General features: G+C 38.9%; 5 protein-coding genes across 5 annotated transcripts; 3 read left to right on the forward strand and 2 right to left on the reverse strand.

Annotated features, from left to right (window-relative positions):
- Positions 1-2,520: 2,520 nt before the first annotated feature.
- ccdc58 (coiled-coil domain containing 58) lies at positions 2,521-7,442 on the reverse strand. The gene is made up of 5 exons (XM_036558862.1): positions 7,367-7,442; positions 6,125-6,250; positions 5,481-5,627; positions 4,008-4,067; positions 2,521-3,891 (listed from the first exon to the last, which is right to left on the reverse strand). The coding sequence occupies exons 1-5, from the start codon at positions 7,415-7,417 to the stop codon at positions 3,841-3,843; spliced, it is 435 nt and encodes a 144-aa protein (XP_036414755.1). The 5' UTR covers positions 7,418-7,442; the 3' UTR covers positions 2,521-3,840.
- A 1,635-nt stretch (positions 7,443-9,077) lies between these two features.
- Positions 9,078-17,180, forward strand: fam162a (family with sequence similarity 162 member A). The gene is made up of 5 exons (XM_036558929.1): positions 9,078-9,292; positions 12,169-12,255; positions 14,808-14,919; positions 15,902-16,010; positions 16,781-17,180. The coding sequence occupies exons 1-5, from the start codon at positions 9,241-9,243 to the stop codon at positions 16,892-16,894; spliced, it is 474 nt and encodes a 157-aa protein (XP_036414822.1). The 5' UTR covers positions 9,078-9,240; the 3' UTR covers positions 16,895-17,180.
- A 2,586-nt stretch (positions 17,181-19,766) lies between these two features.
- kpna1 (karyopherin alpha 1 (importin alpha 5)) lies at positions 19,767-36,399 on the reverse strand. Its single transcript, XM_036558928.1, has 14 exons — positions 36,308-36,399; positions 31,723-31,856; positions 30,068-30,181; positions 29,791-29,890; positions 29,152-29,246; positions 28,763-28,894; positions 27,831-27,919; positions 27,412-27,511; positions 25,291-25,454; positions 24,574-24,652; positions 24,233-24,358; positions 24,010-24,137; positions 22,183-22,358; positions 19,767-21,658 (listed from the first exon to the last, which is right to left on the reverse strand). Exons 2-14 carry the CDS (start codon positions 31,846-31,848, stop codon positions 21,471-21,473), a joined length of 1,617 nt encoding a protein of 538 aa, XP_036414821.1. The 5' UTR covers positions 31,849-31,856; positions 36,308-36,399; the 3' UTR covers positions 19,767-21,470.
- Positions 36,400-40,174: 3,775 nt separating this feature from the next.
- On the forward strand, positions 40,175-43,550 carry si:ch211-161h7.8 (thiosulfate:glutathione sulfurtransferase). The gene is made up of 4 exons (XM_036558380.1): positions 40,175-40,364; positions 40,934-41,056; positions 43,130-43,292; positions 43,399-43,550. The coding sequence occupies exons 1-4, from the start codon at positions 40,226-40,228 to the stop codon at positions 43,451-43,453; spliced, it is 480 nt and encodes a 159-aa protein (XP_036414273.1). The 5' UTR covers positions 40,175-40,225; the 3' UTR covers positions 43,454-43,550.
- Positions 43,551-48,369: 4,819 nt separating this feature from the next.
- Positions 48,370-66,170, forward strand: drd3 (dopamine receptor D3). The gene is made up of 8 exons (XM_036558322.1): positions 48,370-48,592; positions 51,530-51,830; positions 55,840-55,952; positions 58,261-58,397; positions 60,077-60,270; positions 61,905-61,976; positions 63,262-63,619; positions 65,165-66,170. The coding sequence occupies exons 1-8, from the start codon at positions 48,549-48,551 to the stop codon at positions 65,359-65,361; spliced, it is 1,416 nt and encodes a 471-aa protein (XP_036414215.1). The 5' UTR covers positions 48,370-48,548; the 3' UTR covers positions 65,362-66,170.
- Positions 66,171-71,016: the final 4,846 nt, after the last annotated feature.

The raw sequence follows: 71,016 nt of genomic DNA on the forward strand, positions 1-71,016 counted from the left end.
TGTTTTACGATATATATATATATATATATATATATATATATATATATATATACAGTACCCACAAAAATTCTGAAGACACATGTAGGTTCACTGGTGGTTTTGAATAGTAAATAAACTGGTTATATTTGTGTTGTAGACATTATGACGTTCCTTTCACCACCACAGAGACCTAGAGTGAGAACTTGTTATTCTAGTTCACCTGCAGTACAGCTCATTACCATATATAACTGGAGATATGCGCACCACATGTTACCAAACACTAGAGGAAGCACGTGGCTTGTTACATCACTGCATTTATGGAAAATATGGAAACAGATGGCTTATAATCAAGGTAATGATTAAGAATGTAAAGATTCAGATTTAATAATTTGGTTTACTCCTACTAATTAATTAATAATCTGGTTTACTCCTACTAATTAATTCTTAAAACATCTTAAGACTGGGAAGGAAGCAGAGTTCATGTTGAATGGCCTGCAGTGACTTGAGTTCCGCTTCTATTCTTTGCCATTTATGAAAGAAAAGCAGGTACAATGACCAACATTTTAATCTACAAATGACCAGCACTGAAGGGTGGAAAATCTAGATGGTGGAAAGAGATGAAAAGACAATTCAGACTTTCTTTACTCACCTCCTTCCACTGGAGATGAATCCAGGTGTTCACATAACATTCCAATTCACAGCTGCTTATATAACACATAATTACCGCGTTTGACTGAAGATCAGCGCACCCACATTACCAAACCATGAAGAGGGTAATAAGCAGAAGGCCCCACAGGGTTCAAGGGAACAAGAGAGTAACGTGTGCAGGGAATTAGTTAATACTGTGGCGCTCGCAAACGTGAATGAAGTTCATGTAATGAAAGTGACGTAAGCTAAAATACAAGAAAGTGTGTCTGATAAATGGTTTTAAAAAGGCTTCTGTTCAATGTTGTTCTGGTTTTCTGCACAAACGGTCATTTTGTAGTTTGCCGAGACAAATTTTTCAGCCACACAATAAAAATGTCATTAAGCAAATTAACAATAAATATGACAATATTTTTGAAGTGGCAACAGAAAAATAATAAATAAACTTGGCTGAAATGTACAGTCATAAGTCTAAGCTCATGCAGACGGATGAGATGGTAATAAAGATGGTAATGAATTGAAGCAGACATGGCAGACTAGTGAAAATGCAAAAATGGGTAAAGCTGAGCTGCCCAGAATTGGAAGTATTGGAAGTGCTGCAGTACTTTAATCATATTGAAAGTGAAATTTCTTTCTCAATATATTTCCTATTTCGAGTCTAAATAAAGGCTGACTTACTACGTTCAATCCCACTGTAGTTTTCAATAGCGTATAAGCCAATGTTCCTGATTATAAATCTGGAAATGTGTAAATATTACTGCATAATTATAAATTATGTAAATTAAACAAATGTACCCAAACTTAATCAGCTATAACAGAATCTCTAATCTCTGTTCAAACTGTCATCTATTATTAGTGATGCACAATATCTGAATCATATTGGTATCGGCAGATAATGGTTCAAAATAAAATCAGTAGCATCAGGCAGCATGTTTAGATATGAATGATATCTGATTATGTACAGTATTGCGCAAATGTCAGTGACCACCCTTCATTTATGTAATTTTCAGTCAAAACCTTGCATTAGGAGGGGAAAGTCAAAGGAAAGTGAGTGGAAAAAAGTAGTTTCCAAAACTGGCATTGATTAAAATGATTCATAGATCCAAACAAACATGAGACTCCTAACAACTGTGCAAGACCTGGCAGACCACCAAAACTGTCACCATCAGATAAACAGTACTTAAAGCTTTCATCTTTTAGAGAGAGGAGAAATTAGAAAATCAAGCTTAATGCTATGGGTCTGAAAGGATGTGTAGCCGTTCAAAAGCCCATACTGAGAAAAGAAAATAGACGAAAAGCTGCTGGTGTTCTCAGAACAATGGACTGACCGGCCCACAGTCCAAACCTCAACATCACTGAATGCATTTGGGGTTACTTAGATTGTAAGAAGCAGAAACTGAAAATGAAACCAACTTCTAAGACTGAACTTTGGAGGTGTGGATAAATACTCCTGCAGATTTCTTTGAAAAACTGAAAGTGAGTCTCCTGAAGAGCATGGAAGCTGCAATAAAGGCAACATGTGGACACACTAAATACTGAATGATCTGATATTATATTCTGCTTTTTTCCCCTGACGCTAAAAAAAGGAAAAACTTAATGGCTGTTTTAACTGTCTAACTGTTGCACAGTAATGTATTTGTAGAAAATGTATTTTGGAAGAGCAGAATGTTTAGAACCCTACACATATAAGCATTGAATTTCTCTGTAATGCAGGCAGATTAAGTCTTCATTTCTACACATTCTAAATGTGTATGTATCAGCTTTGCCACTGAAAGACATGAATGTGAAAAACAGAATTCCATACTGCTGCATCCCCTGTTTATCATTGATGGCCTGACAGGAAGAGATGTGTACTTTTATTTTTCATCACCTTGCAAAAAACAAACGCACACTGACTTGGATCGTGTCGATATTTATGTGTCCAGTCATACAATTACTGTGGAGGTGCACCATGACAGCTTTATGGAAGTAGCACCCACATCACAGCTTGAACGAAAGCTTGAAGTAACTGGCTAATGTTATCTAAAGTGAGACTGACTCATATATATATCTGTATGTGTGGGAGGGTTTGTGACCGCTAGTGTCATTTGTAGTACCTTTATTTTGCCCAATCCCATTTCACTCTGTGCCCCTACCACTTAGCCCTTAGCATGCCGTTTTGTGCATTCACGTCTAGGAGTAGAGAGTCCCGATTTTTGAGATAGAGGGGTAGGGCGAAGTGTTTGGACTTCATGGCCCTCCAAACAGAGTTTTTTCAGAGGCACAATTCAAACGCAGTGTTATGAGTTTTTTTTTTCCTTTACAAATTACAACAACCATTGTATTATCTTAGTTTAATGTCATTTCTAAGTTTTATGGGCCTTTTCTTCATAACAAGCATTAAGAATTGCTAGTAGTTTGTTGTTGTCTCAGTAGCTAGCTAGCTAAATTTCCTGTTCTACTTTAAATGGCAGTCAGAACTGCTTCACCATTTAAGGTGAAGCAGAAAAATTCAAACAAGAAGATAATGAGTAGCTAACTTCAGCTTCATATTACCAAAGAATTAAACTAAGTTAAGTAATTAAACTAAAGCCCAGCAGCGAGGCTCAACTTTACCCTTCTCTGCTATCACTGCAGACTGGCAGGGTCGTCTACAGAGCACCACTAGTAGCCTGTTAATGAAGTAATGTTCTTCTTTATTTGACAGTTGTCCCAGTTGGTAGGGAAGATTTCAACCACTACTCCTTGTAACTCAGTTCCACTTGAAAACAAGGGGTAAGGGTAAAGACAAGAAATGGGATTGGGTTGAGTTTGAGATGATCTATGACTTTGAAGAACATGTGCATAACCTTTGATAAAGCTAATGTCCTTATCATAGTAGTAGTAATTCTTATTAGGTCCCTAAGCAAGAGCACGCACTCACTCACTCTTCACCTCATCTCACCTGTAATTAGAGAATGTTAAAAAGCAGCCAGCCCACCACAACAATGGACACGTGTTGGCCACTGGAAAAACAATTGTTTATAAAATCCATTTTGTACAACAGCTGTTTGAAGACAAACGAGGAGGACAGCAGTTTTCTTGCGTTACTGTAGAAACACAGTATAATACAGTTAACCAGGGAAGGGGGGCTTCGAGGGGCCACTGAGGGGCAGCAATGTCCCGGCCTGCGTCCAGCTGTGACCCATAGTCATTTGTGTGTGAACGCTACGCATCTTTCATAAGATAAACAGGAATTCATTTGAACTGCCGAGGGTTGTAGTGGATTCGACACCTTTCACTGAAAACCTGAGGAGAAACGAGAGAAAAACAAGGCTGTGAGGACTGAGGCATTCAGAGAAGGTAAGAACAGGACCAAGTTAACAGTTCACAAATCTAAATACACAGCACTTCAGCACTGTTACCTTCAAACTGCGGTCGTTCACGACTTCTTCAACGTTCAGCTCAGACTGCATGAGTTTTAGCTAAAGCAAACACAAAAAAAGGTTACTGAAAATTTCAAGAAATGGTTCAATTTCGATTTAACTCTTAGTACTGGAAACAATGAAACAATTCACACACACACACACACACACACCATCTAAACCGCTTATCCTTCGTCGCGGTGGGGTGCTGGAGCCTATCCCAGCTGTCACTGGGTGGAAGGCAGGATTCAATAACATACATTTAGTTTCTACATGAGACCAACTCTCACCTTAATTACAGTCATTTAGAATTGTCTTATTATTGGTACAACAAAAGTAATAAGAATACATTCAATTAAATCACTGCAAAATATTATTGGTTTTACTGCATTTAAAGGATCAAAATCAAATTCACACTATTTACCATTTACCCATGTACAGTCAATCAGCCGAGACACGTTTAGCGTCAAAACTTTGCCTTATTTTTGTTTAGCACAGCAGCCACATGGTTAACACTGCTAACAAACACAAAGTCAATTGTCACCCAAATTGTTTCAATTAATACAACCCCAAAACCTTTCTCAACCTGCTCAAACCTCTTCCAGGTCTTTGCTAAAGTTGCAAAGACTTGTCTATGTGTTTTACCTTATGACTTACTGTGAACTACAAAATGAACAAAACGTCACCATGTAGCTGGACAGTGCCATCAGCCATTGTAGACAATAGGTGTTGTGCCGAATCTGACTCCCCTTTACTTGCATGTGTCAAGCAAGCATAAGAGTGCTACACTGCATTCATGATGATGTTTTTATTTATAAGCTCAGAAAGTCAAGATTAACAGATATTTATTATTATTGTATTTATACCGCTAACCTAAAGAAAGAAAATTTGGACACGAAACATTTTTGCTGATCAACTACATCTGACATGAGTGGAAAATTGTGTAAATTAGATTTTTAGAACCATTCTTTTAAGGGTATATCACAATAAAAAAAAATACAAAAAGTTTTAATTATTAATTTGGTGTTTTGGGTAGTGTATGACTGAAGCTGAGAGTTTATATGTAGTCAATATTGTATTTTCTGTTTATTCTGTTCTAAGCAGCATTCAGAAATCTGCACTAAAACAGACCAAAAAGTTGAGGCTGCTGACAAGCACAAAGCCAAGAAGATTCACGTGTGTTAGAAAACAGAGTTAAGGGTCATAAGACACTATTATTATTAAATTACACAATGAACTATGATCCTTGCCTGGTCACTCAGATTTTCTCCCATCAAGCAAAACAGTTAGTTCTCGACTCATGAACTCTGGCTATCTTTAAGTGACCCTTAAAGTGAGTAAATACTGTACTTTTAGAATCTTATTTGACGTTCTCTGAGTTAGAAGTCTGCACTGTGACCTTTCCCCAGTTTAATGTGATGAAACATGATAGTTTAAAGTTTACTGCCCCTTAGTGGCATGTAAAGGCATTACCTTGGTTTGCTCTTTCCTGAGTTGCTTGATGATGGACAGGTTGTCAGTGTCCTTCGCCCTCTCTTCACGTAACTGCGCGACGGCAGCTGAGGTTTCTGTAATACATGCCTTTATTGCCTTGTCTCTACTGAGATGGGCCTCCAACAGCTGGCAAAACATGAACAATGCAAAAAATACAAGAATGTCACTCATGTAAGCAAACAGACAGTATCATATAAATCTGTCTAATGGAACGGTGTACGCACTTAAAATGACAGTTCTTAAAGGGTTCTCTAATAATGAAAATTGTTCTATACAGAACCATTAACATTCAAAGAATGTTATGTTGCATGATTAAAGGGTTCTTTGCATCGTGAGAGTGTTCTTCAGATTAATGGAGAATGTGCTGTAGATGGATCTATATAGAACCTTTTTGTAAGGCTTGATACAATAGAAAACCCTTTTCAAAAAGCTTCTATAAAGAACCATCTACAACACATACTCCATCAATCTGAAGATGTTCATGATGCAAAAAACCCTTTAATCATGCAAAGGGTTCTTTGAATGTTCATGGTTCTTTGCTAAAGAACCCTTGAAGAACCATCATTTTTAAGTACGTACAGTAACCATTTTAGCTTAATGAAACAAATTTAGGTAACACTGACAGACTCATAGAGCTCTTTGCAGGTCTGAGAAGCGTCCACTTTGCCTGAGAAGGATGCAGTGGGCACAGTGGTGTTGAGCGCATGGACAATCCGGTCGTCAATGGTGCGCATCGCTTTTAGCACCTCCTGCAAGACAGAAAGAGAAAGACACAAAGGATCATGCTGCTTTTTTATGACCATTATGAATAACAACACACAATACTAAACTTTTTTTTGGTGGCATTCTCACATTTCTATATTTGCCTTTCTGGTTTAATTTTTTCCTGACTCCTAACAGAGATTTCAAAGCCTGTAAAATAAAATTCCATATTTACAAAAGTCCATATTTAGAAAATGAGCTGCAAAAACAGCCCATTTCGAATTCATGCATTTTTTGATGTCACAAAAACCAACACATTTTTCACCTATTCAGCCTAGAGCAGTTTGGCTCCACCCATTCACACTGAAGATATAAGGCTCTTTCAATGAGGCACAATACAGGACAGCCTAAGAACAAAGCTCATTTACATGTAGGCATAACCTTGACTTTTTTTTTACCTTACTTTGTGTGCCTCAGAAATGTCTTCTTATTTTTAATTATGTCACTGTGCATCAGTGGGTGGAAAAAAGCAATATTAACCAATAAATCATCTTCCACCTTCCACTTGCATCAATCAGGGAGTGAAAACTAGCTCCAAGACCCTCTCTGATGGCATGCTTCACTCAGAAATATGTCAATATATTAAAGAAAAATACATTATAATTTCCAATTCACACTGACTTTAATTCTAAGGAATAAGAAGAGGTCAGAAAATTGTCATGTAAAAACAAATTGTGACTATTTTTTGCTACATAAAACCACACAAACGTCAAAAATGGACCACAGGAGGAAAAAATAAATTATGAAAAATGTAAGATATGAGCCCTTTAAAGACAAGTACACAGTGCCTTAGCATGGCTTACAATGGCCATCTATTACTTCAAGTACTTGTTTATTAGTCACGATTTCTATGTAAAAGCACAAAAATGTGCAAGCAAATGTAAATAGATCTAAAAAGTGAGGAGCTAGAAAGACAAGAAATGAGCAGCAGTCTGAATGTCTGAACTTCTCTCATATGCACACTGTAACTCAACCTGAATTTACCAGCTCACTGACTTTACATTCGTTCTGACAGCGCGGTCACGAACTCACACACGCGGCTCTGCGCTTTAGAGAGTGTGTTTGTCGTTTTCGGAGCAGTTTTTACTTTCTTCATTTTTTACCTGAAACATTGAAAAGTCCTCACAGTTCAGAGTCCCGCCGGGCGCAGCCATGCTGGACTGAGAGGTCCTCACAGAAAGCCTGTCCGTAAGTGCCCGAGTTATAATACCTATAAATGTAGACTGTTTCAGAGAAGCGTTGATTTTCTCTATGACTCGTGTGTTGATTAAGAAGACTGGAGTCATTACTGAATTCTGTATTAACAGAAACAGGAAAGTCGGAGTTTATTAAACCCAAAATGACATGTAATTCAGTATAAAAACAATACAAACACGCGCCTGAATATCTACTTAAGTTGTAATTGTACGTAAGTGTTAACAAAAGAATACATGTTATATACATTTGGTGCTTTTATTTTTGTGTTGAATGTTTTTAATGCTCTTATGTACTCGTGTGTTCTAAACGGGCGGTGTTTATGGACTCTTTATAGGGTACATTCAGTGCGAACAGTCGTTGCAAAGTGTTTTTGACTGAAAACCATTAAAGGTTAGTTGGTAAGACGGTTCTTCAAGGGTTCCTGTGTAAAGAGAATTGTTCTATTTTAAAACCATGAGTTCTATATAGATCCATTTCATGCTTAATTGGTTCTTTGCATGGTGAAATGGTTCTTCAGACTGATGGAGAATGTGTTGTAGCTTATAGGGTTCTATACAGAACCTTTTAGAAGACGGTTCTATATAGCACCAAAAAGGGTTCTGCTGTTGTTGCGATGTCAAGCTTATTACAATAGAAGAACCCTTTTTGGTGCTATATAGAACCGTTTTAATAGTGATATTTCTACAGCAGCACTTTATAAAATGCACGTTGTTCCCTTGGATTTGACTTAAGCTGTATCAAACTTAACGCTACTTTTAGGGGGATTTTCTACTGTATATCTACACCATTTAAATGTTTTTTTGGCGTTTTTGGTAGGCTTTTTAAATCTCAGCACACAAACCAGTCCTCTAATTTAGGCTTTCTCCTAACAGAGTTTTAAAAACCTGTTGTCAACAACTTAAACATTTGGCAGAACGCTCTCCTTCATAGCCTCGGGACAGCTGTATACAAATGTCTTGACAATCACAAGTGTCTGCATTTAGTATTGATGTAAATGTCTGAATGTCCAACACTGTTTTTAAATAAAAATGTTTCACAGACAATGTAAATATTGCTCAAATTCAGAAATGCACAATTCACTCCCAAATCCATACAGCCCATTTTTGGAAACTAAGCTGGAAAAACTGCATTTCCAGTTCTTTCATTTTGTGATATCACAAAAAACAACACATTTGCATATCCACCTATTCAGCCTGCAGCAGTTTAGCCCCGCCCACTCACGCTGAAGATATAAGGAGTGTTTCAGTCTGGGCTGCTTTTTAAATGAGGCACAATACAGGACAGCCATTAAGAGCAAAGCTCATTTACACATAGGCATAACCTTGATGTTTTATTCTTACCTTCATAGCGCACAGGAATTTAGTGAAACAAACTTTATTTTGAGAATGTGAAAACTTCACATTGTCGGCCGTGAAACAGCAGCAAAGGCAAAAATACTGAGACCTGACAGCTAGACAGCTATGAAAACATTTTAGTGAGGTTTTATTGACCCAAATGATCCAGTATATCTAGGAATAGCACGTAGGAAACTAGTGGTCGTTTCGAGACACGCTCAGGGTCTTGCACACGGTTACGAAAGGCTGCTTCTCAAAGGGAAAACATTGTATGTAAAGAAGAAACGCGGGAGGTAGTGAACGCTGCACTGGCACCAACACTGCCAGGCTGTGCTGTGGCTGGGTGACTTTCCCAAACCTTACAGCAGCTTTCTCATTTCTGTGCAGGTGTTTATGGATTAACAGTCAGATTGTCTTCTCCTACAGTTGTTATATCTTCACAAGACATGTTCTTTCAGGCAGTCGGCCGAAGTCGTACCGCTTTGGGTACGTTTGTTGGTGAGTACTGAGGTGCTTCGTATTAGTTTTGAGAACAGCTTTGCTTGTTAACTTTGTCAGATTAACGTTGCCTCTGCCAGCTACCGTTAACTTAATTTACAGCTCCAGGATTAAACTGTCTAACCTGAACATTATCATAGTAACAGGGACAGCATGATAGATATGAGAGATATGACAGATGCTTTTAGCTTCGAAAGTCAAGTTTAGGTTTGACAAAGCTGAAGTTGTTTTCATTTGCCAGTTGCTTATTGGAATTTTCCGTTCCACCTTAAATGGTTTAGGTGACATAACATGGCCGCGGTACCATTTTAAGGGACCAGAACGTATCAGCTGCACCTTTTAAGGTGGAACGGAAAATTCTCTTAAAAAAGCTGGCGAATAGGGGAGCCAACCTCAGCCTCGTTTCATTTTATAACATCAATAATACTCCCACTGCTGCGCTTTATACATGTTGCGTATGGTTTTATTGATAGTGATCGAGTGATTACATCCCGATTTCATGTGGTAAACAACCACACCTCCCTAAACGTATTTTCTCCATGCATTTATTTTCTTCATCATTGTATTTGTTGTGTGTTTTATATTGCTTTGCCACTCGCCTATGTTTGTATTGTGATTGTTGTTGTTGTTAAGGTCAAGGCCAAAATGACCATAGCCTCGCTTTTAGAGATAAATAAAGTAGCGTATTGCCATTTATGAGGCTCTTCAGGTCATACATTTGTCTTATATGATGCCTGTACGTGTACCTGTACCCAGCACAGTGTCCCAAATCATATACATCACTGTGACTCATCACAACCAACATAGTTCAACGCAGTTCATTCAACAAGTGTGAACTTGCAGAACATATGATCTTACTGATCTTACTGATTGCCTTGTTGCTAGATGTTAGTACAGCATAGTCATCCTAGACTGGCATTCTTCTGTAGACTTTTAATCGGTTTTATTCTGTATTTTTTGCGATTACAGTGGATGTGATATACACAGATCAACCATAACATTAAGGCCACCTCCTTGTTTTTACACTTGTTTTCCATTTTTCTCAGCTCCACTTACCATTGTAGTTCTACAATTACAGACTGTAGTCCATTGGTTTCTCTGCATACTTTGTTAGCCCACTTTCACCTTGCTCTTTAGTGATCAGGACCCCCACTGGACCACCACAGAGCAGGTATTATTTGGGTGGTGGATCATTCTCAGCGCTGCAGTGACACTGACATGGTGGTGGTGTGTTTGTGTGTTGTGCTGGTACGAGTGGATCAGAGTTTTTAAACACCTCAGTGTCACTGCGGTACTGAGAATAGTCCACCAACCATATCCAGCCGACGCCGTCTTGTGACCACTGATGAAGGACTAGAGATTGACCAACACAAACTGTGCAGAAACAGATGAGCTATCATCTCTGACTTTACATCTACAAGGTGGACCAACAAGTTAGGCGTGTTTATTAATAGAGTGCACAGTGAGTGGACACAGGTTGAGTTCAAAACTCCAGGAGCACCGCTGTGTCTGATCCACTTGTACCAGCACAACACACACTAACACGGCATCACCACGACAGTGTTACTACAGTGTTGAGAATGAGTGCAGTGCTGAAAGGGGGCTAACAAAGTATGCAGACAAACAGATGGACTACAGTCTGTAACTAGAACTACAAAGTGCACCTGTATGGTAAATGGAGCTGAGAAAATGGACAGTGAGTGTAGATAAAAGGTGGTGGCTGTAATGTTATGGCTGGCTTATCAGTGCATGATCTCACTGACTGCTTTGTAGGTAGACGTTAGTCCATCATAGTCATCATAGACTTGTGGACTTTTTCTTGGTTTTATTCTGTATTTATTGTGATTACAGTGGGTGTGATGTGTGTATATACAGTGAACGTATATATATATATATATATATATACATATAAATACATAAACTCTTCAGGCCATCATATATTGTCAGCGTTTTTTCTAATTGGGTTCTGTACTCCAGCGCACTGGATTATGAGGTCAAAGTGTAGAATGTCAGATTTGATTTAAGAGTTTTTATATCCGTACTGGATGATTCATACAGTAGTGACAGCCCTTTTTATACATAGTCCTCCATTTCATCACTGTAATTGGATGACTGGTGCTCATTTGTTTCATGTCTACCCATGCGTAATTGCATCATTAGATAAAGCATGAGAGCCAAAAAATGGTCCAGAGGTCATTTTAGGTGCAGCTTTGGCATTCGGCGCATGTTGCTGTTGTCTTCCAACATGAGGACCAAAGCAGGCCATTATGAGATGAAAAATTTGAATATAATAATGCTAAATACTTTACCTTACAGTCATTTTTTCATTTCATATCCAATAAGTTGGAGTACAGAGTCAAAGTCAAATCAATCACTGTATTGTATGTAAGTATATGATATTTGCATATTTGTAAGTTTACCTTTTAATTACGTTTAATGTTTTCATTAACATAATAACCAAAGTAGCCATCCGAATCTCCCCTTTAATGAATCAGTAGAGCATTACTGTCGCCATATATCATCACTGTTATTACAAAACCTTGTATCTGTGAAATAGTAGCTTTACAGAAAACTTATGAGGAGTTATGAGGTTTTGACATGACAGTGATGACATGAAGACGTGGGTAAGATAAACATGTTCTTCTCAAGATTTTTCCACTTGTACCCAGCACACAGTGTGCCAAAAATCACAGCATCACTGTGACTCATCAAAACTACGTTCAAATGCCATGTTGCGCAACGTTTAACGTCACTGTGTGAACTAGACACTATTGTCCACCATATAGAATGCCTCTTTCTGAGCTACAGGGCCTAATTGCTAGGTCTCGATGTCGGCCTGTACATTTAAGCTGTTTATTCTTTTGTTTCCCCTCTAGGGCAATGGCGGAGATACGCCCTGAACACAGCGAGCAGGAGGCAGCTGTGCAGTAAACCGCACGAGGGGGAATCTGTGCCGGCACATGGTTAGTACACTTAACTTATTAACAACTATACTTATACTTAACACTTATACTTAACAATTTCATTCGATTATATTAGCAATCAGAGTTTTAAGAAAAGGCCAAACACAAAAAACAGACTTAACAAATACTTACAGATACCAGTATGACTTCCCATAATCATCATGCATCCCTAATGCATAAGATTCCAAATCACTTTATTGGACAATGAAATAATATAATTTATTAATTAATATTAATATAACTAATATAAAGCTTTTTAAAGACTTCATTAAAAATATGTAAAAACACTTTGCAAGAAATGTATATAAATAGGTCAATCAGGCTGTTTCTTACTGTAAGATAGATCAATAGGAGAATTTAAAATATGTATAATGTTACAACCTTTTTGGTTTTTGGTAAACCTCATTATCTAGAAACAGCAAAGTCAGATCAAAGCCAAAAAGTTTGTATTCTCTTTTTTTTAGTTCCTTGACTTTTCATAGCCGTTGTCTTTCTAGTTTACATGATAGATGTTAAACAAAGTAACTACCGTAATTGGCTTCAGGGTGGGCTTTAGGGTGGCCCAAGGCCAAAACAACAAACACAAATCAGAACTACCCCCCCCCCATACTTTCTTTCCCAATCCAAAACAAAGACAATACAAACCTCTTCCCTAACTCCCTTAGTGTAAAACAGGGGAAAACAAGAGGTAACCAAGTCTTGCAGTTTAAGTCTTAGTTGAGATTAATTTGAGAATAATTTAAATAGTGAATATGCAGGCCACAAATCTTATGAAGTCAGTATTAAAAGGCAACTAGCTTGAAAACAGATCTACAGAGATTAAGGCAACTTTTTAGTTCAACACAGCAGTGCTGGTCTAAAACACAGTGATTAAAAACACTACTAGATTAATAATGTAACAAAATACAGAGGGAACAAGAAGCATTTCAGAAGCTCAAACTGCCACAGCCACGTGGTTTCTGTCGCAAGATTGGAGCACCCCGAGCAGCGACTGCTCATTGGTCAAGGCCTTGTTAAAGTCATTTAAATAATGTTTTTGACAGTGATCATCTCAAAGCATGATCAAACTGACATCCCACATAGAGTGTGGGCCAACCCAGAACCGGGCAACATCAACAACAGAATAGAAACAAAAACAGAAAAGCAAAAAAGGGAGCAGTACCAGACCACAATCATGTCTTTAAATTCAATTCACATGGGTTATAGAAAAATACATCTTAAGACATAACAATTACCTTTTTTTATTAATAATGTTACTTTGATTTATGCAGTTTAACACAATTTTCCACTTAACCCAGATGTCATTGATTGATTGTCATTGAGTCCCAATATTGCTTCTTTAATTTAGAGCTGTAGCAGCAAGGCTTACATTGCTAACAGACACTGAAACTCAATCATCATCACCCAAATAGCCAGAATCTTTTCTATAAAAATACATCCCCAAAATTCTTTCAGCCCACTCAAACCACATCCAGGTCACTCAGAAATTACTGACATGATTTAAGACACAGTATGACTTATTGTGAACTATAAAAATGAACAGATACTGTGGGCATGCACTTTAGACAACAGGGACTGTATTCACAATCCACACCAACAGTAGGAGTGCTAATCTAGAATCAGTATTTGTGACAATGACTGTCATAAATACAGGGGAATCTGGTCCGAAATCAGTCCTGCTTTGAAAATACCAGACCTGGTGTTGTCTGAAATGTCTGCCTGTAGCGGTTTGTTATTATTTTATAGTTCACACGAAGTCATACTGAGCTTTAAACTAGTCTGGGCCACTTCTATTTTAAGAAACCAGTTTGGTCAGACCCAGATCTAATCAGTTTCATCAAATCCATTCACCTTAACCATCACAGTGGAGGTGTGGTGACCGTGGTGGTCCTGGCATCATAGATGCTGTTCCATCGGCTAAAGTTTAGTAATATAACTCTATGCAATAAGGTCTTAAATTAATAAGCTGGGGTTCATCTAAGGCTATCACAGCTGTAGCTAAACAGTGTCTAATGAAATAACCCAGATCGGATGATGTTGGGGGGGCCCCCTGCTCGGCCGGGTAGACCACCAAAGTCACCACAACAGCAATGTTCTTATTAATGTAAAGTTGTTAATAAATATTTCTTTTTTCAAAGCAACATCTAACTGGTTTACTGAAGTGTGTTTGTTAATTGTAAATACAGTGTATGTATGATAAACATTTTTTATAATACTGACCACGCATGCTCAATTTTGGCCAGTGCACATTTTTATATTTGTCTACCTCTGCATGTATGCATTAGGACTATGCATTGTCATATGTGTGGTTGTACTCCAATGAAGTAAATGAGGCTGCTCCATAAGAATCTGGGTATATAAACACAGCTTGTTTCGTCCCCAAGGATATGGGCTTTGGGAAGTGGGGTTACACCCAAATAATCTCTCATGGCCAGAGCATGTGAAGCAAAATATTATCATTTGAGGGGGGCCTAAGTCTTGAGCTAAAGCTGGAGCATCATTAACGTCATCAGTGACTCTGTCTTCCTCATTTCCCTTGATTTCACTAATAGCACAGCGACCTGGGTTCAAACTGCCAGGCTACCGGCCATCAGAGATGGACAAGAGGATTCTCGTCTGGTCTGGACGCTTCAAAACCAAAGAACAGATCCCAGAGCACGTGTCGTAAGTGGCTTCTTCCTGTTTACAGGCTGGATGATCTCAAAGACCTCACACCGTGCCACTCTCTTATTCTCATTGGTCTATACCGTGAGTTTATGAAGTTATGTTACGTGGCGTCTGCTCACGGGCCAAGCACACGGAGCTTCTGTTCTGAAGTTCAAACAAGGCCTAGTCTCCATGGCTGTACAGTTAATTGGCGTAATTGCTGATATCTGGGGTGACATCAAAGAACGTCAAGTTTCTGATGGTTTAATACAAACCAGATGTGGCACATATACACATCTACATACATTGCTAATGATGGGATGCAGGACCTTGCTTACACATTATCGATATAAGGAGTCCAGATGTTTAGAAACTTGTTTTTTTTTTGTGCTAGTTAACAGAATTATCATTCTTGTTGTATGTAAACTCTGGCTGGAAACAAACAGGTTAAAATCTTGAAATGCCTAACGGAAAATTATTAAATCAGATGTTTTTTCTCTGTAGTATTTAGGGAGATACAGACAAGGGAGCTCTCCCATTGGTTAGGACTTCAGGAGTTGTACAAAAGGACAGTTTGGACCACAACAGTCATGGTTTGCTACTAGCTGTATCATATTGAAACTTTATAAATATTTTTTTATGCCATTCAAGAGAAATCGTCTGTACATTAAAAGTTAAAGGTACTATTTCTGAAATGATGCTTAAAGCTACTTCAGAGATATGAAATTTAACAGCAACAATCAACAAGACTGCATGCACAGATATCAGTCCTAACTAGAAAAACATGCTCTTACTGTATAGTACACTCCTCTTCACCAGTGGTGTCATGCTCTCTAGAGATTTAGCCACTTCAGCCACTTCTTACTGGATTAAAGTGCCCAATTACTCTAGTGATTTCAGTTCATTGGCTACTGATTAATTAACAGTTGTTGAGTCTCCCATCTTGAAAGCAGGTTTGTATATGCTGTTCATTAAGTCCAGTCATTTCTGTGCCCCCCAGATTTGAGATGATCGACGCAGCCAGGAATAAAGTCCGTGTTAAGGCCTGTTACGTCATGATAGCCTTGACCCTCATCGCCTGCCTTTGGATGGTCATCCTCGGAAAAGATGTAACTGATTATTGCTGCTAATTTAAAATCTTGGATAGAGGCATTCAAACTGGAGATGTCCTAGTTTTTTGCACCATAGGAGTTGTTTGAGAATTTAACATGCTTCCAATTCTGGGCTCTGCAGCTGACACACTGGCACTGCAGATATTTCAAGTGGCTTTTGGACTATTTATAATTTACACTTTAAAATAGTTCCACACTGCAGACACTTAAACTGTTTGTTACCTTTGGAAAAACGTTAAAACTGTCTATTTATGCACCTCTATAACAATGGTGTTAAAGGGGTAAAATAACCTTAAGAAAAGAACGCTATTAGGCCTTAAAGGGGAATACCACCTATTTTTCAAAATTTTACATTTTACTGGTTGAGACGTAAACAGCCTTTCAAAGTGGTTTGATGTAAAATGGTTCATTGTAGAAAAACAAAGTCAGATTCTTTTAAAGTGATGGTGATAACAAGACACAGATATAGACATTTTATTTACAGTCCTGAAATGGGGGCCGGTGTGTGGAGGGGGAGGGTTCAAGTTTCTCTAGAACCAAGCTTTTTACATCAAACCACTCTGAATGACTTTGTTTACATCTTAAATATTTAATTTCACAGAAATGTGCACATTTCGGTGGAACTCCCGTTTATTATAGCTGACACAGATGCATTAAAATATGCATGGATTGGTCTCAATATCAATCATAGCTCAAACTGAGACATTCCTAATTAGAATAAGTGTTATTGCTTGTCCTCTTGTTTAAAAATATTTTTGTCCCTGCAGGCTGCGAGCCGCAATGACAACCTGACCACCAGGAACATGGAGAAAAAAGCCCGGTGGAGAGAGGAGGCACAGCGTGCGCGGGACGAGGCTGCTCTCGCCGAGAAACCGCAGTGAGGATGCTTTGTCCCACAGTTAGAGCACCAGCCTCCCCTGGGACCCCTAAAGAATTTTCATTGAAAAAAGTCACTTATAGTGCACACATTATAGTATATACAGTGTGCCATTCAGTATCGCTTGCCTAAAGTGAGTCTCTGCTAGTATAGAAATGTTCCTGTTCTGAGCTGTTCGTTGTGAGTGTCGAGCAGCTGCTAGAGATACAGGCTTTTCCTTTAGCTTGTGTGACTTTGTTTATATACAGAAATGTTTGACTTTTTAAATGTATTAAATGAATCGTCCTGTAGCTGATTGGTCTCCTTTTTGCAGGCTGTAACGTTTAGCTGATGAACAGACATTACTTGCTGTTGCAGCCAATTTTTTTCGCTCTGTTGTTTTTTTGATCATAATAATGAGCATTTGAATGTTTCCCAGTGACTGCAGAAAGGACTATTTTCTTTGAAACAGTGTACCTAATGTACCTAAAATTACACTTTTAAAAAAGATGGTTCTTCGAGAGTTATTTAGTAAAGAAAATGGTTCTATTAAGAACATGGACACTCCCAAAGAACCCTTTGCATTATTAAAGGGTTATTTGAATCGTGGAAGTGTTCTTCAGATCGTTGGAGAATGTGCACCAAAATGGGTTCTTCTACTGTCACAAGCTTGACATCGTAACAATAGCAGAACCCTTTTCAAAAAGGTTCTACATAGGACCATCTACAGCACATTCTCCCTCAATCTAAAGAACTTTTTAATCATGCAAAGGGTTCTTTGAGTGTTCATTGTTCTAAATAGTCATTCTCTTCAGTAAAGAAACCTTAGCCTCCCCTTATTGCTTAGAAATATGACACTAAGCATGAGAATAGAAGAATATGGCACCATACAGAAAAGATGATTTAACAGGACATAACTACAAAAAAGCTTTAAAGGGGAATTTTTCTACATTTCTTTATAATTAAAGGGTTAAGATGTAAACAAAGTAATTCAAAGTGGGTTGCAGTGAAATGCTCTGTTCTATATAAACTTCCTGATTCAGAATTGTTAACAGTGGTGGTGATAGGTAAAAGCTACATCACAGCGTTATCATACAAATGGGTTATGAATGCACTGCCTGATGGCCCAGACATTGTTTAAAGGCGCCCTATACGATTCTGGAAAATGACTTGATACTTGAAATCGATAGTAAAACAAATGCATCCCTCCATTCAGTGCTCTTTCAGAAGCTCTGCCCTCAAAATTGTGTAATCACATTGCCAGGGTGAACGACACTGGGCTAGAAAACTTGTTTTTTAGGTCTTTGTGGCCATAAAACCCTTTCAGGTCTGGATAAGCTGGAGTTCCTGCAGGGCGCAAATGTCTGGACAAATACCATGATATAACGTTAAAGCGGCCAACCACATAGCAAATAATGTAGCTGACGTTAGGTTGTGGGTTAGCAAGTGAAGCTAACAAGTTGTCATCATATTAGCAAACGGAACAAAACAATACTGACCTATTGGTTCTGTGAAACAGCAAAAATAAGTTAATGTTGCCCACCTTTAAATCAGAAACAGGGTAACCTACTTATGCCTTTCCACTCTATGAAGTGACCTTAATTGAATTTTCCCGCTCCACCTTCAATGGTGCAGCCTTTACATTCAGGCACCTCAAGCGTAGAATGAAACTGCTGCACGATTTAAAGTGGAACAGGAAAATGCGAATAGGAAGCCAAATTCGAGGAACATTCGGGAGGAATTTTTTAATATTGTTATATTCAGTGGATGCACTCAATATTACGTATAAAGAAGATAACGAGTAGGTTCACTGGTGGGTTTGGATAGTAAATAAAATGGCTGTATTTGTGTTGTAGATATGGTGTCGTCTGGTTCCTTTTATCACCACTGTAAAGAAGTCTGTCAGGTTTTTCTACAATGAGTCATTTCGCACTAAACCACTGTGAAAGACTTTTTACACCTCAACAATTAAATAATATATAGGTCAGTAAATCCACTTTAAAGCCAATGCAATTGGAAATCATAATGCCTTGGACATGAACTAAGATAAAAAAAAAAAGGTCAATTTTGATTTCAGATACACTGAAAAACGCATGTCACAAACAACTTTGTACAAGGATACAGGATTTCCAATTATGTAAAAGAATATAATCAAACATGAGGTAACATCAGCTCCACTTGATATGAGCAACATTATATCTGACCGTTTCTGTTCTGGACATTGCTTCTGAGTACACCAACTTCCAAAGCTTTTTGGGCACTTTGTATTCCTGAAATTTAGAGTTGTATAAAAATTCTTGAAAGTTCAGATGTGCTAACAAAATACTTTCTCAGGCCACAGAATATCCTTAAAAGGAACTAACTACCAAGTCAAGGAGGCCAAAGCTTGAGTGCTTTACCCAGTGAGTGTTACCTATCCAGATCCAGCTTATCAATATTCATACATTTTTAAAAGGGCTCAGAATATAAAGGGTGAATATTTTGTATTTTGAATATTTCATAATTATGTTGTGGATTATCATCACAGCTCACTTTGAGAGCCAAGACAAATTAATCTGTTGGCACAACTGAAGTGTACCATTGTGCATGCTTCTTTCGAAGGTGCTTTTGACAACATTACCCTGGTACTGTTTTACAGTTTCCCTGTTTGAACACTTGATTCACCTCATTAAATACTTCAATAATTAGCCACTGGAATGAATCTTGAGTGCTAATTGAAAATGTAAAGTAATATGTAAAAATAAACAAGGATCCAAGACTTAACTTGAGAACCCTGTTATATACATTTTTTAAGCTTACATACTGACAGTAAGTGACAAACAAGCGACACTTCCTGGATATTAAACACTAAAATCAGACTATCAAAGATGGGCAAAAATGGAAAAAGAGCATGAGACTTCATGAAACAGCATTTATGCAAATGGCTTAACAGAGAACAGTTACACAATCTCAATACAACAGCAGTATTGAACATGAAGAGCTGGTCATCTCTCTGGGAGAATCTGACTTAAAAAAAAAAAATTAGTAAACAATTGTTTAGCTTTTGAGCTAACAAAATCACCACTATGTTTCAAGTTTAATTTGGATTCATTTAGATTTTTTTTTCTTATTATTGTCTTGTCTTTAATCTTAATTTCACAATGAGGAGTAATTATGGCACCTTCGGTACTGACAGATACTACCCCAAAAAAAATAAAACTTAAGAAATGTGCTAAAAGGAATGCAGCTTTTTACTTTGTATACTTTTTCCTCATATTCCTTCTAGTTAGACCATATAATGTGGGGTCATCTGAACATTGGAATCGTCATGATCAGTCATATTAAAATTCGTGTGTCAAACACATAGGGAAGCCAAGCCTTCAGCTCATTAAATGTCCATAGAGTCTGACTGGTGGAGGAAGCTTCAAAACGGGCAAAGTTTCTTTTTCAGCCAGGGCGAGGCAATGAGATTGCACTCAAAATATATTTAGTGTGTTTAGTTCTGTAAAGAATGTCCTGTGATTTGGGTGCGCGCCATATGCACACCATTCTTCCCTCAATTCCTGAGGAGCCGGAGAGCAAATGTGGGCCAAGTACTGCATGGAAAGGAAGATGGTTACGATTTAAACCAAGGCTTTCTGTCCTGAACATAAAGTGCTGATGATGATGAATATTGATAATCATATGGAATTGTCCTCTTACAAGTCCCAAAAGGTCTGATGCACAGGCTCAAGAAAAAAAATGAAAGGGAGTCTGTCTTTGTCCAACAGTCTCAGTGCGCATGTAGGACTCCAACTCCCAGAATTCTTAAAAGGTGCAAATGCATGCGTCATCATGAACGAAAAGCGAGCTGAAGCCTGAACAGCTGGTTTTCAGTCACTGTAGGAATGCATGAGATTGAATGCAAAAGGGTTTTGCCAAAGTGGCACAGTCAGTCACAAAACAGTCTGGACCCCTCCGTTGTCTCAACAAGAGCTGTCTTTTTATAAGCTGTCCTGGTCTAACAAGTAAGTAAAAGTGCGTCGCCTTCAGTAGAAGTCTTTTTTTCCTCTCAGTCTTCAGGGCACACTGGCCACGTCATGCCTCTTTTTTGGGAGCGCCCGTAGGATGCGCTGTACACAGTCAGACGGTCAGTCCAGTGTTTACAGATGAAAAAGAGGATCATGTACAGGCCACCTGTCTCAAGAGTCAGTATTGCCGTAAGTTTAATCCAAGCTTCCATCAACTCGTGGCTGGATGCAGAGTTTTCCTGGTTTAGTCTTGCAGGGCTTCTTTGACGCTTGCTTGTACTGGACGGGTTTAGGTGCTTATGGGAAATTCCTTTTGTGGTGGATTAATGCAAGACAGTATGGGCAATGGGAGTAATTATCAGGGAGGCGATTGCATTCTGCTAGGTAGGATCTGATGGTCATGTTTTTGTTCAGGCTGTCTAGATCTGGTTCTTCAGAATAGGACCAGTGACAGCAGGCAGAGGGAAGGGGCGGGGGGGTCGACCAGCAACACAGGCTCTTGCGAAGTCACACTCTCAATAATCATGATCTTTATTAATCATTCTCTCAGGTGGGACTGGGGACATCTCTCCCTCTTGCATGGGTTGTGTGGAGCGGGAGGGAGGAAGCAGTTTAGAGCTGGAAGCCCTCCATGGGTGCCTCACACTGCTGGAAGAGGAACTGTTGCTGCTGCAGGTCCACTGCGGGTGCCAAGGCCGGGTCTTCATCCTCAGGGCTGAAGTAGCGCTCGATCAGGTCAAAGGCCTTCTGATAGATCTCCTGGTTCTCATGGCCCTGCAGGAACTCCAGCTTATCCAGACCTGAAGAGGGGCAGCAAAAAAATGACTTGAGTATTGACAACAAAATGCAACAATGAGGTCACAGTTCAACCCAAAATGTATAATTTAGCGACTTGTGTGACTTCTCACTATGGCTTGAATATGTTACTACTTCACTATCTATGCCACAGTTGTGTTTAGTTTATAGATGAAAGTGTGTCATACAATGTCAGAACTCACCTTATTTTAGATTTTTTTTAACAGCTCAGCATAGTTTAAACCAAGTGCAATATAATTTAGGTATCTGCATGATGCTAACTGGTGGCTATAAGCTTTAATTACTTGTTATTAGCCTTGTAGCTCCCATGCAAAACTAAAGATGTAAACTCTGGGCACCAAACATGTCTTGGCTGCTCTACTACATTTGAGGGAAATTTAACTTCTGGCCAAAACTTCTAAGCTTAGACGTTAGCATGGACAGTAGCAAGCAAGTTTTTTGCAATGAACAAGCAATCCAGTGCAAGTGCTGAGCAGACATACACAGACAGCTGGTAGGACTTTCTTACCGTATGCCTCTTCGATGAGTGCACAGTAGGGGTTTATTCCTCCTCCTCTCTTAGCTTCCAGCTCTCCCAGTCTGAGAATATTCTCCAAGCCATTCAGAGCCACCTGCACGATCTTGGAGTCCATCAGAGTCAGAAGGTCACAGAGAGGCTTGATGCAACCCAGCTCCACTAGGTGTCTATTTGTAAGAGACAGAAGTGAGTAACTATGTCACTATAATTACTAAATCACAAACTTTGTCATTTTTGCTTAATGCACGTGCTAAAACTATGGTTTTTAACTGGCACGTCCGTAATTTGGCCAAAATGTCCAGGATGGCACACTCCTGCATTTCAGTAACTACTTACTTCTGACATCTGTATGGCACACAGCCTACTGTAAAAATGTCAGAGACCACCATTCACTTATTTTACATGCAGTAAAAACACACATTAAGTACAAGTTTTCAGGAGTGCACAGAGTATAGACCTCAATATCACTGAATGTGTCTGGGATTACTTGGACTGTGAGAACCAGAAAGTGCAACCAACTTCTAAGACTGAACTTTGGAGGTGTGAAAAAATATCCCCACAGATTTGAAAACACTGTAAAAAGGTCTCCTGAAAAGAATAGAAGCTGTAACAAAGGGTGGACACACTAAACACCAACTAGAAATTAAAGAAATGAACTTTTGCACTGTACTGTACTTTACTGATGAATGAAAAAGACTTGCAAATATTTCTGGCAGAATACATTTATGCAATTTGTAAGTGAAGTTATACTTTACTGATCCACTTACAAGGGAGATTTAGGGTGCCTACACACTAAAGGCTGACGCAGTGTCACAAAAACAGTCCCCCAGTGTATTTCTGTTAGGACGCTGCATCAGCTCTGTTGAAATAAAAGCGTGCCTGTATGCAGAGAAAAGACCATTTCAAACCATTTCAACTTTTGCTGCAACGGATTCTGACGTGGAGGCAAGTCAACCAATAGAAATGTGCAGGCAGAAGATGGATGAAAATCCAAGATGGAGCAGAGTAGCAACACTGTGTACTCTTTTCCTTTTCTATGTGACCTTTGTCTTCGTGGCTGTGCTCTGCTTGGCTCTGTACATGGCCATCACCAAAATTTTCTTTTGATGGTCTCTGGTTCAAATGTTTTGTTTCTGCCTGGATTTCGAACTGTACAAACCAATTGTGCGGACACCATCTAGATGGACAAGATCTGCATATGTATGCGTCTACAAGTCTGTTCTTGCGATGTCTAGTGTGTAGGCAACCTTATGTCTGTGGGGCAGCAGAGTGTTGCCAGCTTAGCAGTGGGGGGTTGTCAGGATTACTCAGCCAGTCCTGAGATTTGAACCCCCCAGCCTTCTGATTGCTGACTCACCTCTCTTACTACCAGGCTATCAACCACCCCAAACGAAAAGAAAGCCTGTAATCCTTTTTGTTTATTTCCACAACAGGCGCTTCAACATTAGTTATGAATGATGAACAGAAACTGAACTGCTAATCACAGATAAAATCTTCTGGTGCCAGCTTTAATGACTACCATCCTAAACCTTTAAAATGTTGCTCATTTGAACTTGTCCTTGCAAACTACAATGCAGCACCCTCCTGAAAGTCTTCAACAGGCCCTCTTAGCTTAATCCAATTTCATCAATTGGCTTCCTTTTTAACAAGCTCTTGGACTGAGGGAAGTAAACATCCCAATCACCTTTCAAACACAACTTCGTTAATCAAGGATGATAAAAACTGCTATTTTTCTCTGGTTGTTGAATATCAAGAAATACTACCTTACAAAAAATAAAATAACAAGCACTGGGGTCCAATATGTTTTCCTTTTCTCACCTGATCTGCTCAGCAGAGCCTCCAGAAGTGGCATTAGTGATGGCCCACGCTGCCTCCTTCCTTGTACGGAACTCGGCCACTTGAAGAATACTGATGAGAGGAGGGAGCAAACCTGCGTCTATCACCATCTAGAGACAGCGAAAGAAAGGAAGTGGGCAAAAACTGTCTTAGACAAAAACACAGTCAACAATTCAAGTGTCCACAGAGGCAGGAACAGATTTACCTGTATCTGTGCCCGATTGCCAGCAGTAATATTAGAGATGGTCCAACAGGCTTCTTTCTTAATGGACTCCTTTGGGCTACTTAGCAGGTGAAGGAGACTCTGCAGGGCGGAGCAGTTCAGGATCACCTGCTCAGACAAAAGGCAACCAGTCATGACTTTGAGACCCACAGATCCAGTTTACAGAAGTGAGATTAGGCCTAGTCTTTTAATAGAGGCGGATTTAAAACGGAGAATCTCATTTTGACAGGGAAAGTTAAACAGCACTGCTGAAATGCTGAATTCATGGCTAAAAGTTAAAAGAAACTGGACAGCACATAAAAGTGTCACTGTACTTTTATTACCTGTGTCTGGAGGTCATCTCCTGTAACAATGTTCCCCACAGCTCGAAGAGCAGGAGATACTACCTTGTAATCTGAGTGCCTGGAAGAAAAAAAGGAAAGTATAATCGAACTTGTTGATCACCAATTACTACAGATTATTGTAGTCTTGTTTCAAAAAACGAATGTGCCTGAATGAAAACTACTCCTGAACACTGCTGTTTTCAAGTACTTCATTATACAGCATTGGGAAAAGACAACTCAACGCTATGGGTCTGAAAGGATGTGCAGCTGTCAAGAAATCGTTAGTGAAAGACTAACCACCCCAGAGTCCAGATCTCAACGTTACTGAATGTTTTTGGGATTACTTGGATCATGAGAAGAAGAAAGTGCAACCAGCTTCTAAGACTAAACTTTGGAGGTATGGAAAAATATCCCTGCAGATTTCTTTGAAGATCTGAAAGCAAGTCTCCTGAAAAGAATGAAAGCTTTAATAAAGGCAAAGGGTGGGCACACTAAATATAAAATATTTGGTATTATACTTATTTGTTGAAGCACAGTACTGTATACCATATCTTGTAGGGCTGCAACTAACAGTAATCATTATAATTGACTGATCAAACAAGTTTGCCTTTTGTGTTTTCCTATCACTTTCTCCTCTCACGCTGCTACCTGTATAAATAAAGTGCTTTATAAATAAAGTTAATTATTATTGTATTTATACAATGTGAAACATCTTACAGGAGCAGCTCCACCAGTCTGCGGCACACTCCTGAGTCAATTACGGCTTGGATCTTGTCATTGGGGCCATCAGACAGGTAGGACAGCGCCCAGCATGCATCAGCCAGAATGTCTGTATCGTTCACAAAGAGTAGCCAGGACAGAACGCTGAGGCACGGTGACACCTACAAGCACAGAGGACAAACACGCAGACTTCACTTAACCTTCAGTCTATCAGAAAGGCCTCGTTAAGCAAACATTTCCAAGATTACATGCTCACACCTACTGTACATACTACTCCAATGAAAAAATGTTCACTAAAGCTAAATCTACAAGGTAAAGGGATGTGTAAAAGCCTCAGAAAGTAACTGACAGTTGAAAACACTGAAGCTGCTCTGAAATTAGAATTAAGATGCTCCACTTCTGTGGTGAAGATTCTGTGCCAGATATTAAAGCTACCACAATATGGCATGTTCATACTGGATAGATTATCAGGGGAATATCTGTAATTAAATTTTTTACACATTTCCTCAGTGACAAAACTCCAGATGGAAATATAATCACCACCAGATGAGTGAGTTTCTAGTGGGTTGTATTTTCAGTGCACGTTTTGTTAACACAAGCACATATGATCATGCTCCGTTCGCAATTTGGTGTTTAAACAGCTGAGGATACTGTGCATACATGAATACAAAGTGATGCACACTGACCGGCCACTTCATTGGATACACCTCCTTGTATCTGCACTTTGGTCCACATGCCATGCTTGTGAGTTTGTAGTCCTACAATTACAGACTGTAGTCCATCTGTTTTTCTGCATACTTTGTTAGCCCCCTTTTACCCTGTTTTTAAACGGTCAGGACCCTCAGAAGACCACCACAGATCAGGTATTACATGGGTGGTGGATCATTCTGAGCACTGCAGTGACACTGAGGTGCTGGTGGCGTGTTAGTGTGTGTTGCGCTGGTACGAATGGATCACACTCAGTGTCACTGCTGGACTGAGAATAGTCCACCAACCAAAAATAACCAGCCAACAGCGTCCGGTGACCACCGTGAAGGACTAGAGGATGACCAACACAAACTATGCAGCAACAGATGAGCTACTGTCTCTGACTTTACATCTACAAGGTGGACCAACAAGGTAGGTGTGTTTAATAACGTGGACATTGGGTGGACAAAAACTCCAGCAGCACTGCTGTGTCTGATCCACTCATACCAGCGCAACACACACTAACACACCACCACCACATCAGCGTTACTGCAGTGCTGAGAATGATCCACCACCCAAATAGTACCTGCTCTGTGGTGGTCCTGTGGGGGTCCTGAACATTGAAGAACAGGGTGAAAATGGCTAACAATGTATGCAGAGAAACTACAGTCTGAAACGGCAGAACTACAAAGTGCTCCTAAATGGTAGGTGGACCTGACAAAATAGGCAAAGAGCATAGATAAAAGAAGGTGTACTTAATGAAGTGGCCAGTCGGTGTAATTGCACTGTATTATAATTGAAAAGATGGAGCTTGATTTTTCCAAAGTATCCACTGTTTTCTGATTCAGGAAGTGTTTGATATGGACATACATGCTAAATATGCTGAGCAGCAGCGTTCAAAAACCTTTGTTTCCATTGTGAGGCAACATGTGCCTGGAAAATTTCAGAGTTATGTATCTGGACGGGACTAAAATGATCAGACTAAAATGAGCTAAAATGAGAAGCTTTCATGGGGTGGTTGCAAAGAATTATTTTCAATATTAGCATGTACAAGGTGGATAGCTAGCAATGCAAGTCACAAATCTGATCTAGGATGTTCATAGGCAACTTTAAGGGCCCATATCAAGAAAAATCCTCACTCTTTTGAAATAACATGAAACTGCAAAAACAGCCTGTTTTAAATTCACTGTTTTGAATTCTGTGATGTCACAAAAACACATTTCCATAGACCCAACTACTTAGCCTACAACAGTTCAGCCCCGCCCACTTGCAATAACATTATAAATATTGTTTCATTACAAACTCCATTTTCAGAAAACTGAGATGTGGCAAGGGAAGATTTATTACATGCAACCACTTAAAAACCATTCCACTCAGTTACAGATGGAAATCTAGATGTGATTTGTTAAAGGTGGTAATGGTGCCTCTCACCTTGGAGAAGTCTGGAGGTGGGTTCTTCCCTCTGCACAGGTTAGACAGAGCCCACACCGCATTCCTCATCATCGTCAAACGGTTCTGTTTGGCCAGTAGCCTGTAAAGCAGAACAACCATATTTGATATACACCACCTATCAGTAGGGCAGAAGGCCATACATGTCAGATGAACTACCAACATAATCAGAATATGACAGTTGTACAAGCCGATCATGTTTTGGTTTATAAAGGGTGGGACCAATTGTGCAAGAAAAACATGACTCTAGTCCTTCTAGAAGTTCTAGATACGCAAGTGTAAATGCGAGTCGTAGCTTAACCAATGGGTTTACATTAATTCTTAGAAATGAAAAACAGTGGCAGCAGCTATATATGTATATAAAAACAGAATTATAATAATAACATACTATAACAACTTACTGTATAAGGGAGGGTAGGATATTGCAATCCAGCACATAGTCTCTGCACTCTGTGCTGTCACCTGCAATGTTGCCTAATGCCCATACAGCCTGCAGCAAAACAAAGGAGAAAATGGCACAGTTTATGTGGAGTGTCTCTGAGCGCACTACATTACTCAGCAGCAGCAACTCTTCACTGCAACTGATTCACTGTAAAACTGCTAAAAACAAGGTCACATATGTTAATGTTGGTTAAGTGTCTCAACAAATTACTTCTAATGTACTTGTTTAATCTAGAACGGACAGAAATGTTAATAACTTTAATTTTAACTTTTATTTTCCTTGCTTTTTTGACCGAGTCTTGACATTTAGGGCCTGAACTGAAGTCTGAACAAAGTCCAACAGTTATGGAGCGCCACTGCCCATACCTAACAATAAGTGATGAAGCCTGCAAATAAGATGACAAAGTGAACTACAGTGACTTCTGTATAAACTAAAACTCGTTTTTAATGAAGTAATCAACGATAATTGAGCAGGGGTTCTTTATCTTTTTCAGAGTGGGCCCCTTTTTTAGGGCAAAAAATAATTTTGCATGGTATAACCGACATAAAGCTGTGGTCACAGACTGCTGCCTCGCTATTTTTTCATGGGGGTGGAGCAAAAGTCAGGCGAGTATAAGTACTCCTAATTTGAGGTGGTTTTGGAGGGAATGTATAGTCCTCAACGTGAAGTGTAACGTGATGCAACCGGAAACAAATACATTTTTCGTTGTTGCGTTCTTTCCCATTCAAGTGGCATGGCTTTTTAGCCAGACAATCGTCAAAATTATTTTCCCTGTGTTTTTGACAACTTTACTGTTACTGTGTCAAACATCACCAGGTATGTGCATGTACAATTTAACAACCTTCACTGTGAACTATGTGATTGTGTCTGTGTTTTGTAGGTTAAAAATACCTGTTCCTGGACATCCTCAAAGTCTGAGCTGAGCATCTCTATGAATATGGGCACAGCGCCAGCTTGAATGACCACACGCGTCTGGTGGGACGTGCCGGAGGCGATGTTTGTCAAGACCCACGCTGCTTCAAACTGTGGAGACAGAGCACTCATCACTATACGGCGCTCGGCCTCTCAGTGATGCACTTAAGAGCCGGACAGATGAAGACACTGGAAAGACTTGCAACACAGATACATTCCTAAAGCATGAGCTTTTTCTTGAGAGCGTTCTGTCCTGGATGAGTAACTGACTCATGGCTTCTGTAAGTCTAAGCGTTCACAGGAGGATCCAGGCCATTTAGCACATGGTGAGATTAATATCAATGTGCCTTTCCTGTATGTGTACTCACCTGTAGGGTACAATTCTCCCTCCTCTTCAGGAACTCCACGAAGCGCTCCACCACACCAGATGTGGCAATGACTTCATCAATAGGTGGGTTAGGCTCTAATAAAAAGTCAGACATCAATGATGTTAGCAGCTATACATAACACATCCCACAATATATTATCAGCTAATCAACATTGTGACACTGGCATTAGCAATACTGAAACTGTAATTGCAATATCTAAACGAGCCCTTTAACCAATTACAGTGTTTCTACTGGTTCCTGTGAGCATCCTGACCAGTTACTCTTTCAGATGAATGTTTCTGTTAGTGCTTGGAAAAATCAAGGTATTCATGTAGTAAAACAAAAGATTTACTCAAAATAATAAATACTACTGCAAAAAGATATGTGAGGGTTCACTGGTGGTTTTGGATAGTAAATAAAATGACTATATTTGTGTTGTAGATATTGCAACCCCTGGTTCCCATCATTACCACTGGAAAGATATAAGTAAATTTCTCTTCAATAAACAATTTCACAGATAACAATTCGTAATGTCTTTGTTTACATCTCAACCACTAAATTGTGCAGAAATTTAGAACAACTGGGGGAATTCCATTTTTAAGACAGACACTGTGCAGGCACATGTGTGTGTGTTCTAACCTTTCGACAAAAGCTTTCTGAAGCGTTGTGTCCCCATAAGCTGCTGTTCTGGAGAACTAGAGAAGATCATCTGGGTCATGTCCTCAGAGATAACACCTCCCTAATAACAAAAAATAATAATTTAATTAATTAATAAACTTTGATAGATCAATAGACTCCCAAACAGATTAACTAATGAACAGTCAGAGAGATGTACACAGAGAGAAGGACAGTGAGGTAACCTTAGGAGAGTCAGTGGTGCCATTTAGGCAATTTCACTGCAGAGTTAAACTCTTACCGTGATTTGGTCCATGTTATTGGCCTGGGATTCCAGGTAGCCACTGTCCGACATGCCGTCATCCTCCAGTGTGGAGTCTTCCTCCACTGTAGCCACATTCCTCCGTTTAAACAGCTGCGAGACCACAAAAACAAAGCTTCAGCTGACTGTGACCTAATCCTTAATCTAGAGAAGTCAAGCAATACACGACTCTGAACAGGAACTGGTTATAAATGAGTTAAAACCAGAGTACTGTCCAACAGAAATGGACTATCTATTATCGGCCCTGGAGAAATGGAGACACAGGGTGGGCGATATGGCAAAAATTGCAATAGCATGATACTTGAAAACATTTTCATGATACATGATAAACCTCAGAAACACTAAACATTGTGATGCATATCATGTATCATATGTGATATTTCCATTTACATCAACACCATCATCATATTTCCCACCCTTAGACACACTCACACTCACAGAACAAACGGATGTCAAGTATAGTTAAATTTAAGTGGAGCTGATGCAGCTATAAATGCAAGATTCTGTTAGTTGACCAAGCTTATACCTAGTCCCACTCCAAACTGGCTTATAAATGAAAGCTTGCTGGCCAGCCCAGTCATTCCCAAACTGGTTCACAGGGCCTCTCAGATGGTCAACACTCAATCCCAACTCCTAACACATAAAGACAGAGCAAAAATGTGGACACTCTTGGGGGGGTTGTGCTGGGCTAGGCAGCTAGCTTTCATTTATTAGCCAGTGTGCAGTAACTAAATAGCCTACCAATCAACAGAATAAAAAATTAAACTGTTATTGGCAGAAAACCAATAAGAGTAAATAATAATAATAATTATTTGTAGAGCATTTTCAATTAAAGAGATACAAATGTTGTTTTAAAAAAAGAGTGCACTGAGCTTGACTGTCTAATAGAAGGTGGAATTAAGTTCCAAAGTTTAGAAGCAGAATAACAGAAAGAGAAAGTAAAGAACAGAATCAATAGGTAGTGTTTTTAACTTTAATTCTTTTGCTTTTTGTACTTCCACAGAGCTTATACACTCTTTAGTGTAGCTCAAATCAGTACAAGCTGAGGTTGTAACGTGTTGTCATGTTTAGTTTGGCCATTAACATATTTTTTAAGCTTGTAAGAAAGAACGGGAATGTGAAAATCACACAAACTTGTCCGTCTGAGGTCATTTTTTTGTCTGTGGCTTATTCTGGGGGTATTTTGCCTGATGTTCAATTGTACATAAGCTGAGATAACACAGTGTTTTCCTGAGACCTGAAGCTGTTTTTGTCTGTTTTCTGATGTTATGGTCTTACAATTTCCTGAAACATACACAGTATCATAGACGGATATCAATGGCACGCAGTTAAGACTTGAATTTGATTAAATCCTAAAAATATATCCATCTCTACCTAGATGACATTAGTACTAATTTCTTTTCTCATTATCACAGAACCATGTTGTGGCCTACAAATTAAATACAATCAAATTGTCCAGATGGTTTAGAAAATCCCCCAGCACAGACATGGGCAATTTTGGCAACTCCCACCACCAAAATAAACTGATTCTGAGCTTTACCAGAGCCGAGTGAATGCCACAACCCGGAGTAGCTGAAATTACAGAGTGGGTAAAAAACTGAAGGGCTGGCCAAACTGCCCTCTAATCATCTTACCTGTTCATCTTTCTTCTGTTTGCGTAGCTGCAGACCTTCCTCCTCCCTCCTTCTCCTCATCTCATCTGTGTTGAGGGATTTATTTTTATAGCTTCTGAGTCGCGCATTGTCCTTTCCCTGACTCATGGTGTAGCCTATAGGGAAGAAAGAACATCATGTACTACTACTGTAATCAAAACTATAGTTAAAACAAAACAAGATGATATGTAGAAGAGAGTGCACACACGAAATAAATGTTTAAACAATAAAAAAAAAAATCAACTGCAAAAAAGTGAACACCTACTTTCATGACCAATGTCAATAATATAGTGAATTTGCCGTTGTGGTACCACTTTAGAATAAGACTACCCTTATAAAGTGTTCATGAATGGTTTAAAATGAGTTTATTAATGGTTAATACTTAGTTAACACTTTATAAATCACTGATAAACAGTTATAACACATTTATGAAAAGGTGAGCTCGTATCTGATAAATATGTATATGTAATGAACAGTTTAATGTTGACTGATGGAGTAAGATCAGTAAGCGTCAAAATCTGAACTTTAACAGTATAAATTAATGTGGGCTCACTATTAGGCAAACAACAGCCCTGTTTATGTATGTGTTATAATTGCTTACTAATGATTATAATGTGTTTATGCCCTAATTGATGACCAGTAACAAACTTATTTTAAACCATTCACAAGAACAGTACAAAGGGCAACAGTGACCTGCTGTTTGCCTAATAGTGAACTCACATTCATTTATACTGTTAAACCTCAGATTTTGATCTTTACTGATTTCCTTTGTGTTTTCCATCAGTCAGCATTAAACTATCCTCTTCCTCACACTGGATATTCATTGGATATAACAGCTCAACTTTTTACTAATGTGTTATTACTGTTTATGACCTAAGTATTAACCGTTAATAAACTAATTTTAAACCATTTATAAACCCTTCATAAGGGTAGTCTTATTCTAAATTGGTACCGATTTTGTTCATCTATGCTGGAGATGCATTAGTATTTATCAACTCCGTTACCAAGCCACTTTCAAAATCTTATTTCAGCCTGATTTGAAAGTAAACTGGAATATGTCCTTAGCTAATAGCTTGTTCTGCCTCAGGTCAAAAAGATGACAGCAATCTTGGGGTGTTTACACACGTGAAATTCAATTCCGCAGAGTGTTTGAAGAATTAAACATAGTTTTCACCAAGAAAGCAACGATGTCAAGCACAAGTTTGCTACTTAGGCAAGGATCTAACACCAGTATCTTAGGAAGAACAATATTTATTTGCATTTTATACACACTTTTCAGTGCAGTCAGGCTTCTAACAGCTCCAAGAAATGAACCAAACAGGTAGGCTGTATGTGAAAACAACCTTACATAGTCCTGTCCCAAACAGAATACTGGCAAAAATATACATAAATAAATAAATAGTGGTGTGCTGTGCTCCATCCATCCACCCCACCCATCATTTTTGCCATCTCTTGCGGGTATGTACACCTAATCCACAAATCAAGAATAAAATCCTATAGAGCGTTCCACTTTTTTGTGAAAACCAAATAAACAAAACAATTTAGTAGGGGAGACTGCCAAACACACCGCCAGCAAAGTAATGCGGGTTTTTGTTTTCTGCTTCTCATGCTCCAGAAGCTTCTTAACTTGTGATTGGCACAGGATGGTGGAAAAAAAGTATCCGGACAGATTTGTGAGCATAAACAGTGGAGCAAACAACCATCTTTCACTGTGATCAAGCTTTCAGCCACTTTCTAAACTTGTCTTATTGCCCGAGTTGTGAGTTTCTTAAGAACACTGCAGCATACAAGATCCCGCCAGTGTGCAAACAATCAAATCAACTGCAGCTGGATTCCCAGACTGACAGTAATCCTAAACCTACACTAAAAAGGATTTCCAATACTGAATCACTTGTAACTTAAAAATTTAGTCCAAAACAAGCCTTAATCCACGTTCAGGAAACTAATAGTACATCATGGCAATGGTACTGGAAAAGGAAAGGGGCCAAAACAGTTTTATTCTTCCAACCAAAAAGTTACAATATCATTGACTTACTGACATAAGTTAACAGTGGTTTAATGTAAAATGGTGCTTTATAGCTCTCATCTCTTCACAGTGATGGTGATAGAGACTAGGGGTCACAATGTCTACAACACAAATATAGCCATTTTATTTACCATTCAAAATTGCTATTGAACCTAAATCTGTCTTCTGAGATTTTGTATGTAATGTTTATGAGGGTACAATAGGGGCAAATCTGAAAATAAAAGTTTTTTAGTACTGTTTCATCTTACAACACCCTGCATTGACCACTCCACTACGAATGTACTTTAAAATATGTTCTGGGCCAAAATTTTGTCAGAAAGCTATCAGGCATCAGGCAAAGTATTCATAACCATTTCCATTTCATGTAATAACTTTGTGAGGAATCTTTTAAAGACCTTAAACCCTTCACACGTCTGGTTCTTATCACCACCACTGTGAACAATTCAGACTCGATACGTTTCTTTAGAATGATGCATTTCATGTCAAACCACTCTGAATGACACTGTTAACATCTTAACAATCAAACAGTGCAATAAATTATGAAAAAAAACTGGAATTCCCCCTTAAAGTCTTGAGTTTCAAAAGTCTTCATAGCGTTCTAGATTTCCTTTTTTTCTCCAAAATGAATCCCTACCATGCGTCATAAGCCATGGTACCATTAGAGTGCCATAATAAATACAAAGTATTAAAACAGTAATAAATAAGTAATAAGTAATAAAAACAGACCAAAATTCGTCAATGCAAAGATTCTCCTCTGCACTTTTCCAGATTCAAAGAAATGCCTTACGCAGCAGCAAACTAGATTTGCGGCAATGGGAATCGGCCAAGATGGGAATCAACAGATCAATCAGCCAGTGTATTATTTTTATTCTGGCTGATCTGTGTTGCAGTTTTAAAGAGAATAACATAAGTTAAGTGCATTCATGCTGGACCAAAATGTAATAGCATAATTGTGCTAGATAGCCAGACTCTTGTTACTTTTAATTTAGGAATTTATTTGATTCATGTTATCTAAACAGACAACTGATTTATTTTGGTGTTTTTAAAAAATGCCATTTTAGCCTGTTAAAGAGAAAATGCTGTTACTAAGCTATGTTGTAACGTTGGCTAATAGAAATAGCTGGAAATGTGCTAGGGTTACATATATTCATGTAACACCATAGAAATTGATAATCGGCGCATCCCTATTTGTGCCGTATAGTGGAAAAACATCCTTCTGACTAAGTTCAAGTTACAGCTACTGTTAGTAACATGAGCCATTACTCCAGCTACAACATCTAGCTATATTTCTCAAATCAAAAAGTTCTAGATCGAACGAAGAAATAAATAAGGACTCAAGCAAGGGCTGACAGATACCTCGATACTAACTTACATGTGAACCCAGTAATGACACTGGCAGCAAGTATTTCCACTAAACCCACTGGCTAAGTTCAGCACCAAGGTTAACAGTCACCACCAGCCCAACTAGGTTAAATAAACAACCATCGCTAAAAGCTAGCTTAGCTTAGCCTAGCCTAGCTAATCTGCACCACACACACAAGTGGGTGACATCTACGGGCCAGATATGATCATCTCAGAGGGGTATTACGGATATGTGTAGTACTTCGGGTTACATTTTGTGTGGCACTAAGCCAGCTCGCTAACCGGGTAAAAAGAGGCTGGCGAGCTATATTAGCTTAGCCTAGCTTTCCAGGCTAACACAGCGCCCTGACAGACTCCTTTTAAGGTGTGAGTAATTATTTAACAATACAAACAACTACGACAACATAACGAAAAACAGGTAAATAAGGTGAGAAACAAAATAACCAGAAGTTACCAAAAGAAGGAAAGATACAACGGAAACAACATAACATTATGACAATTTGTCCAAAAAGGTAACCTAAACCTAAACGACGTTCAAGTTGGCTTCCTATTCGAAGTTTTCCGTTCCACCTTAAATGGTGCAGCAGTGACATTCTGGCGCCCGTAACTGCTGCACCATTTAACTTAAGGTGGAACGAGAAAATTCGAATAAGAGGCTTCAGCTTCGTGTAACTTAATGATGTAGGATGTCTGGAAATGCTTAACGTTAAACTGGAGGAGTGTTGCACAACGACTGAATAAAGCAGTTGTGATGTTAAATCTATAAGAAATGTTTATCTGGGGTCTTAAAAAATCTTAACAATCTCGTGAATGTGGAATTTGCCCGGCACACAAATCAGATGTGCGTTAATCTAAAGCACGATCTAAAACCTCACTGCCAGTATCACTTCAACGAAGAACAACCACACAGTAGGATATTTTAATTAGACTGTAGAAATTACGAAATAAGGCTAAAGAAACGTTTCCAGCTGTCTCGGACTCGTCTTTGCTTTTTCGAGAATAAAGCCCCGCGGCCCCGGTGTGCGCATGCGCCACAGCCCGCTGAACGGAGCCGCCTCGCCGGTGTCTTTCTCCGCTCCTCTACGGTGCGATTTTCAGAGATGTCTGATCAGTATCGGGAGCTATCGTGGTATAAATAAAGGATTGTTACTAAAAGTGTCCAATTCTTGTGAGACTAACCTGTTTAACAGCTGACTCCGTTTACTCCGTCGTCGTTTTGGGCCGCTGATCCGGAGCGTCTGACCGGTATTGCGCTACTGCGCATGTGTGACTGCGGAGGACTGAATTCGATCTGCGCATGCGCGTTTAATGACGCCATATATAAATATAGTTATTATAATTATAAAAAAAAACAATAATTTAGAATAATAAAGATACATTATTTTTAAATAAATCACTGTTTTATCACTCTTGGGGTTTTCGGGCTCTTCTGGTGGGAGAACTGTTTAATGCAAATGGACAGTTGTTATCATATGGTAAATTCCTTGAATATTTTCAGGCACTAGTAAAGCCACAATAATAAGCAGTTGTATTTGATGAAATCCCCAAATGTATATCATTATTATTTTGTCATTTTATTTTAGTTTAACAGACTTCAATATGTTTAACAGTTTTGGTAAAAAAAAATGCCAATATTGATATTGTTAAAATGAATGTAGTAATAAGGTAATTAGAAATGTTATTTGTAATGTGACATTCCCTGCTGCAAGACTTTTGTGGTCATCTTTTCACAGAAGTGTCATTTAAGGTGTTATGCTTAATTTAGCCAGTGAAACATGTTTTGGAAGGATTTAGTTTAGATATAGATTATACCTGTAGTCTTTGTGGATTATAGAAAGAAATGATTGTTTATTTCTTTTATCATGTATTTACAAGATAATGTTTTGGATAGATATGCAAAACTTTACTGAGAAAATGGTTGGGAGTATCATATGGATTGATGTGTTTAATGTTGAGTTTGAAGTAAGAAAATTGTATATCATATAATTGTTTCTTTTATTAGGAAAGTTTCTTTTATTAGGAAAGTAAAATTGTCCCCAAACCTAATCTTATGCACTTTTTGGAAGATTTCAAACAATATGTCATCCTTATACAATATATGGAAAATAAGAAAGCACAAAAGACAATCAATATGATAAAAGAATATAATATAATGTGATGGAATTTTTTTCTTTTCTTTTTTCTCTATGTACCCCTGGCAGTGAACATCATATGTATATTTTTGGTTATTGAATGTTATTTGTACCTCTTGTTACTTTTTCATGGTTAAAAATGAAAAACACGAACAATAAATAAATTAAAGATGACTTTTTGATAATTAAAGGACTGGAGCAGTGGAAATGTATTCTCTGGAGTAACAAATCACACTTCACTATCTGGCAGTCTGATTGACGAATTTGGGTTTGGCAGCTGCCAGGAGAACGCTACCTACCGGAATGCATAGTACCAAAAGTAAATTTTGGTGGAGGGGGTATAACAGTCTGGGGCTGTTTTTCAGAGTTTAGGCCCCTTAGTTCTAGTGAAGGGTAATGCTACAGCATAACAAGACATTTTAGACAGTAATATACTTCTAGCTTAATGGCAACAGTTTGGGGAAGGCCCTTTCATGTTCCAGCATGACTGTGCCCCAGTGCACAAAGCAAGCTCCATAAAGACATGATTTGACAAGTTTGGTGTGGAGTAACTTCAGCAGCCTGTACAGAGCCCTGACCTCAGCCCTACTGAACACCTTTGGGATGAATTGGAACATTGCTTGTGAGCCAGGCCCTCTCGCCCAACATCAGTGCCTGATCTCACAAATGCTCTTTTGATTGAATGGGCACAAATTCCCACAGACACACTCCAAAATCATGTGGAAAGCCATCTCAGAAGAGTGGAGGCTGTTATAGCCACAAAGGGGGGCAACACTGTATCAATGCCTATGGTTTGGAATGGAATGTCCAACAAACTCATATAGGTGGGATGGTCAGGTGTCCATATACTTTTGGCTATATAGTGTATGAGGTCCTCAGTTCTGCTGCTTAAGGCCTGCTGTGTTTAAAGTAAACACACCTGAAACAGCAAACCAAGGGAGAAATAAACTACAATGCAAGAGAGTCTGGGTTTAATAGTCCTGACGTAGCTTTTCAGTGCAATAATATTGCACATTTTGTGTAGAAAAAATAGTCATTTACTTTTTTTTTTTAATAGAAAATCACATGTATACAGTGATGTAATTAAGATGTAATCAAAGTCATTCAGAGTGGTTTGATGTGAAATATTCCTAGAGAAACGCACAGAGTCAGAACTGTTCACAGTGGTGGTGAAAGGAACCAGACGTCTGAAGATTTTTTTGCCTCTAAAAGCTACATCACAGAAAGTACACTGCTGGATGTCTGAGACACTGTTTTGAAAGAAGGCTTTGTCCTGATACATATTTTTAAAATCTATTCTTGGTACATGCAGGGTATAACTAGGCAAAGCAGTCCCCAAAGAAAACTTATTTTTTCAGATTTACCACTTTGTTTTACAATTATCAACTTTACACAGAAATTTCTGTGGTCCGTTAAACCTTTGCACAGTACTGTATTTGTAAGGAAAACAATCTACTTTTTTCACTTTCTCCTAATTTTCATTGTAGTTACTGATTCTTTTTCATTTTATTCAGTTCTGTTGCTTCAGCACATGGGCTGCTTTATGAAGAATTTTATGAGAAAAATAGAGGCTAACAAGTTTCAGCCTGTTATTTGTACCTCTAGCATCAATGCTTATAGATGCTGGATGTACAAAGAAGCTTTGCTGCAGTTCTGTAAGGAACTCAGTACTTATGTTTTTACCTGATACTTCTGTACTACTTCCCAAGCTGTTTTATCTACCCACCTCTGTTTTTAATCATATACTCCCTAATCATTTCCATAAGGTTGTATTTTGGTTAGCTTTGTGGGTATTCACTGAGTAAGCTAGTTTTTTAATACAGTCACTTACTGTAATTAATGTTCAGCTTCCCAAAGTCCTAAAATCAGTGCATCACAAAGTCCAAATGAAAAGTCTTAGGGTCAGTATCATAGACCCAGATTAAACCTAAGCTAAGACTAAAAGTTGGGTCATCATTGGCACTACCTTAGGCAGCATATTCATAACCATTTAATGTAATAACTCTCTGTAAGGGACCTTTCAGAGCCATTAAACACTCCAGATGCCTGGTTCCTATCACCACCACAATTCTGATTTCACATCAAACTGCTCTGAGTTACTTTGTTGGTATCTTAGGTCTTGTCTTAATTTAACCATGCAGAAATGTAGAACAATTCTTCGAATTTCTCTTTAAACTCTCCAGACGTCCGGTTCCTATCACCACCATTGTGAACAGTTCAGACTTGGTAAGTTTCTCTAGAATGGAGCATTTCACATCAAACCACTCTCGATATCTTATTGATTGAATGATACATACGTTTTAAAAACTCTGTGGAATCTTCCTTTGAATTAAAATAACTTTTTTTAACAGAACTCAGCGCTGTGAAAAGGGATAAAGCACACTTGTAAAAGTACAGAACATTAATCTGACTTTGTGAATTTGTGTCACAGCATCTCATCACTCAAAATTGTCAAAAGATAAGCAACTTGTCAAAAGTGAGACTGTGTGCTCATCTGCTGTGTGCTCGACTTGGTTGTGTCTTCAGTTTGCGTTCACTTAAATATGCAACTTTATAGTTACTATGATGTTAATTCAAGTAGAATGAATTAGGTTATGAAACTATTAACCTTATTGGGCAAATTTCATATTCATAAATCCAGAGTTATGGCATCCTAATTGTAGACTATTATTATTATTATTATTATTAATTTACTTATTTAGCTTTTTATTTTACTTCATTTATTCAATTTGTGACTTTATTTTTACTTTGTTATTTATGTTTGAATTCATTTGAATAGGTTCAATATAAATACTTCTACGTTTAATTCTTCCAAGATACTGTTTAAACAAAATGAAAAAAAAAAAAACGTTATAGTTGAAGCTGGTTTTAAGCCGCACGGTCACCAGGGGGCAGCCACGACACCGCACTATAAAACAGCTAGGTCTCAGGTCTCTCTGTGGCTTTTCTGAGGGACCCCACAGAAATGACTGTCTTTCCAGCTTTGCGGCGCATTAGCTCTGCTATTAAACCCTTTTCCTCCATTTACTACTATGGGGGAGTCACATCTGGCCGTGGACTCAGGACATCAGCTGTCAAGTGCAGTGAGGATCCAGCTAATCGTGGTAAAAAAAAAAGAGGGAAAAATCTCCATAAATATGCTAGACATGATCAATGTAAATTAAAATGTGTTCTGTTCTTCTGATGGGTATTTAAAATTTATTTTCATACGTAGAGACTGTTTAATACACGCTGAAAAACTAATACTAGAAGATCTCATGGCTTTTGAGCATTTGTAAGTTCTTTGGGAAATCTATAGCTCTGACTGTGAGGGTCATAGGGCATCTTTACCAGGGCTTGTCCCTTATCGTAATATGTAACATGTTCATGAAGAGCTCCCTGAACTTCTAAACATATTTACTTCATCCAATTTATGAACGGAAAATCTGCTTTTCTTCTTTGGTGCACGCTTTTTTCCTCATTCTGTTGTGGTTGGCTTAGAGCTCTTACTATGTGCTGATCACAGCATAATGATTGTTGTCCAAATCAGTTGATGTCGTCAGGTCATGTGTGACACTCACCTTTTATCCTTTTATCCTTCTAGTCCTTCTTTGTGGAACAGGTTTAAAAGCCAAGTTTGAGGAAATAGTCTTACGGTATGACTAATTTATAAACCGTGGTTTCATGATTTCAGATTCGGTGGTGACACTAGAACAGCTTAAGGCGATGCTGGCCAGCCGTAATATCCAGTTGTTCGACATCCGAAATCCAGAAGAATTCCAAGCAGGCCGCATTCCTACTGCTGTCAATGTACCATGTGAGGGATCAGTCACTTAGAAAGAGCTGTCACAATTACTTAATTACTAAATTACTAATAATATATTATTAATAATAATAATAATAATAATAATTTATTGATACATATTATTCACACAGTTAAAAAAAAAGTTTTTGATAAGTTCTTTTAAATCCAATTTCATTGCTTTATCTTTCTTAAAAAGGCCCATATTCTATATTTTCATATAGGTCATAACTAATTTTTATGGCTATTGTCATCCTTTCTTTATCCCTTAATGTTAAACAGGCTGTGCTAGTAAGACTGATATATGTAAAGGAGCAATGTTCTTATTGGCCACCCACACTCAAAAAGCCGTTTGGGCTTTAGCGTGAATGGGGCGAGCTAAAGTGCTATACGCCAAATCGGCAGATACCGTGCCCTCCACAAATATTGGTACCCCTGGTAAAACAGGCTGTAAAAAACATTCTTTATTACTGATCTTTTTGATCTGTTGTTCAAAATATTAACAAAAATCTAGCATTTATTTGAAGTACAATGATTAAAAGAAAACTGAAATCTTATTATGAAATGATTTTTTTTCCCTTAACTCTGTGTGCCACAATTGTTGGCACCCCTTCATTTAATACTTTGTTCAGCCTCCCTTTGCAAAGATAACAGCTCTAAGTCTGCTCATGTAATGCTTAACGAGATTAGAGATTACATGGCAAAGGATCTGAGACCATTTTTCCGTACAGAACCTCTCCAGATCCTTCAGATTTCACAGTTCATACTTGTGGATTCTCCTCTTCATTTCATCCCACATGTTTTCTATGGGGTTTAGGTCAGGGGATTGGGATGACCATGGCAAAACCTTGATTGTGTGGTCAGTGAACCATTTTTCTAATGATTCTGAGGCATGCTTTGGATCATTGTCCTGCTGGAAGATCCAAACTGTGGCCCAGTTTAATCTTCCTGGCTGAGGCAGTCAGCTTTTGATTTTATTTCTCCTGGTACTTGATGGAGTCTGTGATACTATGTATCTGAATAAATTGTCCAGGGCCTTTAGAAAAAAAACAGCCCCACAGTATCACAGACCCACCACCATACTTCACAGTGGGGGTGAGGTACTTTTCTACTGTTGCGAAAAAGCTCTGTTTTAACTCATCTGACCATAGAACATGGTCCCACTGAAAGTTCCAGTAACGTCTGGCAAACTGTAGGCCCTTGAGTTTGTTGGTTCATGACAGCAGAGGCTTTCTTCTGGCAAACCTCCCAAAAAAACTGTGGTCATGTGGGTGCTGTTTAATTATAGTTTGGGAGACGTTCTGACCCCAAGACACTAATAATGTCCGCAACACCCCAGCTGTGATCCTTGGAGAGTCTTTTTGACAGCCTTTTGTCGCACGTCATTGTTGTTCTCTAGTGTTTTCCTTAGTGATGGGTGACTGAGGGAATTTGGCTTGTGTTTCACCTCATATATATTCCCCAGTGAATCAGAAAGTCATGGTTGACCTTTTAATTGTTCCTAATCACTCAGGTGAACTTAAAAACATAAAATATGAATGGGAATATGTTTTAGTTAGATTTCACTCTTAAGAATTTCCAGGGATGCCAGCAATTGTGGCACACACAGATTTGAGAAAAATATTTTTTTCATGATATAATTAAGGTTTTTCTTTCAATTATTAGATTTTTGTTATTAATTTGAATGAAAGATCAAAAGGATAAGAAATAAAAAATGTTTTACAGCCCATTTTGTTTTTTTGTTTTTTTACCAGGGGTGACAATATTTGTGGGTACTATATACAAAAACCTGTTGGTTTTCATGACATCACAAAAACAGGGAATTCAAAATAGGGCAGTTTTGCAGCTTAGTTTAATATATGTAGTGTATATTTCAAGTGTTTATTTCAAAAAAAGGGAGCATATGTTGGATTTCCACATTATGGGCCCTTTAAAACCTGAATTACTCAATGACTTCTCAAAAATAATCAGTATATTATATTCAATTACTAACATATTCACTTGTGACAGCCCTTCTCTTAAATATGTGATGTGCAGCATAGATAATTTGATGTTTCTCTCATGCTGGTATTTATCTGCGTTTAACAGTGGATCAGCTTGAGGAGTCTCTGCAACTCCCCCCAAAGGCTTTTGAAAGACGTTTTCAGGTGAAAGCCCCCAAGAAGGAAGACGACAACATCGTTTTCCACTGCCAAAGAGGCCGCAGGAGTTTAACTGCTCTCGAGATTGCCTGGCGATTGGGATTCAGCAGGCAAGCTACAAATCATTTATACACACTGCGAGCTCCACTCTGGTCTTAGCTTACATTTGAAAAGCATGCAGTACTAAACTAAAGCTTTCTAATCTCTTTCTTCCAGGGCTCGTCACTATGCAGGTGGATACAGCGAATGGGCTGAGAAGGAGAAACAATAAAAAACAAACCTGCTTGCAAAACCATGCTGTAAAGAGGACCATTGCACCTTCACCTGAATTTTAAAAAACCAAAATAAAGATCTATGGGCTTTTCAAAGCAGTGGTCAATTATTTAGCAAACCACTCACTGACATGTCAGTAATATTCACTAAAATCAGCAAAACCTTCTTGATGTAATGTATTTTAATCATGTGGAAATGCTGTACACATTTGAATCAAATACATTTAGTGTGTTGCTTATTATCAGTGTGTTCATTAATAATAAATAAGTAGAGGTGAACTTTGCACTTCAACTTTATATCTAAAAGTACTTTCATGCTAATAAATAATTTATTACTTTTTTATGACATACAATTTAGTTGCACAAGCAGGTTTGGCTGCTGCAGTGCATGTTATGGCCAGAAGGGGGCAGCACAATGCCACCATTTCCCTCTGAAGGGCCTCGCAGTGCTGTTACAGATACAGACAGGTAAATAGCTAGAGCTTTTAGAATTGCGTGGCCGGATAAGACCAATAAATGTTTATTGGGGTGGCACACTGCTAAGAATAAAAAATAAAATAGCACAGGTTTTTCTCTGTACGTAACTAAATATAATCCATATTTTCTACACGAATAAAATGTTGCATCAATACAACTATTGCCAGATGTAGACTGAAAGACATAACTGTGTTGATGTAACATATTTTTGTCATTTACGAGGAAATAGCGTCTTTGAATCAAGTCATTTAAACGCATCACCTTTTTCAGGGCACAACGTCATATAAACAGGCCATAGACGGTAGGTTGCATTCACTACAGGTTATACATGAGTCTAATGAGAGCGCTGTATAAGGTAACGAACAACACATGCATTTATTCAGCTGTAAAAAAAGAAATTAGTTAGCATAAATTATTATAGCTGAGTTATTTTTAATGATTAACTTCATACGACTTTATAATACAGCTCACAGAGCAGCACTGCTGAAGGAACCAGTGCACATTGACTCGCCTGTTCGCTGAGTAAATTAGCCTAAAAGGCCAAATCCCATTTCTCATTTTTACCCCTACCCCTTGTCTTCGAGTGTCACCTTGCCCCTTACAACTGAGTCACTAGGAGTAGAGGTTGAAATCTTCCCCTACGAAATGGGACAACCCTAAAATAAAGAACATTGCTTCATTAACAGGCTACTAGCGCTGCTCTGTAGGCGACCCTGCCAGTCTGCAGTGACAGCAGAGGAGGGTAGAGTTCAGCAACTTCACTCCTGGGCTTTAGTTGAATTTAGGGAATCATATACCTTCAAAGAGGGGGGTACGATAATTATTTATTATCGCTCATCCCTAATTCTTCGGTGATATGAAGCTAAAGTCGCTATTCCCAGATTCATGTTCGAATTTTCCCGTTCCACCTTAAACAGTGCCGAAGTTCTGAAGCCTAAGGCGCCACGAATGTAACTGACTGCACCATTTAAGGTGGAATGGGAAAGTTAGCTAACCTAGCTAGCTACCGAGACAACAGCATACTACTAGCGATTTTTATGCTTGTTATGAACGAAAAAAGGACCTTTATACATTGAAACGACATTAAATTAATAAAATGCAATGGTTATCATAATTTTTAATGGAGAAAACACTTACATTTGTGTGTTTCTTTGGTCGCTTGCGCAGCCATCTTGTTTTTCTTTTTTTCTCATAACACCCTGTTTGGAGTGTGCCTCTGAAAATCCTCCGTTTGGAGGGCCATGTAGCCCTAATGCTTCGCCCTACCCCTCTTTCTCAACAAAAATCCAGACACCCTACCTCTAGGTGTATGCGCAAAATGAAGGGGTAAGGGCTAAGTGGTAGGGGCGAGGGGTGAAATGGGATTGGGCCTTATACTGATTGGTAACTACGCTAATGGCTGATTGTCATCATAATGCATAATTGATGCTTCATTAATGATCGCTGACTGTCTTATTTTCCATCCAGAAGGTTGGCCATGCTTCATTCCGGGATGGCATTGGCAACGCTGGCCACCCCTTGGCTACATCTCTGGATCGGGTTCATGGCCACAGGTTTTGAGAAACTAATTAAACTTAAGTGGGGATAGATGTGGTCATCCTTACTTCTGTAAATAGCTGTCAGGCTGATGTGCAGCCCAAGGCCAGCACATTTCTCAGACTGATACTGAGCTCAAGGTGACTCTCGTGCAGCAATCTTCTCAGCAAACTCCTGCTGAAGTGAAAAAGGCAATAACAAACAGCATAACAGTAGTCGAGCTGTGCTTTGGTAATAGACTGGGAGTCCATAATTTTCAAGGTTACAGTATGTTTCCTGGTGTTGAACTGTGGGTGCTTGCTGTCGAGTCTGACTTTTCTTCAGCTGTAAAGTCAAAACTGTTAAACTAAATGTCACATTTACAGTTTTTTCTTTACCCAAAGTGTAGTTGATAAGCCAAGACATGCTTGGGTGTCTCAGGATTGCTTCTTTAGTTTTGCACTGAAGCTAAGAAGCTAATGTCAGAGCAACCTTACAGTAAGTTATTACATGAAACGGGTATGGACACATTGCCTGAAGCCTGAGACACTGTTTTACTCTAACTATTATTATGTTACAATAAATGCAGGGCTGAGAGGTACATGCAGGGTGTTATGAGGAAAAAAATACTTTTTTTTCAGATTTACCACTATTCTACTCTCATCGAAATTCCATAAAACGAGAAGAGGTGTAGATTCACTGGTCATTCTTGATAGCAAATAAAATGGCTATAGTTGAGTTATAGACATTGTGACCCCTGGTTCCTATCACCACCACTGTAAAGAAATCAGTGAGTTTCACTATAATGAACCATGTCACATCAAACCACTCTGAAAGACTGTTTGCATATCAAAGATTTAGTTATGCAGAAATTTTGAAGAATCAGTGGAATTCTTTTTGAAACTCACACACCTTTAAGCTCGGGGCATCTTTCATGTGGATTACATATGTATTGCTCCATCTTTGATTGATCACCATTCTCCTTTACAGAACACTGATCCAAGCTGATGGCGTTCATGTCACCAGTCATGACAAAAACAAGTGTTAAAGGTGCAGTGTGTAATATTTAGTGGCATCTAGTGGTGAGACTGCAGATTGAAACCAACTGAATACCCCCCACACCCCTCCCTTTCCAAGTGTTTAGTAGAAATTTCAGTGGCCATCAGGTGATTGCTACTCTAAATTACCTGTCTAGCAGAAAACAGGCAACTTCAGCATCACCCCTGAAAACATTTGTCCCTCATCAGCAACTTCCATCTGGGAAAGGCCACACCAATTTGTATTCTTTTTTCCTGCCATCGCCTGTCCTAATTTTATTTTGCTTCTTTGATGATGAGCATTCACCTTCCCTTACTTCTTCTACTTCTTGGTTTGTTCCTTCTGGGCTACTGTAGAACCATGGTGGCACAACATAGCGGCCTCTGATGGAAGAGGATCCACTCCTTATGTCAATATGAAGGGCTCGTTCTAAGCTAACGAAAGTACATCAAAGTTACAGGTGTGTAGACACTAACAAAAACATCCATTTTGTATCCATTTCTGCTAATAGATTCCCCTAAGTCATACAGACTCCACCTTTAAGGCTATATATCACGCACACATAAGTGTGTGTTTGTGTCCTTCTGTGTGGCTGCAGATAAATTCCACTGTGCTACTTCTAGCATAATCCTTATTTTAAATATCATGCAGAATTGAATTTTCTTTTTTTAAATAAAAGTTTGATATAAAATGTAAACATTGTCAAAGTTTATACTGTACATATATGAAAAATTAAGCTGCCAAAACAGCCTGTTCTGTGATATCACAAAACCATCTCTTTTGCATATATCTGCCTATTTAGCCCACAACAGCTAGTTATAAGGAGTGTTTCAGGCTGTTTTTTGAATGAGGCAGAACACATGGGAGTCATAATGGAATAGGGATTATTCACATGGCCATACACAATAAACTAAGATAAAATATGTTTTTAGTACATAAAACCATACAAATATTGTAAGTGGCCTTATGGGGGAACTTTTACCCAATAAAAGATGATGAAACATTCTGAATCATGTCAAAATGGACCATGTTTTATTATCCTGGGGGCATTAGCTCCCCAAATTTATGTGGAGTTCTCTTGCAGGTTTAGCTGGATCCTCAGTGAAATGTGTTGCTATTTCTAACGCATTGGAAGTTCGATTCAGTTTACCGAATCGGTTCTTTTGAACGGCCCTTTTCAATTAATCAAATGAATCATCAAATGAATCATTTAATTTTCCACAATCATGTCAGTTCAACTTTATTTTCATTTTGTCCGTTTAAATGTCCTCCATATACAATGATAAGGAAGATTCGCCAAGTAAACTTCATTCACATTTTTCTCTATGTACATTTGAGGCTTTGTCCATCAGGTGTCCACGATCTCCTCCATTTGCAATGACTTTAGATTCATTTAGTTGAGGTACGACAGGTAATTTGTACAGAAAAAAAACCTTTTCTTTATTTGTCCTCTAGCACAGACGCGTTGTGAGGATGCTACAAATATTTTGATTCAGTTGGGAGTTGGTTCGTGAATCGAAAGAACTGGAAAGAACCGGTTCATATGAAAGGATTCGTTCACGAGTCGAACATCGCTACTTTTTTCTAAACTAACGGACGTTAGAACTGACAAGTGCGCGTGGGGAAAAATAATCTCCTTTCTTCGGAAAAAGACTCTTTTATGGATACTGGAAATTTCCTTGACAAAAAAATCATATTTTGTGCTTTGTTTAGGATGTAGAAGTGAGAACAGTGATACAGACCTCAGTGAAAGACAGTAATGTGGCTTTAACAGCAGCGACTGAAAACTGAAGGCTAACGTTTGATTTATTCGGGCGGGAAAAAAGCCTCTCGTAAACCGAACGAAGAAAGATGTGTTTTTCTCGTACATGATCAGCTCGACGCAAGACTCGTAAAACTAGCATGAATGCTGGTTTTAGTGGAGTAATTCGACAGAAACCCGGTGTGAGGATGTACCTGTAGTGCTATGTGGCTTTATTAGTGAGTTTGAGGAAAGCTGTGTTACGTTTCCAGAGGGAAAAATGGGAGAAGCAGATTCACTGTGCAGGTAACTTTCATCTCCAAATGCATGTCGACGCTTTCACTTCGTCGATGGAGAAGCTTAACAGGTAATTAAACATTTCACATAAATTTATCGCACTGAAATCTACAGTTTGGTCCATTTTGAGTTCTGTTTTGTATTTTTAACTTACATACAGAGCAGCCGTCATTAGCACGTTCGCTTTTCGTGATAAATTTGTGAAACTTCATATTAATTTTTGGCTTTATTACTGCTTTCCTCATAACAGGGATTGAGGATAATCTCTGCCCTTCGAGAATGCCATTAATATTCTGTGTTCATGTAATTTCCTGCCTCTGAGAGTTACTAAAGAAAGGAAATTACTTTTTGTGGAATTTCTCCTGAGTATATCTTTGTTGTTGTTGTTTTATTCCAACCCTGTTTCTTGTCTAGTGAATCGGATTTGAAGAAACAAATGAGAAAACAATTGTCTGCTCCTTTCCATGTTGCCTCAGGGTTAATTGAAATGGCAGCTTCCAAATAGAGGTCTAATGAAGACTGACCTAAACCAGTATTGTTCCTCCAGGTGAAATTAAACCCGGTTTACATTAATGCACTGTTGAGGGAGATCGATGTACTGACACAATGCGTATGGATATGAATGTACACAGTCAGGACTTCAAGATTTGTGTGGAAGCCTGGCTGCTCCTCTTTAGGGCTCATAAGCTGGAGCACACATGGACTTCTGGCACATCAAGAGCCTTTAGGGAGCAAACAAAATGGCAAAGCTCACCTGCTGGGCTCTGCGATCAAGAAAAAAATACTTAAGGAGCTTAGGATCTCACTGTCTCTCTCATTCTCTCTCTCTCTCTCTCTCTCTCTCTCTGTCTCTCTCTCTGTCTCTATCTCTCTCAGACACACACAGTCTTGGTCTAAGCTAAAATCAATGAAACCCCTGAATATACTGTTCTGTTCCTCTCTACATGTGGCTCACTAGATCATGTTGCCATTCACATGTATAGTAGTGTATAGTATAAAGGTATATAGCCTATAATCTGTGTATTGTAATGTAGTATACTGTCTGCTAAGGATACAATGAAATACATTCAGGTTTTTCTAATTCTGAGCAAGATTTAATAAGAGTACTGATTGTTATGTGTTAAAGGGCATATCCTTCATTTTTCTTGCCTTTTTATGTACCAAAACCAGTCATAATTAATTTATACATGACCATTTTCCAACTTCTCTTTATCCCTTAGTATTAAACAGGCTGATTTTGCTACTGTGCCTTTAAGACTGATACATGTAAATGAATTCTGTTCTGATTGGCTGCCTTGTAGTGTGTGTCAATCAAAAATCAGTCTGGGCTGAAATACTTAAGTTTAGTGTGAATGAACTGACCCTCGGAGGACAGCGAGGTGTAATATATTTTTGAGACAGTTCTAAATTTCCAATAGGGGTGGGCAGTATGACAGAATTTTATTGTTATTTTGATAAATTATGTTACAGTATGCTGTTCTAGGCATATTGTGGATGTCTGTAGTATTTAAAGAACTCTGACCAACTACCTTTTTATTTCAAAGAGAGCACAATTAGTCTTAGTGCAGCATATGTGAAAAGTTGAATTAAAAATGACTGTGCTCAGTCGTAGCCTTCCATGGCCTTTTTAAATTTAGTTTACTGTTGGATCAATTTGATCTGCTCCAACATATCAAATTTCAGAAAAAAAAAATCTTGTATATCATGTATTGTGAAAGTATTGATGATATACAGGGGTGTACAAAATAATGGAAATCCTACATAAAATACTCAGACTCCAGCCATTTTATCAGAAACACCTACCATATAGATTTACAGTTCCTGAATATAGTCCATCTGCATATTTTATTAGCCCCACAATTTATCAGCCCAAGAGACTGCTGTAGGACCACCACCCCGACAATATCTGGTCAGTGGTGGTCCTACAGCAGTCTCTTGGGCTGATAAATTCTCAGCAAAGCATTGACAGTGACATGGTAGTGGATATTACGCCATTTTGGGTGTAACCATATTGCTGGGGTTTTAAACACTGCACATTTACTAGCTACTCTATTAGATGCACCTACCTTGTTGGTACACTTCATAGGTGTGCAGATAGAGACTATAGTTCTTTTTCCAAACACAATTTGTGTCAGTCATCCTCTAGCCCTTTATCAGTGGTCAATTTCTAACCACAGCACCATTATTCTCTAGATGTTCTTGATTGGTAGACTATTCTTAACCCAGCTGGGACTCTGACATGTGTAAAAACCCAAGCAAAAACACTGTGCCTAATACACTGGTGTCAGCATAACACCCTCTACCATGCCACTACTATCCGTGTCATTGCTGTGGTGTGAATGGTCCACCACCCAAATAATATTTGGTCAATGGTGGTCCCTTTCCACTGATGGATGGGGTAGAGAAGGGCTCAAAAATTGTGCAGCAACAAATGGTCTACAGTCCATAATTGTAATCCTACAAAGTGCACCTGTATGGTAGATGTACCTGTTAAAATCATCGATATGTATGAGTATTTACTGTGGTGTTTCATTGTTTTATATACCACCAAATTTTGAGCTTATCGCCCACCCCTAATGTGTATGGTATTTGATTGCATGCAAAAAACTGTGGATGTCATTAGGAAGGCACCGAAATGGGAATTTTGGGTGGTCAGCATCCCATATTTTTAATGTACATGTCTGCTGATGCTGATGCGTAAACATTTATAAAATGTAGAAATTGCGACTAAATTCATCTCATTTACAAATGAAATAAAATGATTACAGTGCAGACATTTTAGCACAGTAGCCCAGCATCACCTACACATTCTGCTTCTCTGACATACAGTAAAGATGTCATGAAATATCAGTTTAAAATATCGGTCAAATGTAAACATCTGTCTGATGCCAGTTTTGTTAAGCAATTGTCTGTCAATACCGATATGATTTGAATATCGTCCTCCATCCATAGACGTCATCATTGACGTCATGTTTTTTTAGTCCTAATCAGTGTCCCTTTTTCTCAGGTCTCTCCCACCCATGGCAATGTTTCACAGCAGTGAATGGCTGTGGAACGATTCAGAGCTATCTCTCAGTCCAGGGGCAAACTCCAGCCTGGCCCCGGGTGTGGAGGATGGGGCACGGAACTACTATGCTATGCTCTATTCACTGCTTATCCTGGCTATTGTGTTTGGCAATGTGCTGGTGTGTTTGGCAGTGCTTCGAGAGAGGTCTCTCCAAACCACCACTAACTATCTCGTGGTTAGTCTGGCAGTGGCTGACCTGCTGGTGGCTTCATTGGTCATGCCATGGGCTGTCTATTTGGAGGTGAGTGTAAAGAGACCAAATGCGTTGGTAAAAACCAGTGACCTTGTATTACAAAATATCTCATGCTTGACTAAGGCCCAATCCCATTTCACCCCTTGCCCCTACCACTTAGCCCTTAGCCCTCTGTTTTGCGTGTTCACGTCTAGGGTAAGGGTGTCCCAATTTTTGTTGAGAAAGAGGGGTAGGGCGGAGTGTTAGGGCTACATGACCCTCCAAACGGAGATTTTTCAGAGGCACACTCCAAACAGAGTGTTATGAAAAAAAAGAATAACCGGCAAGATGGCTGCGCGAGCGACCAAAGAAACCCACAAATGTGAGAATTTTCTCTGTTAAAAATTACAATAACCACTGTATTATCTTAGTTTAATGTCGTTTCAATGTATTATGGTTGTTTTCTTCATAACAAGCACAAAACAATCGCTAATAGCATGCTAATTTCTCATTAACTAGCTAACTTTCCCGTTCCACCTTAAATAGTCCGACAGTATTGACGCCAGAAGCGCCAGAATGTAACTGCTGCACCATTTAAGGTGGAACGGGAAAATTCGAACAAGAAGCTAGCGAATAGATGACTTCAGCTTCATATCACCAAATAATTGGAGTGGGTGATAATAAGTGATTGTCTTATACCCCTCTTTGAAGGCATATGATGCCCTAAATGTAACTAAAGCCCAGCAGCGAGGTTGCTGAACTTTTCCCTTCTCTGCTACCACTGAAGACATGCTGGGTTGCCTGCAGAGCAGCGTTAGTAGGTTGTTAATGAAGCAATGTTTTTTTTTTTGTTGTTGTTTTTTGTTTTTTGTTTTTTTATTTGAGTGTTGTCCCATTTCGTAGGGCAAGTTTTTAACCACTACCCCTTGTAACTCAGTTCCATAACTAACTCAGGGTGACAATCGAAAACAAGGGGTAGGGGTAAAAAGAAGAAATGGGATTGGGCCTAAATGTCAGCTCTGCCCACAAATGCATTCTTTCGTAGCAGCTGTTGTCGAATAGAAAAAGCTTTGCAACATGCTGGCAAAAATCTTGCTTAATCTAATGAAATATCGTAACACCCTTTGTTTAGAGTTGACTGCAGTGCCATTAAGTTTCAGTTTCAGTAAAGTTGAGTTTCGACTGAGCTGTGCAATGTTGTTGTAGCTAATCAAAACTTGGAAGGTGGGAAACGACAGTGCCAAATTTTCCATCATGCTAAAGTTAGCTTGAATGTTCAACAAAAAATCTATACCCGTTCAATTCCTAATAGTGTGATCACTCTTAAGTTTAGATATTCTTGACAAAAACTGAGTTATGCACTATAATTTCATTAGGTTGAATGGGAGTTTTTGCCAATCTTCTATAAAGCTTGTCCAACCTAGCAGCAGTTGCTATGAAAATATGCATTTGTGAGTACAGCATAGGTAAGTTTACACAGAATCAGATTCACCATGTTATGATCCATTTGTTCCAAATAGCTACTGAATTCCATCTTTAGCTCCTTAAATTGTCATACTGGTTAGGATCAGACTCCTTGGGAGACACAAAAGCAGAGAGTAGTCATGTTTTAAGCATGCATGTTTACTTAGCATTTTAAAAGGATCAGATTCTCTGTTTTCAATATTGCTCTTAGACCCCTGCGGTAAAAAAGTGAGACCGATTCAATAATAGCACTCTTTGTGAATAAGAATAAAATTTCAGTTTATTCCATTAGGGAAGAAGAGAAAGGGATAGGAAATGGGTTGGCTAGGCCAGGGCAGAGGCGGCACACTCAATAACTTCACTGAAGACGAAGAACACACAGCTAATTCATCTCTGCCAGAGCTTTATTAGGTCCCCCTCTACTGCCCCGGGCCAAAGAATGTCCACCTGTCTGCGCAATGCTTCTCTTTCACAAAGGACTGCTGGATATAGGACCTGTCTTAAGACAAATTAGTAATCTCTTCTTATTACTTTTGTTGCCAAAGATTTGGCAAGATTTTTGACTACTGGGGAAAAAGATAGTATTAAACATATACTGGCCCGACCAGTGTATGTAACTGAACAGCCAGACCTAACTTTTAGGAATGTGGAAGAATATGTTTCTATGAAAAGAAAAGATGTAAATAACTATAAGAGCTAATTAATTAAAAAAACCAAACAAAAACTGCTTAGAAGCAGTTTAGAAGCTCCAACCACAAGCCACAATATTTCTGTTATTCAAGACTTGGTGAGTTTCTGCTGTTTGAGTTGAAGAAATGTGATAAATAAGAACTGAATAATATTTGCAAACTCATGAAGGACAACTGACAGTGATATCTGTCAGTAAAACACTAAAACTGTCTTTGCTGGACCACCAGACGCTGTCTCTTACCAAGTCACTGACTGATTTATCTGGCCCTGACAGCCATTATTTAAACACGCAAGTGCAAGCGCCACCTGAGACACACAGTAGGTAGGTAGTAGGTAATTAAATGCGGTCATCCTTCAATGTAGAGCTATAATATAAATAATGAAAGAGCAAGAGGGAAGCGCATTGATTGAAACGTCATGGGTCTTGCAAAAACAACGAAACTCTTTCTAATAATGTTTAATTACAGTAGTGAGTACGATATATTAATTTGAGTTCTCTGTTAGTTGGAAATTCTCACCTTGCAGTAGTCTTTAGCAATTTTTTGCTCTTTTAGGTAAGCATGAAGTCATCAGTCACTAGTATTTGACCACTGGAATAGTATTTTGATGTGTTGATCACTATTTTTAGAATAATCATTTCGTAAAGAGCTCGGCAAGTCAATGTTAGTTAACTTGGAAGCTATAATATTAGCATTTAGGCTAGTATCTAGAGAATGATTGGTTTTGCTCATATATTTACACTGTCAAGACAAAAAAATAAAATTTGCTTGATTTTACACACAATTATGTGTAACTGTAGATATTTGTCTGAGTGTACGTGCATGTAGACATCATCTGAGAGTCTGATTAAGTCTGGTATTATGCTTATAGCAGTCCTAAAATGAATAATTAATAAATTGCTAATTTAGAATAGTTATTCTATAATTATGAAACAAAGCAAATTATGAGAGGAATGAACAAGAAAGCAGATTTATTTGGTCTCCTTTGCCAACATGGGATGGCAATAGCACAGTGGACATCTTCCACTTTCAGGTAGGGAGGCCACTGCTATTGCAGTGAGAGCCCTATCTACTTAAAGTTTTCTACCTATTTAAATTCTTTGCGTTCTTCTCATTCTTCTTCCTATTTATCTCTTATTATTACTTTTAGTAGTACACTCTTAAAAAAGAACCGTGAGTTCTATATAGAATCATTTCATATGTAAATGCTTCTTTGCATCATGAAATTGTTCTTCAGATTGATGGGGAGTGTGTTGTATATGGTTCTATGTAGAAACTTTTTGAAAATAGTTCTATATAGCACCAAAAAGGGTTCTTCTGTTGTTACAAGCTTGACTTCTTAGAACATTTTCACCAAGCAAAGAAACATTTCAGCATGAACTGGTTCTATATAAAATGCATGGTTCTAAATAGAACCACTTTCTTTGCTAAAGAACCCTTGAAGAACTCTTTTTTAAAAGTGTAGTAATGGTAATAATAGTAATGACTAATGCGATGAGAAGAAGGTAGATTATTATTATTGCTATTATTATTATTGTTATATGTAGTAGTATCAGTATTTGTAGTAGTACTGTGATAGAAAATGTCTGTCTGTCTGTCTGTCGTTTGGGCATCCACCAGACACTGAGGGCAGGTGGACCACCCTGCTTGTAATGCAAGGTTTTTAATATTCTTTGCTACAGACATGCCGCCAGTAGCGGTCCAGTAAACTCAGCTTGCCTAGTCTTGTTGACCATATTAATTAATGCCAGCCAATGTTATTGATTTTTTTTTACTCGTCGGTACCTTCAGGTATCAGATTTTTTAGCTCTTTAAAATTGTGTTGGTATTGGTCAAAACACATTCATGGCCCTAGCCACTATATCAGTTATTAGGACAAAAGATTTATGGGTGCATGTGACACTGCCATGTCTTCACCTGTGTAGGTGGTTGGTGGTGCTTGGCTCTTCAGCCGTCTGTACTGCAACATCTTTGTGACCTTGGATGTGATGATGTGTACTGCCAGCATCCTCAACCTGTGTGCCATCAGTATTGACAGGTAAAGCTTATCTGTATTGCAGTATCATTGCATAATGATATTTTTTCCAGCTGCCATAAACATTTGAGAAATTTTACCTATTCGGTTTAGTGAAAGAGTCTAATTTTGAGTGACACTGCCTCAGTGAGTCGGTAACATGCATGCATTGCTATGTGCATCACGGTCTGCTAGAGTGTTAACCACAGAGGATTTCAAGGTACTGCAGTCAAACACATTTATTAATATTTCATCAGAAAGTGTGTCTCCCCAAATGTAAAGGGCTGCTGCTAAAACCATTGCATTGTGGAAATAAAATGCAATGGTTTTAGCAAAATGTTTCTGGAAAATCAACTTTGCATTCATTCCATGTGCATGTGTGTTTACCCTACATTATTTATTTTCTTAGTCACAGAATTCTTGTATCACTTAATATTTCAAAGCTTCAGGGGTTCTGAACTTTCAGCACACTCGCTCACTGCAAAAAGGCATTTATGCACTTCCCAAACTAATTATACGGCCGAGGGATTGTGTGCGTGTCTGCTTATTGGCTCTCGGTGGGTGTTAGGTTTTCTTTATTGCTGGTGCCTTGTTATTAATAAATTACTGGTGAGTCAGGGACAGGTGCATAATTAACACCTTCACATAGGGGGCTGTGTCGAGCCTCTGTTTTAATTTGGCTATATGAGGTGTTTGTGATAGAGAGTAAGTAGAGGATGAGCAGGAAGGGAAGATGTTAGAAAAGATGTTGTATGTGGGGAAATTAGGTACATACTAAAAAGGAACAGAGTGTACTGAAAGAACGTGTTTAAAGGGGAATTCCACTGATTTTTCAAAATGTCTGTATTTTTCGATCTTTAAGTTGTGAACGAAGTCATTCAGAGTGGTTCAGGATGAAACTCTCTATTGTACCGAAACTTGCCAAGTCAGAATTGTTCACAGTGGTAGTGATAGGAACCAGACGTAAGAAGTGTTTAATGCCTCCAAAATCTCCACCACATTTAAGGTTAGGTAAGTTTTTTTGTAAAAACAAATTTTGAGCCCTTTAAATTGGGAGATCCTGTATATCAGACTGAAAAGAAGAAGTATGTAACTTCAAATAGAATTAGCCTATTTACAGCTGTTTTATTGTTTCTTCTTTTTTACTCAATGTGTGCCTGGAGAGGAAGATATTACCTTTTTCCTTCTACAGCAATCATATACTGTGAAGTTTGTAACTGTGTGATTTTGTTTTGAATCAGGTGCAGCATAATTAACATTCCCTCAGAGGATTCCTCATCATTGCAAATACTTATCCCGAGTTAATAACACAAATATATTATTTTATTGAACAGTCTCCGTTTCATCATGGCCTTGTCATTAAAGCAGTGAAAGTTAAATAAAATAAATCTACTCTACCTGTAGCTGTTACTTCAAATTACTGTGTGATCATAAAATAAGAAAATGCAAGGAGAAAAAAAAATCTCAAAATTTTTTACATACACTTTTTAAAGTTTTAGCATCCATCTACAAAATCACTTGTTTCCTGCCCCATTGCTATGCCCTGTAGGCAAAGCACAAAAAGTAAATAAAGCACCTGTGCTTGCCTTGTTAAATCGTCAGTTCTGTCTCAGTTGTCACATAGAAGCGGATGCAGCCTACTTTAAATACTAAAATTCTAATCCTTCGACTGCATAATTTCCACGGTTCACTTCATGTCAGGAACCAATATCATTTAAGTACCAATCTCATGAAAAAGTGAGCTTAGTTTGAGGAGGATTTGTAAATTGTTTACTCATCCAATGTCTGCGATAATTCTCATAGGTCTTGGATGAGCACACAAAGCCTTTGTACTTACTTTTCCTTCCTTTATGCAGTCTAATCATAGCTAATTCCCTTAGCAATAGCTTTAGCACAGTCTTCTATGTGTTTCTGTTGCATCTTTTCTAACTACTGGCTCCAGTCCTAGACAGCATGAACATGTTTGTAGGAGAACGATCGGGACTGAGCTCTTTTTTAAAATCCTTATGATTACACCGTGATTTACTGTTATGTTGCATAGAGAAAGCGGAGAGAGAGACAATCTTGACAATATCTCCCATAGTGAAAGGGGCTGCCTCTTTTGGCTCAACTGCCTCCTCTCAGCTAATGATGCATAGCACAGCTGGGCCCTGAATGCCAGCTTTGCACTTCTTTGCACTTTTGCTCAGTGCCCTTGGGGAAAATCTGCTAATTTTTCATTTTATTAATAAAGAAGCGTGAACTGCAGCAGCCATAGAAACCTCTATTGAAAATTCCATTGAGATGAATGGTCTTGTATGTCTTCTACATTTCGACTGTCTGTTCTGTGCAGGTACACAGCCGTGGTGATGCCTGTACTGTATAACACAACGCACAGCTCTCGTAAAAGAGTGTCAGTCATGATTGCCACAGTGTGGGTACTGGCCTTCGCCGTCTCCTGTCCCTTACTGTTTGGCTTTAACACCACAGGTAAGAATGTTAAAGCTGTGATTCTTCTGATGGTGGAGTGGCTTTTCTTTCATAAGTGTTAAACCTGGGCCTGTCATGGTTATTATATAATTATTGCAATTACTTCAGCTGACTGCAGTTGTTTTTAGCCTTCACAATGATATATTTATATTGTAACAGTATGTGAATTCATCCGTTTGGTTGCACCAAATACCTGTAAATTATAAAACGCTTTTATTGAGACATGTCATTTACTGAGAACAACAAAAGTTCTATCTAAAGACTTTTTGGAAGGCAGCCGTGAGTAATGTTTGTCGAGCTGTGTCTGTTGTCAGTTGGAAGCTACTAAATATAAAAATAACAGCAAGGAATCAAGATAACTGATCATTTAATTTGACCACTTATACTTTAATAGTTGCACACAATGAACATAAAAAGCCGATTAAAGGGCCCATGTTGTGGAAAACCGAATTTTCCCCAATTTTATGCAAGAAGATAGTTTGATGTAACATGAAAATATCGTTAATAAAAATAAGTTTCAAAACATACCACTCACTCCCCAGTCCATACAGTCCAGTTCTGGAAACTATTCTGCAAAAACAACCTGTTTTAAATTCACTGTTTCTTTGATGTCACGAAAACCAGTACATTTACATATATCCACCTTTTCAACCCATAGCGGTTTAGCTCCGGCCACTGACTTTTAAGTTATATGGAGTGCTGCTTTTTGAATGAGGCACAATACAGGGCTGCCAGATAAAACAGAAATCATTTACATATATGTATCTTAAAGGCAAAGCAACAGTGCCTTTAATCTGTTTAATCTCAGGAATAAAAAGAGGTTGGAAAATGTAAGAATGAATTATGATTGTTTTTGGTAAATAAAACCACACAAACGTGATAAGTGGACCTCAAGGGAAAAATAAAATGCATAAACAAGTAGGATATGGGCCAATTAAATTGTTAATTGCAGTCATTTATATGGCAATTAATCATCAGCTAAAAATGGATGAGCGTGACAGGTTTAGTTAAACCTTTACCCTATAGCTGTTACACAGATGATAGTACTTCGCTTTGCTGCTGAGGTTGCTGCTTCATCACACCTAAAATGAGATCAGAGGCCATCAGTAAAGCAGCAAACCGACCTGAGAGTTGTTCTGGATGGCTGATACCACCGAGACCTTTCAATTATATGCTGATAAAGATTTGCAGTTAAAATATGTGGAACAATATTATATGCAGCCAATTAAATTGTGTAATCCGTTAATTAGTGTCATGCAGGTTTGTAACGAGTGGAATCATATTCAAATAAGCTTTTCAAGAATAAAACCAAAGTTTTCTATCTTGGTTCCCAATGGATTTCATCTGGTATATCTACTCTGAAAGGTTGATGGTGACAAGGTAAAGGGAACCTTAATTATGTTACCATAGAAACAAGATAATGTAATTGTGCATTCTATAGATTTGTGCAGATGAGGATATTGATTATATGTTAAGACACAGCTGACTTCATCACCCATTTTCACTTATCACATCATGGCTTTGATGTTTAAAGTGCCCCTAAAGGATCAGCCCCTTATTTTGCAGTTTCTCACCAATCTGGAGTTATGTTTGAACAGCTTTTGAGTCTCTGAATGTGTTTTGTGTCTGTTGTTATACATGATACCTGAAGGTATTTGTGTTGTGTGTATGTATTGCAGATGACCCCTTAGTGTGCTCCATATCAAACCCGGATTTTGTCGTCTACTCATCGGTGGTGTCGTTTTACTTGCCCTTCGTGGTGACGCTGCTTGTGTATGTGCGCATCTACATCTTCCTCAGGAGGAGGAGGAAAAAGATAACCTTCCGCCAGGCCAGCGGTGAAGTTCAACCAGGATCTGCACAGCTGTCTGCTGTAAGAGCACCTCAGCCAACATACAAACATACTAGGGCTGTTACTATTACTGGTGGGCATCGATTTTTAGCAGTAACTTGATAATTTACATCACTGTATGCTTTTCTCAGCTTATCGTAGATCTTGTCCGTACCTAAAGAACACCAACTGTATGTTTAATTAAAAAGAGAACATAATTGTTTCAGATTTATTTACATTAGTGCCACACAGAAGGTGAAACTTTGAATAACACTTATTGTGATCGTATTTTTTATAGTATTTTTTAAAATGTGGCACTGCTGGCCCTTTTTTTCTCTGTTCCAACTTATCAAAGCTCAGAAAAACTAAAGGAAAAAACTAAATGACAAGTAATCAGATTGCTTTGAGTTTTTTACAAATGCAAAACATTAAAAATAGCCACACATATACAGCTTGAAACCATTTAGAGTCATTGCAGTTGTTCACCTGTACCCAGCCAACGTCATCTTTCTATTCCAACACAAGAGAATGAGGTATTAATAGAGGTATCTCTTATTTATGAAGGCAAGTTAGGGTCTCCAATTTTGTGATTTAAACCTATATATCACAAATAAATCTTGGATCACTCCCCATACTGGTGTTATATTCCTCAGCTTCCTCAAGAAAGCACTGGATACATTTCACTTTTGTTGGGAAGCATTAATGGATTGTGTCGCTGGGGGAGATCAGTGGAAGAACATCACTGATCGGTGGACTGGGTTTTTTGTATCATAGGCGACCTTTGAAAGTGAGATGCGGCGTCAAGCCCTTGGAAGTGGTCCAACAAAGCCATTCTGCTGCTGCACACTCCTGGAATTTTATCACACAATTTGGTTCCACTTTACTGGTGCAGAATATGATACGCAGCAGAAAAGCTTTTTAAGACGTCCTGAACATTTTCCTTTTTCACAAAGCTATTTTTTCTCCACATCTAATTTTAATAATGCCAAGGAAAGCTTTGCTGAATGACAGTTCTGTAGCTGCCATGCCATGCGTGCCTTCAGAGAAGTTAAGTGACTGGGGGAAGCACTAGAGAGGGAGATTCATGAGACAGACTGACCTGAATCTCTTTAACGAAGAGCCACTATATGTCCTTCTAGAAATGGACCCTTTTCATGAACGATTTGCCAATGCCCTTACTTTTAACCAGTTGTATATGATAGACATTGGCATATGCAGACCTGTGACATGAAACTATGAACACTTATGAGCATTAATAAATTTGAAAAAGGTTTTTTTTTCCTTTTTCGGGCTGGATGTGTGTGTCATCTTCTGAAAATAATGCTGTAATGCAGTTGTATGGCATTTGAATTTCAATTAAAGTACAGAAGGTGTCCTCTGCACCTGAAAAAGGCCCATTTGAATGTGCAGTTGAAGAAAATCTTTCCTGTGTAGTCATTTTTAATTTGGTGTGGTCATAACAATATCAGCGAAAGGTGAAAGTTTGCTCTTCTTGCCTCTTCTTTCACACCTCTTCCTTCTCTCACTCTGTTCACACTTTTTTGTACCGCACTTCCATACATTCTTCTTACTTCCCAGCCCACCCCAAAACTTTTGCTCCCTCATTCTTTCTCCATGTTTCACACCTGTTTTCCTCCTTTTCCCTCTGACTGTCTGCCTCTGGCTCTTCTCTGCAGGAGACTTGTTTGCAGGAGGAGGCTCGTAAAGAAAGGCGTGACCTGTCTCCCATCAGGATCAATGTGGTAAATGTGAGTATAACTGTGTGAGTTCATGTGTTAAATGTGTGAGACTTTCTCCAAATATATACCGAATCGAAATGAAGTGCTTGGAGAGTAACTGACTTCACTAATGAATGCAGGGGGTTTATGCTTATATTTGTGGCATCTAAAATTGCTCTTTTTTTAGCAAGACAAGTCTGTTTTTCTTTTGCTGTGGTGCTGCATTCTTAGCCCTGGGGCTGCAAGCTGTGAGCTGGAAATGTAGAATCCAGAGAGCACGGCCTCTGACAACGCGTCTCACTGGGTGCTCCGCTCCCCTCCCCGGCTCAGTCTGCCACACTCTGTTCGTCACACCAATTTTCACATTACCACAGATGACTTCAAAGATGAAAAGAGGAGCTGGCTTTATTTTGGCATTGTGCAATGCAAATTCAGCACACAGTTGCTATTCAAGTACTAGTGATCAGGGATGCGCAATAAACAGGGAGACACAGAGCATGGAATGCTATCCTGTGTCCAGATAATTAAGAGACGAGTCAGGTTTGGGCTCATGTTTGCGTGCAGCAAATGACCAAGCCTTGATCATTCAATGGAAAACAACAACACCAGCACTGAAGCAGCAGCTAATTGGGGAAAAAAGCAATGTGGCACTCTGTGTCTTAGCCATCTTAGTCCACTACAATAGCATAGGAAGATAGACTGAAGATGACTATGAGAGTAAGAATTATCATCAAAGTTCTGGTATTGCAGAGCTATGGAGCAATATTGAGCCCCCAGTGTCAAGATCATTTAAATGCATCATGTAAATATGTGTTGAGAATAATTAGCTGATGATTCTGTTAATATGGTGCTACTTTGAGAATAATTAGCTAATGATTTTTGTTAATCTAGATCCAGGGTTCGCAGCACCAGTCCTAGGGCACCTTATTTATACGGTGGCTACTTTGCTTATCACATTCACATATAGTGTGGAAATTAGTCAGTCAGCAGCAAAATTTTGACGTGCTCCCTCTAAGTTCAGAACCATCAACTGTAGGCAAGTGTGTCTTTAAAGACCAATAGCTGTTGGTTGACTGACTAATTACCCCAGTCCTACCCCATTTGTGACATAAAAAGATAAGGTAAAGTATTCCCTGCCCCTTGGCACCTGATTGAGTATGCTAAGTATAAAGCCCTTGATGAGGTGAATCATGTATTTAAACTATGCAGGACAGTGGGTCCCTAGGACTAGAGTTGAGGACTCTAATTTAGATGAACAAAGAGCTTCAGTATGAGTGTAGAAATAATCCTCCCTTGTTTTTCCATGTCTCCTTAGGAAAGCACAGAGAAGGTGGTTCGTCCAAGGCTTCTCCCTGGCTGCCTGCGACGTAAACGGCCTAGGACTGTCCCCGCCGAAAACTCTCTGCTGCCCCCAGTGGACATGCAGAACTATTGCAGTATTAGCCAGGCCTCCTTCGCACGCACCGAACAGGAGCCCAACCGAGAAGAACAAGAGGGTCGAGAGGAAGACCAGGTAACTATGAAGAGCTGTGAGGTGAAGGAAGTGTCTAACGGATGCACTCACACAACTCTTCGGCCAGCCCCTCGAGTCACAATGCGCACCAATCAAGCCCGCTATAGGAGCATGCACTCCAGAGAGAAGAAAGCCACACAGATGCTGGCTATTGTACTGGGTGAGTATTGCCATTGTCAAGAAACATTCTTCCTTGGATTCATTTATTAAGGGCAAAGTCACTAGTTACAGAACCAAAAGGGAATTCAAATTTAATTTTGACGGATCATTTGTACCGTCTCTGACAATACCTATTGAAGAGAAGCAATCATTGACAGTCAGTTTAGCACCTAACAGTAACAGATTTGATATTGGGATGTCCGAACAAGATGAAGTGGCATTAACATACATATTTAATCTGGTGCCCAACTCGCACAGTCTTCCAACATGCATCAGGCGCGTTGGTCAAATCCAACACATACTGTAAAGGCAGCGTGAGTGTACAATGCTAAGTAACAAACTACCAGGCTAAAGGTGTTCTAGTACCTCACAAATTTCACAGAAGATTGTTGTGTTGTTTATTATTATCAATTGTACCCCCAACCCCCCTGCCCCGGATTGTACTGTTTATCATGGTAACATTATGCATGGTTAACCGAATATACTAATTATGTTACCTGTACAGTCTCAGACTGACAGTAAACTGGATTGGATTTAGAACTTTCATGGGGTTTATTTGCATGGTTCAATGGCAAGTTGGAATCAGAAAGTCAACTGGTGGAAATTAGTTCTGCTGCCACAGAGTTATTTAGCCACCTGGTGTATGTTGGGCATGACAGAGTTATTTAACAGTTACCTGCTGCATGTTTGGCATGAGCTTAAACTCTTTTCATCTGGTGTACCAAGATAATGTACACGCCTGCTGAGGAGTCTGGCTACAAGCCCACAGTATTGAATGAGCACAAATTATCGCACACCAAAGCTGGACCTATCTCAGCAATAACCTTTTTCTCTGCAATCACAGAAGTTCAGAGCCATAGATACACAAACCACCTGTTGGTTAGCCATCTTCTGAAAGTAAAAGCTGCAGGATCACAGCTTGTACCTCTTCCTCTGCCAGGGATGCAGTAGTTGTCAGCCTAGAGAGAGGCCACCTGGGGAACATTGTGAACAGTGAGTGCCAAGGAGTGTCATTCAAAAGTACAAACTAGAGTCAAGCTCTGGAATCTGAGCTGTGCAGCCCCCAAAGTTGCTGGCAACCAATTTCACACAATTAGCATCACGTCACTGTGGTGCCTCATGGAGGCCGATGCTCTCTGAAGTTCATAAATGACATTGATGGTAATCTGTGATGTCTGCTTAATTGAGGAGGAAATGAAATCACACTCATGGCAGATGTCTAGCCTATGGCCCAGCTGCCCCAGCTCAAAGTCAATTGGTCAGGGTCTTTTTGTGACCAAACTCGCTTTGCCTGTGGTAAGGATTTCCGTTTTGGAGAATTTAAGACAGCAAGGCATTTCTAGGAAAAGAGTAGCTGTGGGACATCTAACCTTTAACATAAATTAAGTATTCCGTAAACCCACCTATTCAACTATATTGCTGAAAGGTCCAGGTTAATGAGGACTACACGTTTGTTTGATGTTTTAATTACGAGCTCATGCCCAGTCTCTCTACCTGTGTGTGTGTGTGTGTGTGTGTATATGTTGTGTACATGTATATCCTCCAGGGGTCTTTCTCATCTGCTGGCTACCCTTCTTTGTGACTCACATCTTGAACACTCACTGCAGGAAGTGTCACGTGCCGCCCGAGCTTTATAGCGCCTTCACCTGGCTGGGCTATGTCAACAGTGCCCTCAACCCAGTCATTTACACCACTTTCAACATCGAGTTTCGCCGAGCCTTCATTAAGATTCTCACTTGTTGATTTCAGACATCATGAGTCCAGTGACCTCTGCAACTTGGGATACAGACTGAACCATGAAGTGAAAGACAGCTTGATGGACAGTTACTTCATGCATCCAGCAAGGTGCATTACTTTTTCTGCAAGTGAACTTTGAACTGGGAAGTCAGGAGGCTACTGACTCAGTGATGATAAAATGGAATACAAAGCAAGTCTCGACCCTTGAATGCCAGAACAGGGTCTGGAAGTGGTTTGAATCACATATCAACAGAATTTGAAGGCCTGATCATTATTAGTCAGCCTAAAAGAATCGTGGATGTATCTGGACTTTGTTCTGTTGCCGCTTTCCGAGCATCTCCTCTCATTTCAGTTGTCTGTTTGGAGTGCCTCGTATGTGTTTGCATGCATCTGTGAGTTTGGAGTTTGGCCTCTTTGAACAGAGATGTCTGTGAAGCCTTTGGGTCATTGAACGTCAAAGGACAAGCGGCTGAGAATTCTTGTGATAAGGAAACCAGGTGGGGTGGGGGACCATAACATTTGGAATGTGTTTGTATTGTGAATTAAAGCAAAATGGAATCTCTCTCATGAGCTCTGTTCTCATTAATCTGAATAAGAAACCTAGAGGGAGAGAAAGCGAGAGCAAATGAGGACAGGATGGCTCAGTGTGAGACAACACCCAGCGAAAGAAGGATGGGTTGAGTGAGTGACTGAGCGAGGGAGAACATTAAATAGAAAGAAACCGGAGTGTGTGGATTTTTTAAAAGGCCTTTAGTGGAGGGCTCAGCTGGAAATCAGCATCGCAGATGGATGTGGATTGATAGAGAAAGAGAGAGAAAGAGGAAATGCATGGCTTGCTCAAGTGTGTTTTCAAAGAAAAAGCCAGCCTAACTTGTCTCACCACACTCGGAGAACCTCAATGTGTGCTTGAGTGTTTTTGGTACTGAAAGAATTACAATGGGAGTGATGGCATCTGTCTTTTTCCACTCTCTCTAATTACTAGTCCTTGTCGAATGACAGCTAATGAATTCACTTTGACATCCCTCTCACCCAGCTCCATTCTTACCCTTTGTTTTTCTCTGTCCAACTCACTCACTTCTTCACTGCAGCCTGACCCGGCTAAGCTCTTCCTCCACAGCTAAGCTTTTTGGAGACAATGAGGTCTTGTCAGAGTGTGCTTATCACTTGTGAGAAGGATCTCTCTAAAAAGTAGTTTGCATGTATTCATTTCTCTGCCTGTGTGGCTTTGAGAGGCAGTGAAGGCTGGGGGTGTTACATTACAAATATTAAAATTTCTTTTGAAAGGGGGCTTGCAAGGCAATACATGCTCTGAATTGAATACAATTAGATTTTACTAAATTGATTGTGATATCGCAAATATTTTCATGTATTCTACAGAAATATTTGTCAATATTAGACATGCTGACATAAAATAGTTTCCATTGTTTTGTTATGTTCATAAAAGAGGCACCCATAAGAGTAGGGGAAAAGACTCCCCTGCACTATGTCTGAAACCAATTATGCTTTGTATTTTTTGTATTTAACCCTTTACTGCATGGTTAAAGCTCACATGGCCCCCCTACTCCCTATGTATTGCACTATGTAGGTCATGAAATAGTGGCTTCTGCACTCAAACAGCACACGATATGTCTAAGAAAGCCATTTGGGACCCCAAATCTAGACACTTCATGACTCGCAAGAGTGTATTATATAAGGAATATTCAGATTCAGCTTCAGATTCAGATTCAGCCAGTTACTTTGTTTTCATGTTTTGCCTATAATATGAAGTGTATACCTTTTTTTGGAAACTATGTCTTCTTGTTGCAGCCTGGCCTTCTCTTTTCACACACACCACATGGTGAGATCTAGCATCTGAAGCTACCTTAGAGTGTGTGTGTATAAATAAATAGTAATGGGCAACATTAAGAGAACAAATGAAACACAATCTCTGGGATGTTTCTTTTTCATAAACAAAATCAGTTTGGATGTTTCATATATAAAATGCTAAAATGTGATTTTTATCGTATGACAACAGCATGCTACAATGGAACTAGACATGTAGTGCATTCAGTGGGGGCAAGTGATGAACACAATGACATTGGACACACTAGACACTGCCATTTTCACAGCAAGTTGATGATTTTAGCAATATGATTATTTTATACCTTTCTGTATTTCTATGAACTTGTTTTTTTCCAAGCTTTCAGAAAAGTATCCAGTGTCAGTGTATTGGTTTGCTTCCACTGTATGCATTACAGATTACAGTTCCATTGCTGCATGCTGTTGCCATGTGGCAACAAAATGCAAAGTGCTTTCCCCCCACCATTTTTTTTTTTTTCAAAAAACTATTTTTACATTTCCTGTTATAATGCCATTTTGAGTAAGAAAAATCATGAAGACATGTGTATTTCATAATTCATGCAGTAAAGGGTTACATTTATTTGCATTAATTATACTTTAATTAGAAAATAGTCTTGTGTTGCCAGTTAGACTTTGACCAAGAAAATACAAGCATAATGAACGTTGGCATTTCATTTCTTTATCATTTCATACAATACATATATTGTGAACGTTATGTATTGTTACATCCCTACTGAAGACTTGCTTTAACAGCTCATAATGGAAGTGGGCTGGACTAGTGGAGAGTGAAATAACTAGATTTTTACCACGGACATTTCACAGCATCCCTCCATCCTCCGATCATCCCCCACTCTTCAGCCAAGGCCAACTTACTCCCACTTCTTATCCACGCAAGAAGTCGCAGTTTGGCTAAATACACACACACACACACACACACACAATACTGAAAACAGGAAATAGAAGTGCCAGCATTCACACATACACATCTCTTCTAAATATTCTGGAAACGACCACATAAAAATGTGGACATTTTGTACTCCGAGACACTAATTGGTCATTAGGGATTCTGCAGAAATGCTCTAATTTCACAGAGACGTGTCTGTATGTATTGTATTTATAACCAACACTCAGAGGTGCTTTATTTAGGAAAAAAATGCATATAGTTTAGATAAGGAAAGCTCATTCCTTTCAACGGAACAGTCAACACTGCCAGAAACAGGAAGAGACAGGAAAGCAAATTATTCATTATTTATGTAGTGAATGTAGTGGTTTAAGTTAACAGTAAAGCATATAAATATATAAGCGTGTATAAGGGAGAGAGACAGAGAGACAGGGTGGGTGTATTCCCTAGCGACAGGGGTACCAGAATTTAATGAATGCTTGATGTGGTTGAGAGAAACAGAGGGTCTTGGGATCCCTGAGACAATTACTGGGGTTCAAAGTCAGTTTGAAAGCAGCAACTCAACTCAGTGTCACACTGTTACATTGTTTGTGAACGCAAACATACTGTGTGAATATGGGTGGACTCCATGCATAATGTGGGGTTGGCTAGTGTAAAGTTGTAACTCTTGTTGGAAGTTTTAAATATTGCTCCTACATACTGTGCAAAAGTCAGAGACATGTTTTTGTTTATTTACTGTCCAGTCAAAATAACCAGTAAGTACAAGTTATTCATTTTTCAGCAAAGAAGCAGAAAACATATGTAGTATAAAAATACAAAGAAGCCTCAAATACTTATTTAAATACATATTTTTTCAGTATTTAGTGTGGCCACCCTTTGCTGTTATTGCATTCTTTTCAGGAGACTTGCTTTCAGTTTTTCAAAGAAATCTGCAGGAATATTTTTCATATCTCCAAAGTTCAGTCTCAGAAGTTGGTTGCATTTTCTGCTTGTTACGATCCAAGTAATGAAACACATTCAATAATGTTAAAACCTGAACTTTGGGGTGGTCAGTCCACTGTTCTGAGAACCCCAGCAGCTTCTTTGTCTGATTTGCAAATGTTCTTTTTTGTCTGCTTCCTTTTCTCAGTAAGGGCTTCTTGCCAGCCACACATCCTTTTCAGGTCCATATAGTGTTCAGTTGTGTTGTCACAGTGAAAGGATGGACAGAACACCTGTGGATTTTTTCAGATCTGAAGCAAGAGCAGAGCCTGACTTTCTCGCTCAGAGATGTAAGCGTTAAGTACTGTTTATCTGATGGGAACAGGTCTCCCAGGTCTTATACAGTTCTTAGGAGTCACATTTTTTCTTTTTCTAACTCCAGTTTAGGTTTAAGTTTTTATTTTTTTCACTTATTTTCCTTTGACTTTCTTCTTCCCCATGCAAGTGGACTATCTTATATATAATATCCTGGGATATTTATTCTGAAAAAATGAAGAACTTACTTAATGGTCATTGAAATTAAATCATCTCTGACTTACATAGTCTCTGACTTCAGCACAGCACTGTAGGTATAGGTTAAAGTAATAGCTTGGCCAAAAATCAAAATGCACACAATCTTCCTCTCATCCCAAATGTAGGTGGCCGATTGTCTGAAGTTTGCTTCTTTAGTTTTGTACTAAAGGCTAATATACCTAGCAAGTAATAGAAGCTTATAGCCGTCAGGTTTGAATTTTGCCAATTTCATGCCTAAATAATCGCACACTTGCCTCAAACAGCATGATAACAGTTTGCCTTGCAGTGTCAGAAACCACATAAGCCAGTCTGTTTGAGATTACTTATCAACACTACTTGGTTTGAGGCAAGCGTGTGATGATTTGTGCATGCACAATGCTAACCTGCTGGCTATAAACTTTCATTACATTAGCCACATAGCTCCAGTGCAAAACTAACGCAGCAAACTTCAGATACCAAACATCATGGCTGACTGACTACATTTGATGTAAGCGGAAAATTATATGAATTCGATTTTTAGCCAAACCGTTACTTCAACCATACGGGCCTGGTAAGAGTGAATGGTGAAAATGTGTGTTGAGCTGCTGATGGCAGTATTGAGCCTGTCTCTGCATATGCAGTGCCCAGAGATGATAACATTGCAATGTAAAGCAGTCACGGGCGGTGTAAAGTGGCTAGTGAAGATAGCATTGTAAAGTGTGGGGCTTCGTGAAGCCCCCAGCTGCAGCAATACAGCTCTGTATGACATAAATCAGCCTTTATAGTCTGCAGCACCAGCTTGAGAATGTGGTGTACAGAGTGCTAGCAGTGGAAATTTCTCTCTGGTTTTTGTGTGAATTCTCCATAGAATACCTGCTTCCTCTTTTAACCCAGGGAGACACATACTCATTGGCTCTTCTCCCCACCAAACTCACCTCACAGCCCAATCCCCCGTCTACCCAGCACTCTGTCTTTTGTATGATAAGAAGTAAGGGCAAGATGTCAAGCGCTGCGTGACGAACATACAGAAACTCCAAAACAATGCATTTAAAGTGATGCAGAGAGGTGCGGTGGGGGTTGAAGTAAAAAAGCCTATTCATTCTCTATGGACTCTGGCTCTGTGGGTCCTATAGTGACAGAATAAAATGACTGCAAATTCTTGTACACAAAAGCCCTAAGCAGTGCAATTAACAAAAGTTGCCTATGGCTTAGAGAAGTCCTCCAAAATGCGTTTGCACCAGAGGTGTCCAAATAACACTGGCTGAAACTACAGCACAGCGTTTGGGCAGTTGGATAATGACCAGTAATTAGGTAATCTGTGACAAGTAATAGACTATATAGTATACTTGCTTCAGAAAGAGAGAAGGAGGCTAGTTTAAGCACTGGTTAATAAAACTACTTCGGTCTGTAGAGAGAGAGTTAAGGTCATTTTTAACTCAATCTGTTAC

This window comes from Colossoma macropomum, unplaced genomic scaffold (genome assembly GCF_904425465.1).
Source record: "Colossoma macropomum unplaced genomic scaffold, Colossoma_macropomum, whole genome shotgun sequence".
Taxonomy (NCBI): Eukaryota; Metazoa; Chordata; class Actinopteri; order Characiformes; family Serrasalmidae; genus Colossoma; species Colossoma macropomum.

What these genes read in the sequence shown, in the direction of transcription:
- ccdc58 (XM_036558862.1), bottom strand. Translation starts at nt 7,417, where the DNA reads ATGGCTGCGCCCGGCGGGACTCTGAACTGTGAGGACTTTTCAATGTTT. An exon ending in AGGACTTTTCAATGTTTCAG is followed by an intron (nt 6,251 to 7,366) that starts GTAAAAAATGAA and finishes TCTGTCTTGCAG; the next exon opens with GAGGTGCTAAAAGCGATGCG. An exon ending in TCAGGAAAGAGCAAACCAAG is followed by an intron (nt 4,068 to 5,480) that starts GTAATGCCTTTA and finishes TGTTTGCTTTAG; the next exon opens with CTAAAACTCATGCAGTCTGA.
- fam162a (XM_036558929.1), top strand. Translation starts at nt 9,241, where the DNA reads ATGTTCTTTCAGGCAGTCGGCCGAAGTCGTACCGCTTTGGGTACGTTT. An exon ending in CGCTTTGGGTACGTTTGTTG is followed by an intron (nt 9,293 to 12,168) that starts GTGAGTACTGAG and finishes TTTCCCCTCTAG; the next exon opens with GGCAATGGCGGAGATACGCC. An exon ending in TGGTCATCCTCGGAAAAGAT is followed by an intron (nt 16,011 to 16,780) that starts GTAACTGATTAT and finishes TTGTCCCTGCAG; the next exon opens with GCTGCGAGCCGCAATGACAA.
- kpna1 (XM_036558928.1), bottom strand. Translation starts at nt 31,848, where the DNA reads ATGAGTCAGGGAAAGGACAATGCGCGACTCAGAAGCTATAAAAATAAA. An exon ending in CACCTCCAGACTTCTCCAAG is followed by an intron (nt 25,455 to 27,411) that starts GTGAGAGGCACC and finishes CTGTGCTTGTAG; the next exon opens with GTGTCACCGTGCCTCAGCGT. An exon ending in GAGATGACCTCCAGACACAG is followed by an intron (nt 24,359 to 24,573) that starts GTAATAAAAGTA and finishes TTGTCTGAGCAG; the next exon opens with GTGATCCTGAACTGCTCCGC.
- si:ch211-161h7.8 (XM_036558380.1), top strand. Translation starts at nt 40,226, where the DNA reads ATGACTGTCTTTCCAGCTTTGCGGCGCATTAGCTCTGCTATTAAACCC. An exon ending in TACTGCTGTCAATGTACCAT is followed by an intron (nt 41,057 to 43,129) that starts GTGAGGGATCAG and finishes TGCGTTTAACAG; the next exon opens with TGGATCAGCTTGAGGAGTCT. An exon ending in TGGCGATTGGGATTCAGCAG is followed by an intron (nt 43,293 to 43,398) that starts GCAAGCTACAAA and finishes TCTTTCTTCCAG; the next exon opens with GGCTCGTCACTATGCAGGTG.
- drd3 (XM_036558322.1), top strand. Translation starts at nt 48,549, where the DNA reads ATGCATGTCGACGCTTTCACTTCGTCGATGGAGAAGCTTAACAG. An exon ending in GATCTGCACAGCTGTCTGCT is followed by an intron (nt 60,271 to 61,904) that starts GTAAGAGCACCT and finishes TCTTCTCTGCAG; the next exon opens with GAGACTTGTTTGCAGGAGGA. An exon ending in GATGCTGGCTATTGTACTGG is followed by an intron (nt 63,620 to 65,164) that starts GTGAGTATTGCC and finishes TATATCCTCCAG; the next exon opens with GGGTCTTTCTCATCTGCTGG.